The following is a 72,089-nucleotide window of genomic DNA, read 5'->3' as shown; positions in this document are numbered from 1 at the left end:
AATAAAATTCTAGAAAAAGTGCAGAGAAGAGCAACCAGGATGATTAGGGGACTGGAGGCTAAAATATACAATGAACGGTTGAAGGAAATGGGCATGGCTAATCTAGTGAAGAGAAGGACCAGGGAAGACATGATAGCAGTGTTCCAATATTTTCCTATTTTCCAAAGCATCCAAAGGCCAGACAAGGAACAATGGATGGAAACTGAACAAGGAGAGATTCAAGCTAGAAATAAGGAGACATTTTCTGAGAACAATCAACCAATGGAACAGAAGTTGCCTTCGGAAGTTGTAGGAGCTTCATCACTGGAAGCTTTCAAGAAGAGACTGGACTTCCATTTGTCAGAAATGGTGGAGGGCATCCTGCTTGGGGAGCGGGTTTGAACTGAGAAGCCAATGAAGACCTAGGCTGCATCAATAGAAGGAGTGGGATAAAGTGATAAAGGAGAATATTTGTAGCTCAATGTTGAAATGAGGGTTTCTTGCTGCTTTCCTTGCAGACATTTCATTACGCAAACTAGGTAAGATCATCAGTGCTAGTAAGGAGTGGGGAATGCTCTCAATTTTATCTTCTAATGACTTTCCCTGTAAGAGCTGGTGGGAATGGACTTGGAGGGTTTTTGGTGGGCTGTTTACTGATAGTTTGTTTGGCAATTCCTTGAGTGGGGTATTGTTTACTTCTTGGTTGTTACCCTGTTGTTAATTAATATCAACTAACCAACATCATGTTAATCAACGTCAATTAACATCATTAATTATTGGCGCAAAACAAAAGCTATGGAAACTACAGACTCCCCATATTGTGTCTGTTAGAACAGACAAAATTTCAACTAAAGACTTCTTGGCTTATACAACTGACAAATTATATGAGGAACTATGGTCTCCCTGTTTCTTGTACAACTGGAGAAGAAAGTAAAATGATGGCTGCAGAAAGAACCTGAAATATAGAAGCAGAGAACAGATGTAGCAATCTTCCAAAGCTAAATATAATATGGCCTTTTACTGGAATAATATACTTCAGTTAACGTTTCCAAATATGATTTGTGTTCTGATTCTTATTCTTTTTTACTTAATTTGTTTCTTGTCTTCCATTTTTATATAAAGTCTTCTTAATATTCTGTTTAATATTTTAAACAATGGCCAGTCAACAAACTATTCTAAGATGTTTATTAAAACAAAGTTGGATTTATTAAAAATTTATATTCTGGAGTTGACCTCACACAAAATATAACACAGCATTTTTCATTGCTTTTCCAGATCAGTCATAGAGTTGTTTCAGACACTCTGAGTGATAAAAGTAAATTCCCTTTTTTCCACCGGATGCTCCTCAAAGAAGGGTTTCAGTATTCAGCAATTGTCTGAGTCCTCCTGCACTTCAGATGGACCTTGATTGGCCTCCTTGCTCCAGACACAGAGGAGGGAGAAAATTTCCTGAGGACTTTTCCTCCTTTGCTTCTCAGGAATGGAATTTGTGTCGTTATAACAAAAGAATTCTCACTGTCTGGACATCCAGCACCCTTCAGGGATTTCAGCTTTTCTCAGTGGAAACAAGTCAATGTCTTTGTTCACTTCACAGAACACATTATTGTTTCAAACACATTTCATACTTTTCATCTAACCCTTGACATTTTGTCAGGACCCATCAGAGAGAAAGTCTGGATCACCACAACTTTGGGAAACTGTATAATGCATCATAAAATGCATGGATATCACAAATACATCCATAGTATTTGGAGCTTTGAATTTCTGCAAAAAATAAGCCCAAAATATGGTGCTTTTGAACCCTTTTCCTTTTTAGACTCCCAGTATGAAGGCAAGAATTTTCAGTGCTCTTTTCCAAAGCATGTTTTTTCTGTCAAAGGCCGGAAAAGATGCACCCAAAATTCTCTGGTGGAGACAGAAGATGATTTGAACGGGATGATGATCGAAAACAGTGACTCTGTTTACCTTATCTTTATGATTCTGGCCCACGTCTTGAAGGCTGCATATTCTTCCAGATCCTGGAGGAGAAGGAAGGAGACCCAAGAGACACTGGAGGCTCCAAGGCTGCAGCCGTGGCAGGTATGGGATCCCAACAAGGATCCAACAAATGCCTCTGGAGAAGGAATTCATTAGAGAAAGAGAGGAATCATATTGACCTCCTTGTACTACAAAAGGCCAACAAATTTGGCCAATCTAGTTGCTGGGGAGTATAATTTACCAAGGAGCTGGTAGCAGATATATATTTGATATTAAACACTTCTAATTTTAAAGGGGTGATTGCACCTTTAACAATATACCCGTATTCATACCATCCAGCTCTCACTTAACTTGGTTCCTAATCATCACATAACAAAATCATTTGGTAGTACATAGTCTTCAACCTATGACCACAATTGAGCTCAAAATTTCTGTTGCTAAGTCAGGCAATTGTTAAGCGAGCTTTGCCCTCTTTCACGACCTTTCTTGCCATAGTTGTTAAGTGAATCACTGCAGATGTTAAGTTAGTAGCAGGGTTGTTAAGTGAGTCTGGCTTCCCGATTGACTTTGCTTATCAGGAGATCACAGAGGATCACATGGCCCTGGGACATAGCAACTGTCATAAATATGAACCAGTTTCCCCTCATCCGAATTTTGATCATGTGTCCCTGGGGATGCTGCAAGGTTGTAAGTGTGAAAACTTGTTATAAGTTACTTTTTTTCAGTGACATTTCAACTTTGAATGGTCACTAAATGAAGTGTTGTAAGTGAAGGGTAACCTGTGTTTTGCTGAAATCAAGTTATATCACCAGCATTCCCATAAACTGTTAAGGAACTGTAATAATACACAGAAATAACTTTGAGGAAAGGGGGAAGATAACCTGCATTCTCAGATAAACTGGGGGATCCCGCAGCTGCATAACAGGCAGCAAAAGAAACTCACAAAGGATCCTCCCTAAATTTTCAGGCTGGAAAATGAATTAGTGGAAGATATACACAAACTCTATACAAAGCTTATTTACTCAAAATAACTTAGTCTTTATCATTCAAAGGCTGTTAATGAACTGTCTTAACAGCCTACAAGAATTTTAAGATAAGGAAATCACAGTCTTACTAGAGTTGGCAGAAAGCCCAGAAGCAGTTTTGTAGACCCGAAAGAGAGTGAACTAAAGTTGTTCTCTACAGCTTGTTGCAAGCAGCGTTCTTTCTTAAATAGGCTAAGGGAGTGGCCAATTAGTCTAAATCCTTACTCTCAAGGAGACCTCCTCCTGAGGAACCACTCCTGCCTTTTGGCAGCTCTGCGTGCCCATGCATTAAGAAGAGGCTCCTCCTCTTCTTCTTTTTTTAAATGTTTTATTGAAATTTATTATAATACAATCAGTCAGACAGTGTTGTTTTTCTACACAGGTTAGATTGAGTCTTCTTTTACATTTCATCATAATATAGTGTAATTTATATATGCATCTTAAAATTTATATTAACTTTTATATATTTTTTATTTGATTGTCAATCCACCTGTACCAATCACGCCACACCGTATAATATTCTGAGTCTTCTTTCTTTTTTTTTCTTTTTTTTCTTTTTTTCTTTTTTTTTTTTCTTTATTTTTATATGCTGCCTTTCTCCGGAGACTCAGGGCGGCTTACAATGCATTAAATAATAGCCTTCATACTTTTGTATATTTTATACAAAATCAGTTTATTGCCCCCACCAACCGGGTCCTCATTTTATCAACCTTAGAAAGGATGGAAGGCTGAGTCGACCTTGAGCCTGGTGAGAATTGAACTCACAATAATTGCAGGCAACTGGATGTTAAATGCTGCCTTAGTAGGAGGCATTAGCCTCCTACGCCACTCAGGCTCCTCATTTAATTTCTCATTTAATTCTAACATTAATTTGTTCATTTCGGCACATTCTAGAACCTTCTGAATAGTATGTTCCTCTGATGGTGTGTCCTTTCCTTTCCAATATTGGGCATAGGCTATTCTTGCTGCAGTGAGAATATGTATGATTAAATCTCTCTCCCCCCCACCCATCCCGTATTTCATCTTTAGTATTCCCAGGAGAAATGTTTCAGGTATCAATTCAATTTTTTCATTAGTTGATTCTTGTAGCCAATTTTGAATTTTTCTCCAATACCTCATCTTATTATTTATTTATTTATTTATTTATTTATTTATTTATTTATTTATTTATTTATTACCTAAATAAATAAGTAAATGATAGACAGTTCGGGATTTTCATGTATTGTTTTCTTCTAATTTCGTCCCATACTTGTATTAATACTTCTCTTATCCTGTGCCTATGGAAGTATGTTTTGGTCTTTTTCTTTTAGTCCCACAAAAAGGCATGCCATCCTTTTTGTAAGTCATGCCCTTCCAAAATTAGAATTCTTTTGTTTCTTAGATTAATCCATTCCCTTATCCATACTAGGGTGGCCGCTTTATAATATACTTCCCATGCTGAGAGTCCAAAGCCTCCCCTACTTCTATTGTCTTGTAACGATCGCAAATTAATTCTTGTTTTTTTCCCAGCCCAAATAAATTTCCTAATAGTTTTGTTAATTTCTGTAAAAAAAAAATTATCTAAGATGACGGGTATCGTTTGGAATAGATATAATAATTTGGGCAGGATAGTCATCTTAATCGATGCTATCCTGCCCAAAAGTGATAGTTGCAATTTCTCCTATTTTTCCAAATCCTGTTTTATTTTTTTAATCAGAGGTATATAATTATCCTCTTTCAAGATTGAGCATCTTGCTGATATCCATATCCCTAAATATTTAAAAAAAAATTTACAATTTATAAGTCTAATTCCTTTTCTAATTCTTTTTTTTTTTTTTTTGCATTTTTGTCAGGTTTTTGACCAACATTTTGGTTTTTCCTTTATTCAATTTAAATCCAGATACCTCTCCATATCTTCTTATTTCCTCCAAAATTCTCGGACCCATTTCTAACGGTTCCTCTATGATGAGCACTACATCATCCATGAAGGCCTGTGTCTTATACTCTTCTCCCCTAATCTTTAGTCCTTTTATTTCGCTATTGTTCCTAATTCTATTTAACAAGGTTTCTAGTGTCAAAATGAATAGCAGTGGTGATAATGGACACCCTTGTCTTACACTTTTCTTAATTTGAAATGTATTCGTCATGTCCCCATTTATTATTATTCTTGCCCTTTGTAATTTATAAATTGTTTCTATCATTTTCTCAAAATTGGTTCCAATTTCATTATTTTAATTTGTTCGATCATGAATTTCCAATTAAGATTGTCAAAGGCCTTTTGAGCATCCAAAAATACCAAATTCATTTGCTTTGGTATTAAATAACAATAGTTATTTAATAAATTCTACCTAGTTAATAATTAACAATTAACTTATTTCTCAAATATATACAACTTATTTAATTAAACACTCAACAGATAGCATAGAAGGGGGAAAGGGGGATGGCAAGATAATAAAAAAGTAAAGGAAGAGTAGTTTATCTTAATAGGTATATTACAAGACACTGTTCAAGAGTTATTTCACTTTGTTATATTAAAGTTTTTCCTTTGTTGTTGTTGTTGTTGTTGTTTTCTAGTGTTCATATAATAGTCTTTTTACACAGTTTCAATTTCTTATATTGTTCCAACTATTATTCTTCAAATTTCTACAGTCTTTTAAGTCAAGATATTTTCAATGTCCTTCTGTCACTACTTTATCCTCTTGGGTTCCTTTCCAAAAATTAGTCCAGTTATGAGTCTAGTTATCTTATAATAGTCCTTTCTTTCTTTCACAGTTCTATTAATCACTCTTCTTCCTCTATTTGCTACTTACAATGGCAGCTCTTCCTGTTTCCTTTCTTTTCAGTCCCAGCCTTGTCCCCTTCTATCTCTCCGCAATGCCAACGCTTCTTCCTCTTTGTTATTTACTCATGGAATCCACCAGCTCTTCCTCTCCGTGCCTCTACTGTACTAAAAACTTTGTTTCTCTCCAATGTCATCCTGTCAGTTAAGCTTATTCTGCTGATTCATTCTCCATACATCTAATCTCCACTTGATCTCCTTCCATGAGTCCTCTATTCTGACAGGACCGATCTCACTTCTCCAAGTTTCTGTACCTTTACGGTGTTCTGGCAAAACTTCATTCCTAACACTGTCCACTCCGATCTTCTTCACTCCCTGGTTATTTGTCATCTTACCGCAACCTCGAGTCTGCCATTTCAAAAGGACAGACACATTCGTGCTGGGTTAACAGAGGCATCTGTTCGAGTGGCAAACACTTGCCCCATGCCTTACCACTCTCTGGACTCCCTCTCTAGCTCACAATGCCCTCCAGGCTCTTGTGTCCCTAAGGGTCCCCAAAGCACGAAGTAATCTGGGGTTGAAGAACAGAGATAGCTCTCCTTCCACCGTCTCACCACGAATCACCAACAGGAAGTCCGAGGCTCCTCCTCTTCATCCTCTTCACTTAAAGGAGCTTCTGGAGGTTCTGAAGGCCCTGGCTGAATCCCTGCCTCTGCCACCACATCTTCTCCATCCTCCTCACTGTCCGATTCGAGCGCCAGCTGCACAGGCTGCTGGCGCAGCACCATACCAGCCTCCTCCTCATCGGAATCAGCTACAATCCGTGCAGGCCGCTGGCGGGCCACAACAAGATATGTATTTTTAGACTTGCAAGATTCTCTTAATAACACTACAATAAAATTAGCTGCTGTGGTCATATTTCCTGTCTTGTCTACCAGGGAGAAGATTATTTTGGGAACGTCCATCTTGAAAAAATCCATGCTTTCTGGTAATCAACCTTTATTTTCAAGCAGTTTATGAATAATCACTTTTTAGCTGTTACTCAATTCATTTCATACCTGCTGTAGAATGTTCCCTATAATTGATGTGTCTATTATATTTTCTCAATACATGTTTTTTTCAATATACCATTGACAAATTTTGCTGAACCTTTCTTGTTCACTTATGAACTTAGTGCTAACACTTGTTGTCCTATTTATCATGTTTGCATATTTAAAAAAAAAACTGTAGAAAAAAAATTCATACATGAAAATACCAGGTGGGATAACAAACCAAAATTTCTGTTTTGAAAATTCCTGGATGTTTCCATTCTAGTTCCATCCCTTTCTGGAGAAGAATGACTTCTACAATCTTTCCCACTGGAATCTTTACGTGGACCATAATGGACAAATAGCTGCAGATATGGACATTGAGTTCTTGGTGATTTCACCCGAGGAGGATTTGATCAAAAGGAAACTGGGGAGTATTGAAAGACGGAGAATTATTATTAACGAATTTGCTCTCTTATGGCTAAATCAGCTCAACAAGGTGGGTCAAATATTGCTGTGTTTTCTCTTTTTTCTGTAGGAAGCACATCACAATAGTAATGGGGGATTTTAACTACCCTGACATCAACTGGGAGACAAAGTCTGCTCCAAGTGGAAGATCCAACAGGTTCCTAACAAACCTAGCAGACAACTTTGTTTCCCAAAAAGTAGAACAGGGAACTAGGGGATCAGCCATATTGGACTAAATTCTTACTAACAGAGATGAAACAATAGAAGGCGTTGAAGCTACAGGAACCTTGGGGGCAAGTGATCATGCAATACTGGAATTCAACGTTATGCAAGCACAAGTAATAGAACAAAGTCAAATTAGAGTCTTGGACTTTAAGAGAGCTAATTTCAATAAACTTAGAGAGAGCTTGGGAAGGATTCCATGGATGAGAATCCTCAAGGGGAAAACAACTCAAGAAGCTTGGGAAATTTTGAAAAGTGAGATTATAAAAGCCCAGGCTAGCACAATACCAATGAAGAAGAAAAATAACAGCTCTCAAAAGAAACCAGCATGGCTGCATAAAGAACTCTGCCAAATTGAAAGACAAAAAGGCCAAGTATAAAAAGTGGAAAGAGGAGGAAATAACTAAGGCAGAATATGAGCAAATAGCCCAAGCCTGTAAAGATTAAGTGAAGAAAGCTAAGGCTCACAATGAACAAAGGCTTGTAACAAAAGTAAAAAACAAACAAACAAACAAACAAAAAAGCTTCTTCCAACGTTAAAAGCAAGAAAAAAGTCAAGGAAACAATTAGTCCATTGCTCGGAGAAATTGGCAAGAAGGTGACAAGCAACAGGGAGAAAGCAAAACTACTTAACTCATTTTTATGCATCTGTCTTTACACAAAGGGAAAAACTGCATTCAGTTTTAGTCGCCACAATGTAAAAAGGATGTGGAGACTCTAGAAAGAGTGCAGAGAAGAGCAACAAAGATGATTAGGGGACTGGAGGCTGAAATATATGAAGAACGGTTGCAGGAACTGGGTATGTCTAGTTTAATGAAAAGAAGGACTAGGAGAGACATGAAAGCAGTGTTCCAATATCTCACGGGTTGCCACAAAGAAGAGGGAGTCGAGCTATTCTCCAAAGCACCTGAGGGCAGGACAAGAAGCAATGGGTGGAAACTAATCAAGGAGAGAAGCAACTTAGAACTAAGGAGAAATTTCCTGACAGTTAGAACAATTAATCAGTGGAACAACTTGCCTCCAGAAGTTGTGAATGTTCCAACACTGGAAGTTTTTAAGAAGATGTTAGATAACCATTTGTCTGAAGTGGTGTAGGGTTTCATGCCTGAGCAGGGGGTTGGACTAGAAAATCTCCAAGGTACCTTCCAAGTCTGTTATTATATTATATTACACCTTGTCCAAGTTGAGGAATGCCTCTGTTGAAAGGTCACTGATGTTCTATAATCTTTTTTAAGAAGCCCAAACTTGTCCAGAGTTACCCACATCTCTCTTTCAACCCACTGGGATAAGCAATAGGCCTTCTGCTCCTCTGAAGAAGCTCTGAAGATGTTCATGTTTCACATGAAACCATAAAGGGTGATTTGATGAGAGATAATGCCCATCACCTGGAAAACTGAAGCAGCGAAACAAGACTTTGATTCAAAGAAAAGCCCTTCCTCATTTTGGAAATAACAAGGGAGAATTTGAAAGGAAATGCTACTTAGATTTGGGTTTTTCCTTGTAAGAGGGTAATTCATCTGAAAACTTAAAATTCGTTTTTTGAAATTGTTAGCTATGTTAAGTCCCTATGAGAGAATAGGAGGATCCAAATTTAACTGATAAGAAATGTAGATTTGTCTTTCCATGCAAGTTGTTGTCCCCTAATTGTAGTAGAAAAAGACTCAGATACAGAACTGGACACAAGTCTCCTACTCTTCTCCCACTTCTGAAGATGAAAAGATGCCTTTTTGAGGGACAAGTCATCATGACCTCTCCTGCATCTCATCTCACCCCAGTTCTAGAAACTAGGCAGTCAGTTTTAGTCTTGTTGAGAGTCATATGAATTGAGGAAAGAAACACACAAATAAAGAAAGCCCTAATTTTTAAGGATTTTTTTTCTTTATATCTTAATTGGAAGATGGTTTTGGACTACTTTCAAAGAGAAGAAATTTTGCAATGTTTTATATACTCCAGAAGAAGCTTATCCAGATCCTACTGGTCCTAATTCTTTCTTTAGTACAGTATTATTTTATTTAATAAGTCTAATATAATAAAAAAGTTAATAAATCATTTACAATAATTTATTTTCCAAAATTGAATGCAAGATCATCATACTGTACTTTAAAATCACAGTTATTTGAAGATTGGAGAAATGCATATTAACAAGGCTAACAGGAGGAACGAAACTGGTTGTCACTTAAGGCTGAAATCTTTTCAGTTCCATCCCTCCAGTCTTTCTTATGTAGAAAAATCCTTTATTTCAAGGTTATAGATGCCAGAAGCAAAGGTGAGTGAGTAAATGAACTATCTGCCAGTATTTATATCTCCTAAATCTGTTTGGAATGAGTCAAGGATTTCATATTTATCTAAGTGAAACCCAGGAACTATTTGGCTAATGTTAATCTCTACATCCATTTTATTTATTTATTTATTTATTTATTTATTTATTTATTTATTTATTTATTTATTTATTTATTTAATTTTTATACCACCCTTCTCCTGAAGGACTCAGGGCAGTGCACAGCCAAAAATAAAAATGAACACATATAAAAGTTAAAACAGTTTAAAAGGGAATTAAATACTTTATCCCATTTCAATTAAGAGAAAGACAACCCATATAACTTAAAATTGATCTTGGTATTCAGGCCAGCCCAGCTTGTTGAAACAACAGAGTTTTGAAACAACTTGTTGAAACAACAGTGTTTTGAAACAGCTTGTTGAAACAACAGCGAAACTCCAGGGGGAGACCAAAATCTATAGTATGCAGCACCCATTGATCAGTGGTGCTGCGGGCCCACCGGTCTAGAAAGAGACTCAGCCGGCCTCCAATGGGGGCCATTTTTGTCGGCGGAACTGGCGATTTCCCGTTCCACGCGAAGATCGTTTTGGGGGCCCGAAAGATTTAGGTCTGTCTCGAAATGACCCTCTATCTTGGGGACGAAAGGAGTCCTGAGCATATGGACGCTGACTAGAAGTGTCCTGAGAATAATATCTAGCCTGAGGCCTGCGGTAATATGGGGTGGCCCTGCAGTCAGCTCGTCTTGTGATTGACGGCAGTATCTTTTTCTTGTCCCTGTCCTCGACTAAAAGGGGCTCAAGAGACTCTCCAAACAATTTAGACCCCGAGTACAGGGTGGATGCCAAGCGCCATTTTGCTTTGAGATCAGCTGGCCATTGTCTCAGCCACAACAAACGCCGTGAGGTGATGGAGGAAGCCATAGCCTGAGAGGCGTACTTGGCTGCATTAAGTGTGTACGAAAGGTGCGTAGGTCAGGAATCATCCGTATTCATGGATGCTTCATCCCAATATATTTTCTTTGGCATTTCTTCTTTTTCTGCTTAGTCTCTGCCTCAGTCCCAATGTGTGGAAAGTTGTCATCCTGGATTTGTCAAGCGGAAGCGAGAAGGAGAGCCTGCTTGCTGCTATGATTGCATTATTTGTCCTGAGGGGACCATCTCCATCCATGAAGGTGGGGGACATCAAGAAAAAGGGAAGGCCTTGTGGAAGTGGATTCATCTGAAACACTGGCATGAAAGTGCAAATTAAAAAACAGATAAATTGTTTTTTTTTTTTTTGTCAGCAGTCTGCTAGTTCGATTCTCACCAGCTGAAGGTTGACTCAGTCTTCCATCCTTCTGAGATAGGTAAAATGAGGACCCAGATTGTTGGGGGCCAGAGGCTGACTCTGCAAACTTCTTAGAGAGGGCTGTAAAAGCACTGTGAAGTGGTATATAAGTCTAAGCGCTATTGCTATTATCTTCAAATTGCTTAATTTCTTACTAGAGAGAGGGATAACAGAAAAACCTTGATGGAAGGCCTAGAAAGAGATTGGACAAGCTTCTCTACTGCCAGAAAATCCAGGAAATGCATCGAGAAAGATTAATTGATTCATTATCTACCTCCAATAATGTAGGTTCTGCAAATTACATAAGAAATCATTCAGGTTCCATGACTTCTTCCGATTTCATAAACTATAAAAATATATTTGTTTTTTAAGAAAATGATATTCTTCTTACCTTCTCTCTGTAGGGATTTTAAGAAAATACTGCTGGTAACAAATGTTGTCCCAGAAAAATATTTCTTGAAATGAGAAAGTACAGAATATTTTTAAAAAATATTCCTTTTTTTGTTTACTCAGATACAGAAAAATGCACAAAGTGTCCAGATGAAAAATATCCAAATGAAGACAGAATCCAATGTATCCCCAAAGTTATTTCCTTCCTTTCTTATGAAGAACATTTGGGAATCATCCTGGTCTCTTTTGCCCTATTCTTGTTCTTAGACACAGGTCTTGTTTTAATTATATTCATTAAACATCTAGAAACTCCCATTGTGAAAGCCAACAACCGAGACCTCTCTTACATCCTCCTGGTCTCCCTCCTGCTTTGCTTCTTGTCTCCTTTTCTCTTCATTGGTCAACCAAGGAAAGCCACTTGCCTTCTCCGACAATCAGTTTTCAGCATCATCTTCTCAGTTGCTGTTTCTTCTCTCTTGGCCAAAACCATCACAGTGGTGCTGGCTTTCCTGGCCACAAAACCAGGAAACCGAGTGAAGAGATGGTTGGGGAAGAGCTTGGCCAACTCCATCATCCTTTCTTGTTCTAGTGTCCAAATTATGATCTGCTCCATCTGGTTGGGAATTTCTCCCCCATTCTGTGACTCAGACTTTCACTCCCAGCCTGGAGAGATCATCCTGCAATGCAATGAAGGCTCTGTTTTCATGTTCTACATCACCCTCAGCTACATGGGCTTCCTGGCTGCCATCTGCTTCACAGTGGCTTTCCTGGCCAGGAATCTCCCTGGAGCCTTCAACGAAGCCAAGCTGATCACCTTCAGCATGCTGGTCTTCTGCAATGTCTGGGTCTCCTTCCTGCCCACCTACCTGAGCACCAAGGGGAAATATATGGTGGCTGTGCAGGTCTTCTCCATCTTGGCCTCCAGTGCTGGTCTGCTGGTCTGTGTTTTCGTCCCTAAGTGCTACATTATCATTTTGAGGCCAGACTTGAATACAAAGGAGCATCTCAGGACCAGAAGAATTGTGTAAATGTGAGTTCGAGGAATATCTAGAGAGGGTTGTAAAGACCTGTGAAGTGGTATATAAGTCTAAGTGCTAATGATATATGTTTTAGCTCCAATTCCCTAATCATTATTGTTGCTCTTCTCTGCCCTTTTTCTAGAGTTTCAACATCTTTTTTACATTGTGGTGATCAAAACTGGATACGGTATTCCAAGTGTGGTCTTATCAAGGCTCTAAGAGATAAAGATGGATCCTGGCTTGATTCAGAAGACCTTTTCTTAATGTTTGGAAATGGAAGTTTGCAAGGACATCCTCTTGAAATTTTCACATTGTTTATCAAATTTAGCAGAAATGTGTTTGGTTGGCTGTATCCCCCTTCTTGGTTTTATCATGGTTGTATTTTTCTAGCGGCCAAGAAGTTCTCAGCCTTCCTCATCCCTTCTTGGACCTGGATAAAGATGTAGCATTTAAGGACTGTACTTTTAACCAAGTCTGTTTTTGCTGATGCAACTGCAGGAACACATAGTAATATGGTCAAGTTTTCTAGTGTCTTCTATTATTCTGCTGTTTTGGAGAGAAACTGTTCATCCTAAACATGTGCCAATTTTCTTCAAACCATGTATGCGATTAACTAGTTTTCAAAGATTGATGTTAAATGTCTTTTTCTTATTTTTTTTTCAACTCTAATTGTTCATCTTTTAATTTTTTTCTTCTTCTCTGTGTTCTCCTTTGAATGATGTATTTTGTTGACCGCTGGTCTGAGAGTAAATATATTTTTAATTTTTAATTTACAATTTTGGACAAAACAGTGGATTGAATTCAATTCCAGCAGGCTCTATATATTTATTGTATCCCTTACTTACTTACTTAAGAAGCATACTGATTTTGTGCATGGGTTGACAAATGTTTACAAAAAAATAGGTAGGGAAAAAGAAACAATCTTTAGGAAATGTTAAATAGTCTAAATTGTCAAATAAAGATATCAACAAATACCTTCCAATATTCTTCACAGCAGTTATAAGTACAATTATATTTTAACTTCTCTCTTTCTAAGGTTACATTGTGAGACTTTTTATCTATACTTTCCGGTGTATGAAAACCATAAATCACAACTTCATTTTTTTCATTTTTACACAAAAAAATCCATAATGCGTTTCCAGTCATCAAAATATGTAAATATTGCCCTTTCTCTATTCAAAGTACTCAGTTTGACCATCTCAGAAGGTTCTGTCAATTTCACAATGATTCCTCCCTGCTGGGTAGTTCTGAATGTTTCCTTGTGCATTGAGTAATCCCACCACAATAATCACATATTAAAACAATGTTCCATGTCATTTTCCTAACTGATCATCCATCAGTCCTCAAAAAAAATGTTGAATATTTATCTTTAAAATCCTCTGTATTTGAAAATGTGCACAGTCCCTTGGGAGTTGGGTGGCATAGAAATGCGACAAATTAAATTAAATTAAATTAAATTAAATTAAATTAAATTAAATTAAATTAAATTAAATTAAATTAAATTAAATTAAATTAAATTAAATTAAATTAAATTAAATTATTAAATTAAATTAAATTAAATTAAATTAAATTAAATTAAATTAAATTATTAAATTAAATTAAATTAAATTAAATTAAATTAAATTAAATTAAATTAAATTAAATTAAATTAAATTAAATTAAATTAAATTAAATTAAATTAAATTAAAATGTCCCTTCACATTTTTCATATTTCCAACTCTAGAAACCTTTTCAATAAAAGAGCCCATGATGTAATATCTGAAAATCTGTTTTAGTTGAATTGGCTTGAGAACCTTTATCAATGTAATTTCTCTCATCTTTGTTCTCAGTGCTCCTCATCTTTCTATTTAGCTCTTTCCCAAATTGAAGCAGGTAGAAAGAGCAACATGTTCAGAACCCTTAAAAAACCAGCATTGTGGGGGACTTCTGGATTTCTCAGGGAACCTTGTCCATTTCCTTTGGAGTCGCCAACTCAAACTCCTCCCAGATCACAACACCAGACCATGTACCAGGCACTTGTTCAGGTCAGAAGAAATCTCAGTAATTTTATTCTCCAGATAGCCTGTATAATATTCTCCCCAAAGACCCAGCCAGATGTTGTGAGGGCCTCTCACTAACCTATAAGAACCAGGTCATCCTAAATCTGGCTGCTGAGTGGCTATCAGCTGTTGAGGGTAAAACTTCCCTCTGCATAGTAGGCAACAGACTGGACAGCAAAGAGATACATTGCTGGTTAAACACACAGATACTCACAGACTCTGAATGGTGAAAAAAAACATTCTTTACTCTTAGTGAAAAAACAAACTTGGTTTCTCTAAACAATGATAACACATCTTCGAATAATCACTCTCCAACACAAAACATAGTTTGCTTACAGTTCTCTTCGGTCACACACAGTCCCTCTTCAGGAGATCAATCATCAAATAGCAAGAGCAGGAGCTCCCGGGCTTCCTGTCTACTTTTATGGCTGCCTGATAATAGCACAGCCAATCATTCTTCTTATATCATTTAAAGTCACAAACATAGTTTTTCTATATATTACCTACCAAACCATAGGATAAATATCCAACATTCTCCCCTTTGGGTAGCTTAATATATTTACAATCTCAAACCATATTGTTCACATGTATCTTTATGTTTCCTACTTCCTTGTCAATCAGCCACATTGTCTTCCAATGCACAATATACAAGTTCTATCATCTTGTTCATTATACACTCTCTTACATTTAGATACCAAAGATCTGTATGCTTCGTTCTAGTTTTCACAGCTATATTCGTCGCCATTTGAATCGCTGCCTGATTATCTTCGTATACTGTTATAGGATCTCTTATATTTATTCCTATATCTAGCATCAGTTGCTTAATACTAATCAGATCAGTACATAATAAAGATAAACAAGAAAATTCTGCCTCCATTGTAGACATACTCAAATGCTTCTGTCTAATTGAACGCCACCATATCAAAGACTTCCCAAGAAATATAGCGATTCCTGAGGTTGATTTCCTTGTATTCACATCTGTTGCAAAACTAGCATCCGCATAAGCAATTATGGGTAAATCTTCTGATGGTTATAGATATAATGCATGATGCATGGTATATTTCAAATACCTTAGGATACGTTTTGCTCCCTGCCAGTGTCTTTCTGTAGGTTCCTTGTTAAACCTAGCCAATTGGTTAACACTATAAGAAATATCGGGCCTAGACCAATTGCTGATATATGATAAGCTGCCAACCAGCGATTGGTAAATCCCTTTATCAAACAATGGACTGTTTAGATCAGTGTTACAATAGTCTTGAACCATAGGTGTCTTTGATGGTTTACACAACTCCATCCTAAATTGTTTTAATAAATTATTGATTTTATCAGTTTGGGATAATTTAAATCCTCCCCTGGTTTTTTCAATTCGTAAACCCAGGTATTGTTGTATCTCCCCTAGATTTTTAATTCTGAAATGAGTTTTTAATTGATCAACAATCCTGCTGGTCTCTTGTTCATTTTCTGTAATCAAAGCTATGTCGTCTGTAAAAAGAAGTAATAACGACACTTTACCATCCCTCTCCATTCTAAATACACATGGATCTGCTAATCCTGCTTTGAATCCAATCTTCTCTAATGTTCTTACAATACACTGGTTCCATTTGTACCCTGAGTGTTTTAACCCATAAAGGCTTTTCCTTAATAACCAACAGTCAGATGTCCCATTCTCCTCTAATCCTGAGGGTTTCTTTAAATAGATTTTGTGCTGTAGTGGTGCATGTAGGTATGCAGTCTCTACGTCCAAATGATTAACTATATATTTATATCTAGCTGCCCATACCAACGCTGCTCTTAGTGTAATGGCTTTTAAACTTGGAGCGAATACCTCATAATAATCTTCAGGAGATTGATTAAATCCTTGAGCTACCAATCTAGCCTTATATATTGGTTCACCCTTTATACCAGTCTTTAATTTATATATCCACTTACTACCAAGTATAGTTCTACCTTGTGGTATTTTTACAGTTTCATAAACATTTAAATTCTGCAAAGATTTTAGTTCTTTAGTCATTGCAGATCTCCACACTTCAGGTGGAAACGTGGTTAACTCATTATATGTTGTAGGAACTTTGTTTATTTGATAGACCATTGTTGCCTGATACCTATCAGGTGGTCTTGTTACTCTATTTGACCTTCTTGGAAGATCAGGACTTACAGATGGTCTCTCCACCTTCACCTGTTCCTGTACTACGTCCTCCTCTACCTCTTTGTTCTGGATTTCTGGCATTTCATTAGTAGCTTCCGTCTGAGTTTCAATGATAACCTCATTCTCAGTCCCCAATTTATTCCACCCTACATACTCCATAAACTTTGCATTCACACTGTTAACTACCGTTGTTGTTCCTTTTAGCCAAAATCTGTAGGACCTATGGTTTGAATTATAACCAACAAATATTAATTGTTGTGCCCTACTCTGGCCCTTACATCTTAACTGCGATGGAATATGTACCCATGCAGGTGACCCAAATGTGTGAATGTAACTCAAATCTGGCTTCTTTCCATGCCATACAGTATGGGGAATTTTCTTAGTGGTTGTATTTACAACATTGTTCAAGAGTGTATTTGCACACATTATGGCTTCTCCCCATGGACTGGCCGGTAAACCTGCATCAGCTAACATTGTTCTCATCATTGCTTGTAAAGTTTGTCCTCTCCTTTCAACATATGAATTAAGTTGTGGTCTATATGGAGCTGAACATTTATGTTTTATACCAGCATTGTCCAACATTGATTTAAACCTCGTGTTTACAAACTCAGTACCCTTATCAGTTACAATGGTAACGATTTTTTGCTTTGTTTTTCTCTCGACAAACTTGATCCACTGAACAAAATACTGAAATGTATCTGTCTTATTCCTCAATAAGTAGCAAAAACCATACCTGGAGTAATGGTCAACTATGCTTAGGACATAACAAGCACCCCCTAGACTAGCTTTCATTGGCCCTATTAGATCAGCGAATACCACTTACAGTGGTCTCTTCATTTTAAATCCGTCAAACCTATTGGCAGGGAGTGTTCTGCTCTTTTGCTGATTACAAATATTGACCTTCCTTGTTCAGGTCAGAAGAAATCTCAGTAATTTTATTCTCCAGATAGCCTGTATAATATTCCCCCCAAAGACCCAGCCAAATGTTGTGAGGGCCTCTCACTAACCTATAAGAACCAGGTCATCCTAAATCTGGCTGCTGAGTGGCTATCAGCAGACCTAGTGAAGGTGGGGAAATATTGCTTTTTCAGCCCACTTATCACCATGAGGTAATCTCCAACATGTGCTCTTACTAATGTTCACTCAGATTCTCTTTAGTTTTAGTAACATGTGGCAGATAACATCAGGGATGAGACCCATAACGCATCAACCTGGAATTCAAAAGCAACAACCAAAACCCAGAACCACCAATGATCTGTTAGCCAGGCACTGAGACAAGAAGCCTAGGGCCATACAGTGGGACAACCTTTGAGTAGCACATCAGATGTTACCAAATATGGCCAAACATTTACCAATCCCTATCAGGATGCTCCTATCAATTCCTTCAGCTCCCCACTTTAATTCAAATCTCATGGCCAAGAAACATTATCCTCCCAACTAGATACATCAGGAATTTGGGGACTCCCAACCACACCTGCCAACCTCTTGGCAATATTTCAGGAGGATTTACACACAGTTTTAGAGATGGGAAAGTCAAAGTGGGCCCTCCCCAAAACCAGTTTCTGGGTGGGTGTGGCAAGAAAGTAGGTTGCATCACACATCATCCTATGAGCATTGCCATCATCTCAGCTGCGGACATGATGAACCCAGGGTTTATTTGATAAATAAGAAACTTCAAACTATCATGATACTTAGTGCCTTACGTAGATCTGGAAGGACAATACAAAATAGAAAGAAATAGAAAGAAAAACTTCTATCCACTCTATGACTATCCCTGTATCCCTAGGTTGTCAATTTTCTGCTGATAGTTGGCTCTTTTCCAACAATTGACATTTCTAGAACAGATGGGACATGAAATTGCACTTCAAGCATAAAGAATTTTAAACTCAGCTCCAATTTAGGATTGAAAAATGGAGATCTAATAGAAAAGAAAATCATTAAGATACACTACTCTTAACATTAGGGAGGGTTCAAGGATATTTGAACTAGAAGACAGGCAGGATTAGAGTTGTGTCGTCAACATAGAGTGTAATCAAAATCCACAGCTCTGGATGACCTTCCCCAGCAGTCTCTGGAGACAAGACGCCATGATGAAGGATAGCAGAAATCAATTCTTTAGATGTTGAACTCTTTTCCTCCAGCATCACTTTCTGGACATGTTCTGACAACACTTCCTGGGTTGTATTTGTGAATTTTTCACTTACATGAACTTCAGGATCCCCAGAGGAGAAGTTTCTTGTCATTATAATTATCATTATTCTGGTGATAATGGAGATCTATTTTGCTACACTGAGTGCCTTTGACATTATAATCATCGCACTAAACTGGTCTGCTTCATATCCATACAATCCACTTAGCCTGGTCATGTCACCAATGGCTGCATTCACATATGTAACTTTTAACTATGTTTTCTGAAGTCAAATCTGTTGGCTGATGGGTCAGTGAATTACTGGAACTCTGAAATATATGAATTTAGTGGAGACAAGCTGAACAATAGTTTGTAACTGAAATAATGAGGGACATTTTTCTTCCTCCAAGGATGACATTCACACAACAGATTTCACTAGATCAGGGAAAATTCTCATAGCCAAACTGAGACAAGAAGCAGGTCTAAGTCCAGCCTCCTGAGAGACTATAACAAACCACAAATGACAACAGTCACCCTTCCTCCTCTCCTCTTGGGAAAAACTACATATTGGCAAGGGCACATATCGGACCGAAAAGGGGAAATCCTCCCATTTCAGGAGGCCCAAACCCTGAGAGTAAAAGTTGAAGGCCAGATAGTGGGAAAACTTTCTTGCTTTCTCTCTTCCTCACTTCAGGATGGACCTGCCTATCCCCTCAGCTCTCCCCTCTCACTCAAACCCCCAATTCTCCATTCAAAGCAAAGCTGTACATATCAAGTGACTGTTCATTTCCATCTATTCTCCAGGTAAGAAATGTAATCTCAACAATAAATCATCCAGATAAACCAGGAACACAGATCTTCCAATTGCACCTCGAAACATTTGTGTGCAGGAGTGTGGGGATGTGTCACAGATAGCCTGAGAGATGGGAATGTCAAATGGGTCCCATCCAACTAAGTACATTCATAGAAGAAGAGAAAGGGCCCCTATGTATCTCAAAACCAGTTTCTCAATGGGTCTGGCAAGAAATCAAGTCACACCATACACAACGCTGTCAGCACCACCACCATCTCAGCTGCAGACTTCACACCCACTCTTTATTTAATAAAATTATTAATAAAATTAATAATTAATAATTAAAAAATTATAAAAAATTATACTTCTAGAACAGATGGAAATGAAATGTCACTTCAGGCGCGAGGAATTTTAAAATCAGATCCAGATTAGGATTAATATCTGGAGAAAATAAAATCACAAAATGTTTTGCCTTTTTTCCCTTTTTAAAACGCAAATTTTAATTCGTTCTTAATTTATTGGGGTGTTTTAAATCTGTCTTCGGCCAAATTGTTTAATTTGGTTTTATTCAGTTTTAAATTTTGTATTTATGTGTTTTTATCCTGTGGCTGTTCACCGCCCTGAGTCCTTCAGGAGTAGGGCGGTATACAAATCAACTAAACTAAACTAATAAACTAAACAAAGAAGACCTGCTCTTAACATTAGGCAGGGTTCAAGGGTGCAGATGGTGTTAGAAAGCACAAGAGTTAAGGGGACTTCTGGTTTGGCGTCACGGCAAGACAGTTGGGGAAATAGCAGGCTCTGATGAGCGCCGCGAAAACCCCAGCTGCCGAACCACTGCCGATGGGTCTTCGGACAGGAACCATCCTGCAGGGACAGGGAAGAAAGAGAAGCACCTCAGATGACCAAGAGGAACAGATAAGTTCTTTGGAGTTCAGAAGGAACTCTCTGTGAGTTGGCGGGTGGTGGTGGTAGCCATGGCGGCTGCCACGAAGCTGGGACAACCAGGCTAAGTATAGAGCTGGAAAGAAGAAAGAAATGGAATGGAATCTTTTTGAAGCTGGGTGAGTGACAGCCAACTCAGGCTTGAATAACAACAAGAGAAACAACTTACAACTATAAGACCCCTAATGTGTAACAGTGGCTAAGGAGCATGGGGGCAAAGATGATTTTGAAATGTAATTTGGAAGAGACAAAAACCCAATTGAAAATTGATTTCTGAACAAACTAAATTGGAAACTTTAAATAATCAGATATGGTTAAAGGATTGGAAAGAAATAAAGAGATCCCTTTTTCCCTCTTTCTTTTTTAAATGGCAAGAAAAATAAAAAGAATGGACAATAAGCTTTAAGAAGAAAAAAAAGGATGTATAAATAAAAGGGGAAAAAGAAAAAAGAAGTGAGAAGAGCTATTTAAATTTGGACTGGACTTTAAATATGATTTGATATTTTTAAATTGAAAAAGAAAAAAGAGAAGTCAAACAACATTGGGATGTAATGGAAACAAAATGGATACTTATGAAGCAATTGGAAATTGTGAATTGCAGAGAGACACCATCTGGAGTAAAAAGGAACATTGCAATTTGGTTCTTTGTTTTGGAAAATTGTGAATTTCACCAGATAATAAACATGAAAACTTGTGGAGGAGGATTTTCTTGTCTACAAGAGGTTTGACTCTAAAAAAAGAAATAGAAGGGAATAGAATGGAACTTTTATAATTGGAGCAACTATTTGATTTGGAGAATGGACAGGGGACAAAATTTGAGGATATAAAAATTGAAATGGAGTATACATGTGTGGACAAGAAAATGAAGATGGAGAAATAAGACATAGAAGTGGAAAATAAAGAGGATAAAGATATTGTGATTAAATATGAACAAATAATTGAACATGTGAATGTTAATAATAAAAAGGAGGTCTCTAGAGATTATATTGAGATTAACAATAACACAATGATGATTATACTGAGATTAATAATGACATAATGATGATTATATGGAGATTAATACTGAATGATAAAAGAATAAAAAGTTGGAAAACATTAAGAAATTTAAAGAAGTCCAGGACCTGGATTTATAAAATGACTATATTGAGATAAACAAATATGAGAAGAATTATGTTACAGATATTTAGAAATAAAATAGGGATTGAAGCTAAAATATATGGAAAATATATTACATTAAAAGAAATATAGCAATGGATATAATGAACCAATTTTTTATTAAGATGGTGAAAGATACTATTTGAGGAAATTGATGGTTATAATAACTGGGATATTGTTTAAATGCTTATAACAATTGTTATAATTTGAATATTTTTAATAATATAACTACAAAAGTAAAAGATTATTATGTTGGGAGTAACAGTGAGAAAAATAAAGATAATTATACTGGGATTAACAGTAAATAAAATGATCACACTGAGATTAACCGTGAGAAAAATAAAGATAATTACACTGGGATTAACAATGGAATAAAGATGATTACACTGGGATTAACAGTGAAGAAAATAAAGATGATTACATTGAGATTAAAATTGGAATAAAGATGATTACACTGAGATTAGCAGTGAGAAAAATAAAGATGATTACACTGGGATTAAGAGTGGAATAAAGATGATTACACTGGGATTAACAGTGAGAAAAATAAAGATGATTATGCTGGGGTTAACAGTGGAATAAAGATGTATTTTATACATTGGGATTAACAGTGGAAGGATAAAAGAAAAGGTTAAATTAGGAAATTGATAGCTATAATAATTGGAATATTGTTTAAATATGTATAACAATTGTGATAATTTGAACATTTATTGTCTAAGTGAAAAAGAAAAGAAAACTGAAACAATATAGGATTATGATTTACAAACAAAAATTACTTATTTTATTTTATTTTATTTTTTATTTTATTTTATTTTTATTTAATTTGTATACCGCCCTTCTCCAAAAGGACTCAGGGTGGTGAACAGCCATGGTAAAACATAACATATAAAATTTAAAAGCAATTTAAAAAACATTAAATAATTTTGGCTATCCATTTAAAACAACCCGGGTTAAAAACAATTACAAATTAAAATCAAAGGGATGGGATCAAGCCAGCCCGGCTAGGTGAAAAAGGTGTTTTCAGGGCCCGACGAAAAGTCCGGAGGTCTGGTATCGTGCGTATCTCTGGGGGTAGGTCGTTCCAGAGGGCAGGTGCTGCCACAGAGAAGGCCCTCCCCATGGGGGTCGCCAGCCGACATTGTCTGGCCGACGGCACCCTGAGGAGTCCCTCTCTGTGGGAGCATACTGGCCGGTGGGAGGCTATTGGCAGCAGAAGGCGGTCTTGTAAATACCCCAGCCCTAAGCCATGGAGCGCTTTAAAGGTGGTCACAAACACATTGAAGCACACCCTGAGGACCACAGGAAGCTAGTGCAGCTCGCACAGGAGAGGTGTCACATGGGATTGCTCCGTCGCTCCCATAATCCCCCGTGCGGCCGCATTCTGGACCAACTGGAGCCTCCGAGTGCACCCCAAGGGGAGCCCCATGTAGAGAGCATTGCCGTAGTCCAGACGGGAACTGACGAGTGCTTGAGTGACCGTGCGTAGGGAGTCCCGGTCTAGAAAGGGACGCAACTGGCATATCAGGCGAACCTGATAAAAAGCCCCCCTGGCCACGGCCATCATATGCTCTTCTAAAGACAGCCCTGTATCCAGGAGGACGCCCAAGTTGCGAGCCCTTTCCGTGGGGGCCAATTATTTGCCCCCAATAACCAGCGATGGCACCAGCTGGCTATATCGGGACGCCGGAAGCCACAGCCACTCGGTCTTGGAAGGGTTGAGTTGGAGCCTGTTTCTCCCCATCCAGGCCCGCATGGCCTCCAGGCACTGGGACATCACTTCAAGGGCATCGTTGGGGTGGCCTGGAGTGGAGATGTACAGCTGAGTGTCATCAGCATACTGATGGAACTCCACCCCAAAGCCACGGATGATCTCACCCAGCGGCTTCACATAAATGTTGAACAGAAGGGGCGAGAGGACCGACCCTTGCGGCACCCCACAGACAAGGTGCCTCAGGGTCGACCGCTGCCCCCCTGACAACACAGATTGCGACCAGTCAGAGAGGTAGGAGGAGAACCACCGCAAAACGGTGCCCCCCATCCCCAACCCCTCCAACCAGCGCAACATGATACCATGGTCGATGGTATCAAAAGCTGCTGAGAGATCTAACAGGACCAGGATAGAGGAGCAACCCCTATCCCAAGCCCTCCAGAGATCATCCACCAACACGACCAATGCCATTTCCGTGCTGTGCCCAGGCCTGAAACCGGACTGGAGCGGATCTAGATAGACAGCTTCATCCAGGTACTGTGGAAGCTGCTGCGCCACCATACTCTCAACAACCTTCGCAATAAAACGAAGGTTGGAGACTGGATGATAGTTAGCCAAAACATCCGGATCCAGAGAGGGCTTCTTCAGGAGGGGCCTCACCACCGCCTCTTTCAAGGCAGCTGGCAGGACACCCTCGCTCTAATTGATGTTATATAAATGGTATGGTTTGATAGATAGAATTTAGGATAATTGGGAAATTGTGTTAAAAAGCATTATTTGAACTAAGAACTATGTTTAAATGTTAAATTGCTATATTTCTAAAATAAAAAAGATAAGATTTAAATTTGATAAAGTAATAATGGAATAAAGATTTAATGAGCATAATGATATGTACATATGTTGGAATTGTATTGTTAATAGTGAGGATTTAGGATAAGAATTGTTGTATTATGAGTGATTAATTGAATTAAGAATTAAGGTGGGTTAATAGAAGGGTAATTGTTTTGATTAAGTAAATATGTGTTAATTTTTTAAAGATGGCATTAGTTGAATATGTGATATAAGATTTAGAAATAAGTGCTATGGCAAAACAGTATAGATAAAATTTTGTTAAAGATTTTGTTAAAAATTGAACAAAGTGATGACCGGATCAAAGCTCTGTTCCGAAAGGATGTAATTTGTATGTTTGGAAAAAAATATATAAAAAAAACTTTTTGAAAAAAAAAAGAGTTAAATGTCAAGAACCTAGATTGCCACCAAACTGCATAGTTCCAGGTAACCTTCTCTAACAATCTCTGGAGACCATATGACACAATGGCAGACAGCAGAAGTCAATTCCTTGGGTATTGAAGCATCTTCATTGAAGCATTGAAGCACTGAAGAAGCATTGAAGAGCCAGAGAGGCACAGTGGTTAGAATGCAGTACTGCAGGATATTTCTGCTGACTCTGTAAACTGCTTAGGGAGGGTAGCAAAAGCACTGTGAAGTGGTATATAAGTCAAAGTGCTATTGCTATTGCTATCTTCCTCCAGCATCACTTTCTGGACATGTCCTGACAGGAAGGATAACAACCATTGTAGAAGAGTGTCTCCAGGGGTGTATCTGCAACATTTCACAAAAATCATTTTCTCCAGATGCCCCTCAGTACATGGAGCCCTGGAAGAGGACAAATTATCACTTACAGTAATTATCACAATCACAGACTTTGAGACGTCTACTGCTCCTTTTCTAGTGTCTACCTTTGATATAACTTCAGACTGAAGCAACGTGGAATGGATCTTGCATCAGAAAAAGATATAAGCCTCTACTCATGCTGAATGGTTTGCACGAGATTTAGGACACAGGCAGGGGCTGTGCTTCTGAGTGTACCTTCCTCTCTTTTCCACATGAAGCTCAGTTTGTTTCTGTTTGAATAAGGAAAGCTCCTGGATATCCCATTTTCTGAGAGTACTTTGAAATTATCTAACTCTTCTTTAGAGACAGGAAGGAGATTGATTGAGCCCCATCAATTATGGACCTCCTGCTTCTGCTCTCGATGCTACTGGTATACCAGACAGTCTCTGGGAAGCTTGTAATGAAGTGTCCACTGAATATGGTGCACCTGGATAGAGAAAGACCATGGAGCTACTACAGGGCAGGAGACCATCTCATCGGTATAGTCACCAGTTCAGTAACACTAAAACACCAAATGTTGTTTTTCAACCTGCTTCCTTATAATCATTCTTATTTGTAAGTTATTCAGTGTGATGAAATTGTATTCATTCCATCTGCAGTAGGAACACTCTCATTCCTTTCTCCTTATTCTGCTTACTCTACTATATATCAGGAGTGATTAATTTTGTTGATTTATCAGATTTCCATGGGTTTCCATTTTTGTCTTATTTAGTGGAAGAGACACAAATACAAAATGGAGCAGAAAAAAAGTACCTTAAAGAAATCCAAATTATTATCTTCTCCACATCCAATCTAGAAGGCATCACCTGAATACTGACTTGTTTAAAGTGATGTTTAAAGTAGTAATGAGCAATGCTTTTCCATATTTTTATAACTGCTTATTGATATTCAATGCCTGATCCTTATAGAAATAGAGGATCTATTGACTTGTTTTTAGAACAGTTTTCTGGGTCACTTATGAAATATCCTCTTCCTTTTATGATGGTTGTACTTTAAAAAAGGAATTATTTTGCAGACTGGGTACTGTGCTGATGAATATTACTGCATCTATAAATAATAGACTATTTGTAATTCCTATCTGCTTCCCATTTCCTCAAGATTTACAAATATTAAATGTTGATGGTTAATTATCATTTGCCTCTGGTTTTTGATCAATATTGGCTTCAGACTATAATAGTCTTGTGTTGATAAAGAGAATGAAATTGGGGAAAAGGTATTTTATTACACCTGTTGATTAATCTTATATTAAACAAAGCATTTTTTATACTAGCGACCCTTATACTTTCAAAGGAATAGAACGTTTTATTTTCACCATTCAAGAGATCAACAAGAATATCCAGCTCCTGTGCAATCTCACACTTGGCTACAATATCCATGACAACTATTTGAACACTCTTGGCACTTCAGAAGTCTTGCTGGACATGCTCTCTACTGGAGAAGCCAATGTTCCCAACTACAGCTGTGGAAGGAAGGACAACATTTTGGCTCTTCTTGATGCAGCTGACAGGGAGATTTCCATCCAGATGTCAACATTAGTAGGCACCTACAAAGTCCCACAGGTTTGTGTGCATGTTTCTCTACATAGTAAAGTGAGTGGGGTAGTAGTGGATGCAGGATAGATCCATCCATATCTTCTCTATGGAATTGAAGAGCTGCTTTTCACTATGTCTATTGTAGGTGTCGTGAGATACACATTAGGATGGGAGCATGTATCAAAATTGATGAAGGAGAATAGTTGTAACTCAGTGTTGGAATGAGGGTTCCTTGTTGCTTTCTTAGCTTTGTTATTTTCTTGCAAACATTTCATTACCCAAACTAGGTAACATCATTAATGCTAGTAAGGAGTGTGAGATATGCTCTCAATATTATCTTCTAATGACTTGCCCTGTAAGCACTGGTGGGAATGGTTTTGGAAGTTTTTTGGTTGAGCTGTTTACTGTTAGTTAGTTTGGCAGTTCCTTGATTGGGGTATTATTTACTTCTTGAATATTCATCTGATGTTAATCAACATCAGTTAACATCATTAATTATTGGTGCAAAATGAAAGCTATGGAAAATACAGACTCTCAAAATTGTGTCTGTTAGAACAAACAAAATTTCGAGTAAAGACCTCCCAGCTTATACAACTATGGTCTCCCTGTCTTTTGTACAACTGTATAAGAAAGTAAAAAGATGGCTGCACAAAGAATCTGAAATATAGAAGCAGGGAACGATGTAGCAATCTTCCAAACTTAAATATAATATGACCCTTTATTGGAACAATTGACTTCAGTTAACATCTGCACACGTGAGTCTAACTGCATTAAATTGTAGGAATGATAGAGAAATATGATTTGCATTTTGATTGTTATTCTTTTTTTTTTTAAATTTGATTTATATGCCGCCCTTCTCCGGAGACTCAGGGCGGCTTACAATGCATTAAGCAATAGCCTTCATACTTTTGTATATTTATACAAAGTCAGCTTATTGCCCCCACAAACTGGGTCCTCATTTAACCTACCTTAGAAAGGATGGAAGGCTGAGTCAACCTTGAGCCTGGTAAGATTCGAACCTGCAGAAATTGCAGGCAGCTGTGTTAATTACAGGGTGCATTAAGCCACTGTACTACCAAGGCTCTTACTTAATTTATTTCTCATCTACCATTTTTTATATAAAGTCTTCTGTGTTTAATATTTTAAACAATGGCCAATCAACAAACTATTCTAAGATGTTTATCAAAACAAAGTTGGATTTATTAAAAACTCATATTTAGGAGTTCCCTTCTTCATTGTTTTCAACGTCCAGGGGTACAGCGTTCTCTGTGGGCGCTCCTGCCATCTGGAATGAGTTACCCACTGATCTCCGGACAGCCCCTGATCTCCGCTCCTTCCGTCGAGGCCTAAAAACTTGGCTGTTTCAACAAATGGGCTGATTCTGATTCTTGGGTTTTATTATTTATTTGTCCCTGTTTTAATTGGTTTTTAATTAGGATTTCCTTTATTATTGTATGTTTTTTAACTTGTGTTCACCGCCCTGAGTCCTTTGGGAGAAGGGCGGCATATAAATATTTGTAAATAAAATAAATAAATAAATAAATTGTTTTCCAGATCAGTCATAGAATTGCTTCAGAGACTCTGATTGATAAAAGTAAATTCCCTTTTTTCCACCGGATGCTCCTCAAGGAAGGGTTTCAGTATTCAGCAATTGTCCGAGTACTCCTGCACTTCAGATGGACTTTAATTGGTCTCCTTGCTCCAGACACAGAGGAGGGAGAGAATTTCCTGAGGACTTTTCCTCCTTTGCTTGTCAGGAATGGAATTTGTGTCGTTATATCACAGCAATTCTCAATGACTGGACATCTAGCACCCTTCAGGGATTCCAGCTTTTCTCAGTGGAAACAAGTCAATGTCTTTGTTCACTTCACAGAACACATTATTGTTTCAAATACATTTCATATTTTTCATCTAACACTTGACATTTTGTCAGGACCCATCAGAGAGAAAGTCTGGATCACCACAAGTTTGGGAAACTATATAATGACTCATCTTGGATATCACAAATACATCCATAGTATTTGGAGCTTTGAATTTCTGCAAAAAACGAGCCCAAAATATGGTGCTTTTGAACCCTTTTCCTTTTTAGACACCCAGTATAAAGACAAGAATTTTCAGTGCTCTTTTTCAAAGCAAATTTTTTCTGTCAAAGGCCAGAAAAGATGTACCCAAAAAACTCCAGTGGAGACAGAAGATGAATTGAATGGGATGTTGGTTGAAAACAGTGACTCTGTTTACCTTATCTTTACGACTCTGGCCCATGTCTTGAAGGCTGCATATTCGTCCAGATCCTGGAGAAGAAGGAAGGAGACCCAAGAGACACTGGAGGCTCCAAGGCTGCAGCCATGGCAGGTATGGGGTCCCAACAAGAGTCCAACAAACTAAATTTCTCTGGAGAAGGAATCCATTAGAGAAAGCAGGGAATCATATCAACCTCCTTGTGCTACGAAAGGCCAACAGATTTGGCCAATCTAGTTGCTTGGGGGAAGCTGGTAGCAGATATATATTTGATACTAAATACTTCAACTTTTAAAAGGTGATTGCACCTTTAACAATATTCCATTCTGTAGGGTTTGTGATGAGCACTGTAGAATTTTACTTTTATAAATTTGAAGGAGGCCCCAAGAACAACTGATGGCCTGAGCTTCAGCTGGGTTCTATTTTCCCACAGTAGGTGGCTCATGAATCATGCTGGAATGAGGAAGGCAACTTTCAGCTGTTTATTCTTGCAGAATAGAGAGTTTCATGCTTGGGACAGAGGTCCATTTCAAGTATTCTGAATAAAAGTTAGCTCATTATAACACTATAATTTTATAATAATGTTTACAACATGTCAACAGTGGTGGGATTCAAATAATTTAACAATCAGTTCTCTATCCTAATGACCGGCTGGGTAGGCATGGCTGGGTGGGCATGTGACTGGGTGGGCATGGCCAACTTGACACCACTCATGTCAAGGGGCACTTCACCTTGTTTAGTCTCTTGTGGCCGTGGGGATGCTGCAACAGTCGTAAGTGTGAAAAACGGTCATAAGTTACTTTTTTCACTGCCATTGTAACTTTGAGTGTTATAAATCAAGGATTACCTGTACAAGTATAATAAAAGGAGGAGCCTTGGTAGTACAGGGGTTTAAGGCACCCTGTTATTAAGCTGGTTATTAAGACCAGCTGCCTGCAATTACTGCAGGGTTTGAATCTCGCCAAGGCTCAAGGTTGGCTCAGCCTTCCATCCTTTCTAAGGTAGGTGAAATGAGGACCCAGTTTGTGGGGGCAATAAGCTGACTTTGTATAAATATACAAAAGGATGAAGGCTATTGCTGAGCACATTGTAAGCCGCCCTGAGTCTTCGGAGAAGGGAGGCATATAAATCAAATTAAAAAAAATAAAATAAAAAATAAAAGCCTCCTTTGCTAATTACCAATCATTAGATTAGAAATGGGGGAATACACACTGAAGAACAATGATAGCCACAGCCATCATGGAAATCTATACCATTCTTTCTGAATACCTTCCTTTTCATCAACAATACCTGCAAGCTGGAGTTACAAATCAGGCAGGGTGCCAGAGCACCTTTAGGAATTAAAATAGTTAAAATGCAACGATAACTGTCAGCAGCCAACTCTTGCTCATCAAGTGAAACCCTTTAGCAAAGAGGTCATTTAAGCTCTCCAGAAAGTGGGTGGGCACACTTGGGCTACAAATTGCTGAGCTAAAGAGACAAATTAACAAAGTATATAGGGGACCCAGGTTCAAGCCTCCCAAGCTTGTCAAGATCACAATAAAATTAGTATATGCCACAGATATCGAAATAAACTTCAAGCCTGATACCATGTTACTAAGCCTTATTACCATGAGAGAAAACTAAAACAAAATGGAGGATCTATATCCCTACCACCTTTTTCTAAACAATCTTACTATCAGTGAGCAATCATGTGCTTTGGCCACTCTAAAGCAATGCAAGAGATTCTTGTCCCAAAGGTGTTTTTTCAAGAGGCAACTGGACTTTCTGAAAACCAAGGAAGTCCAGTTGCCTCATGAAAAAAAGCACCTTTGGGAAAACCATGAGCTGGATGACTGAAGAATCTCCACAGACAAGAGACTCCTGTGCTCAGTGAATTGACAAAGCACCCTTTCCCACCCAGGAGAAGCAATCCTTAGATCCATTTGCACCACTTAAAAATACGAGCTGGTCTCACTCACCTCACAAGATAGCCTAAGGAAATCATCCAGATTTAAGGAAAGATCACATGCCCCCAGAAAGGTAGTAAAAAAAATTAGACAGAGTGCCAAGCTTGCATCCTGCCTCTTGGAAGTACACCCCAAAAGGATCTAGGACTGGGGCCTGGGATGGAGGGGCTGAGGCCCATTGGCCAGGGCAAAAGAATAGGTGTGGGCCAGCCGAGGAGAAAAGCTGGTGGATAATGCATAGAGGTGGCACCCTGGAGGAGAAGCAGGTGTGGCCAACGGTAGGAGCCTAAAAGTCCCATTCCAACCCCAAAAGGACAGTGCCAGGAACCACTAAAGCAATGTAAAAAGTTTAAAGCAACCCAAGCCCTTCCAGTTCAGGTGACAGAAAGTCTGGGCGTACTGCCAAGAACCATTAGCTGTTAGTTACAATGTAACTAAGCTTAACCAGAGAGATAGTTTCTTTAAGCAGGGCAATAAAAATAAGGATAATAAGGATCCCACAGCTGCATAACAGCCAGCAAAAGAAATTCACAAAGGATTCTCCCTAAATTTTCAGGCTGGAAAAATGAATTGGTGGGAGATATGTATTTTTAGACTTGCAAGATTCTCTTAATAATACTACAATACAATTAGCTCCTGTGGTCATATTTCCTGTCTTGTCTACCTGGGAGAAGATAATGTTTGGAACTTCCATCTTGAAAAAAATCCATTATTTCTGGTAATCAACCTTTATTTTCAAGCAGTTTATGAATAATCACTTTTTGGCTGTTACTCAATTCATTTGATACTTGCTGCAGAATGTTCCCTTTAATTGATCCAATGTGTCTATCATATTTTCTCAATACATATTTTTCTAATATATGATTGACAAATTTTGCTGAATCTTTCTCGTTCACTTATGAAATTAGTGCTAACCAAGTGCTGAATTAGTGGACCAGAGGAATGCAGTCGATATAATTTACTTGGACTTCAGTAAAGCATTTGATAAAGTAGACCATAACTTACTACTAGATAAAGTAGAAAAATGTGGGTTAGACAGCATTAATTGTTAGAACAATTAATCAGTGGAACAACTTGCCTCCAGAAGTTGTGAATGCCCCAACACTGGAAATTTTTAAGAAGATGTTGGATAACCATGAAGTGGTGTAGGGTTTCCTGCCTGGACAGGGGGTTGGACTAGAAGACCTCCAAGGTCCCTTCTAACTCTGTTATTCCATTCCATTCCATTCCATTCCATTCCATTCCATTCCATTCTATTCTATTCTATTCTATTCTATTCTATTCTATTCTATTCTATTCTATTCTATTCTATTCTCTCCTATTCTATTCAAGGATTCAATTCATTTATATACTTTATCATTTTATATTTTTAAGTCCACATCATGTTATCATTTACTGCCTCTTGACACTTTAAAAAAAGGCTTTCTCCTTCCTAGGACATCTCACTTTTCCTATTAAATTAGAAAGGCTAGAAAGAATCCCAGGTTCCTTCCCTTCCTGTTTCTGCTCCATTCTCATCTTTGCCTTACATTGGGCCCTTTTAGCTATTCCCACAATCTTATCCTCCTCCTTTACTCCTTTTCTCTGAGTCCAACTTTCAGTAAGTGCAAAATCTATTCCAACTACTAGGTTACACAGCAAGTTAAGGATAATTCCTACCTATTCCTTTCCCTGGGCCTGTACTCTGGCTTTGACCAAAAATTACTGGATATTTATATTCTAGTTCCATTCCTTTCTGGAGAAGAATGAGTTCTACAATCTTTCCCACTGGAATCTATACATGGACCATAATGGAGAAATAGCTGCAGATATGGACATTGAGTTCTTGGTGATTTCGCCCGAGGGAGATTTGATGAAAAGGAAACTGGGGAGTATTGAAAGACAGAGAATTATTATTAACGAATTTGCTCTTTCATGGCTAAATCAGCTCAACAAGGTGGGTCAAACATTGCTGTGTTTTCTCCTTTTTTCTAAAGATTATGACCCACTTCAAGTGGGCTCACACTAATCACCATGGTGGATGACCCTCACTGGGAGTTGAATGTACAGAAGAGAAAACTTAACATTTTATTTAATTATTTATTTTATTTATTTTGTTTGTCAAACATGTACAAGATAGCAGGTATAGGTATAAACATAAACAAAGGAAGTAAGTACAGATAAAGGGGGACAGTAAGAGAGGGATGGTAGGCATGCTGGTGCACTTATGCACACATACCCCTTTACGGACCTGATAGGAATGGGGTGAGGTCTATGGTAGACAGTTTGAGGTTGAAGCTGTGAGGATTTGAGGCTGTAACAATGGAGTCAGGTAGAGCATTCCAGGTGTTGACCACTCTGTTGCTGAAGTCGTATTTTCTGCAATCTAGTTTGGAGCAGTTTACCTTGAGTATAAAATTTTGTTAGATGGATTGTGGGGACTTCAGTACTATCTTAAAAAGTGTCCTTCAGATGCCATGATAAGGAATATCCTTTTAAACGGATTCAGTCGTGTCCAATAGTGGATGCTGGGTGATTATTCTTTAGGATGGAGACCATGGATCAAACGGGTGAGAAATATTCAAGTGCTGGCATTTGTGTTCCTAATAGCCTCAGGCTCTTTTAACCAGTATCTGCATTAAGGTTTGGACTGAATCAGATGAAATATAGTCATGACTGGTTAGTGGTCCCATTGGTCCTTGTGAGGAATAAGCCTCACCTTGTCCATATTGAGGAATGTCTCTCTTGAAAGGTCACTGATGTTCTATAATCTTTTTTAAGAAGATTTTTTAAGAAGCCCATACTTGTCCAGAGTTACCCACATCTCTCTTTCAACCCACTGGGATAAGCAACTGCTCCTCTGAAGAAGCTTCAAAGATGTTCATGTTTCACATGAAACCTTGAAGGCTGTTTTGATGTGAGATAATGCCCATCACCTGGAAAATGGAAGCAGCAAAACAAGACTTTGATTCAAAGAAAAGGCCTTCCTCATTTTGGAAATAACAAGGGAGAATTTGAAAGAAAATACTGCTTAGATTTGGGTTTTGACTTGTAAGAGGGCACTTCATCTGAAAAACCTAGAATGCATTTTCTTTTAATTGCTAGCTACCTTAAGTGCCTATGAGCAAAAAGGAAGATCCAAAATTAACTAATAAAAAAAAATAGATTTCCCTTTCCATGCAAGTTGGTGTCCGCTAATTGTAGTAGAAAAGAGTCAAGAATGGAGAAATGTATGTTAATAAGGCTAGGAGGAGGAACCAAAATGATTGTCACTTAAGGCTGAAATCTTTTCAATTCCATCCCTCCAGTCTTTCTTAAGTAGAAAAATCCTTTATTTCAATGTTAGAGGCCAAAAGCCAAGGGGAGTGAATAAATGAACTATCTGCCAGTATTTATTTCTCCTAAATCTGTTTGGAATGAGTCAAAGATTTCATATTTATCTAAGTGAAGCCCAGGAACTATTTGGCTAATGTTAATCTCTACATCCATTTTCATGGATGCTTCATCCCAATATATTTTCTTTGGCATTTCTTCTTTTTCTGCTTAGTCTCTGCCTCAGTCCCAATGTGTGGAAAGTTGTCGTCCTGGGTTTGTCAAGCGGAAGAGAGAAGGAGAGCCTGCTTGCTGCTACGACTGCATTCCTTGTCCTGAGGGGACCATCTCCGTCCATGAAGGTGAGGGACACCAAGGAAAAGGACAGGCCTTCTGGAAGTGGATTCACTAAAAACACTGTCACAAAAGTGCAAGTTAAAAGACAGATTGAAGCTTAATTGTTTTTGTTTTTACAACCAGTCTGCTAGTTCGATTCTCACCAGCTGAAAGTTGACTCAGTCTTCCATCCTTCCGAGATTAGTAATATGAGGACCCAGATTGTTGGGGGCAATAGGCTGATTTTAAACTGCTTAGAGAAGGCTGTAAAGCACATGAAGTAGTTTATAGGTCTAAGCGCTATTGCTATTATCTTCAAATTTCACAATTTCATATCTAGAGGGAGGAATAGCAGAAAATCCTTGAGGGAAGGCCTAGGAGGTGACAGGAAGGTGTTGCAGATTAGACAAGCTTCTCTACAGCCAGAAAAAAAAAATCTCTTCTGCTTTTCAGATTGGAATCCAGATTATTTGCAGAACTAACTTTTTTTGTAGGTAATTTGATTTCAAAAGATAGGCATCCAGAGTCAAGTATATTAAGAGGTGCCATCTGGCAGGATCCAGGAAATGTGTCTAGAAAGATTAGTTGATTCATTATCTACTTCTAATAATGTAGGTTCTGCAAATTACACAAGAAATCATTCAGGTTCCAGGACTTCTTCCAATTTCATAAACTATAAAAATATAGCTGTTTTTTTGTTTGTTTGTTTGTTTGTTTGTTTTTTAGAAAATGATATTTTTCTTACCTTCTTTCTGTACAGCTTTTAAGCAATATTTCTCAGAAAATGCTGCTGGTAACAAATTTTGTCCCAGGAAAGGATTTCTTGAAATGAGAAAGTACAGAATATTTTTAAAAAATATTCCTTTTTTGGTTTACTTAGATACAGAAAAATGTACCAAGTGTCCAAATGAAAAATATCCAAATGAGGGCAGAACCAAATGTATCACCAAAGTTATAACCTTCCTTTCTTATGAAGAACATCTGGGAATCATTCTGGTCTCTTTTGCTTTATTCTTGTTCTTAGCCACAGGACTTGTTTTAATCATATTTATTAAACATCTAGAAACTCCCATTGTGAAAGCCAACAACCGAGACCTCTCTTACATCCTCCTGGTCTCCCTCCTGCTTTGCTTCTTGTCTCCTTTTCTCTTCATTGGTCAACCAAGGAAAGCCACTTGCCTTCTCCGACAAACAGTTTTCAGCATCACCTTCTCAGTTGCTGTTTCTTCTCTCTTGGCCAAAACCATCACAGTGGTGCTGGCTTTCTTGGCCACAAAACCAGGAAACCGAGTGAAGAGATGGTTGGGGAAGAGCTTGGCCAACTCCATCATCCTTTCTTGTTCTAGTGTCCAAATTATGATCTGCTCCATCTGGTTGGGAATTTCTCCCCCATTCCGTGATTCAGATTTTCACTCCCAGCCTGGAGAGATCATCCTGCAATGCAATGAAGGCTCTGTTTTCATGTTCTATATCACCCTCAGCTACACGGGCTTCCTGGCTGCCATCTGCTTCACAGTGGCTTTCCTGGCCAGGAATCTCCCTGGAGCTTTCAATGAAGCCAAGCTGATCACCTTCAGCATGCTGGTCTTCTGCAATGTCTGGGTCTCCTTCCTGCCCACCTACCTGAGCACCAAGGGGAAATACATGGTGGCTGTGCAGGTCTTCTCCATCTTGGCCTCCAGTGCTGGTCTGCTGGTCTGCATCTTCATCCCCAAGTGCTACATTATCATTCTGAGGCCAGACTTGAATACAAAGGAGCATCTTACGACCAGAAGAAATGAATAAATGTGAGTTCGAGGAATTTCAACACATTCCAACAGGTCAAGCATATAAATTGTTTCAAGCTTACATAAGCAGGGGCAACAATTTTGAGCTGAAATAATCAAAAGGCAATTGGAAGAGAGTGTCCTCCATCCTTCTCCAATATAATTGGAAGATCTGGATAATCTGGATTATCCATCTGGTCAAATTATGTGGAAATAAAATAAGGGGGGAGCTGAAATACAGCCGTATAAATTGGTTTGCAAAACAATTCCAAAAGAATGGATAGCATCCATATTTAAATATCCCACAAATGTGGAATAAGGGAGATGGTGGACATTCCAGAATTATTTGGTTGATGACTAATAGAATAACAAGGTTGGAAGGGACCTTGTCTAGTCCAACCATCTGCTCAGGCAGAACACTCTATACCATTTCAAAGAAATGGCTGTCAAAACTTTTTTTTAAAAAAAACCCTCCAGTATTGGAGCACCCACAACTTCTAGAGACAAATTGTTCCATTGAATATTATTCTGTCAGGAAAGTTCTCCTTAGTTCTAGGCTGCTTCTCTCCTTGATTAGTTTCCATCTGTTGCTTTTTGTCCTGCCTTCAGATGCTTTGGAGAATAGGTTGATTCCCTCTTCTTTGGGGCAGCCCCATAAATATTGGAATACTGCTATCATGTAACCCTAGCCCTAGTCATTCTTTTCATTAAGCTAAACATACCCAATTCCAGCAACCATTTTACCTCCAGTCCCCTAATCATCATTGTTGCTATTCTCTGCCTTTTTTCTAGAGTCTCAACATCTTTTTTACATCATGGTGACCAAAACTGGATGCAGAATTCCAAGTGTGGTCTTACCAAGGCACTGAGAGAGAGAGATGGATCCTGGCCTGATTCAGAAGAGCTGTTCTTAACTTTTGGAAATGGATGTTTGCAAGGACATCCCATTCAAAGAAGGAATTCCTCCTGAAATTATCACATAGTTTCTCAAATTTAGCAGAAATATGTTTGTTTGGGTGTATCTCCCTTGTTAGCTTTATCTTTTTTATTTATTTATGTATTATTTATTTAGCTGTATATTTTTAATTTATATTATTTATTTCTTTATCTGTATATTTCTAGCACCCAAGAAATTGTCAGCCTTCCACATTCCTTCTTGGATCTGGATAAATATGCATCATTTAAGGACTGTGTCAAAATCTGTACCTTTAACCAATGTGGAGAAAGTCTGTTTTTGCTGCAGAAACACGTAGTAATAAGGACACGTTTTGGTACAATTATATTTTAATCTCTCTTTTCCTAAAGTTACATTGTGACTCTTTAAACCACAACTTTATTTTTACACACACACACACACACAAAAGAAAAACCATAATGGGTTTCCAGTCACCAATACATGTAGATGTTGCCCTTTCTCTATTTAGAATAGGCAGTTTGTCCATTTCAAAAAGTTCTGTCAATTTCATAAGCCATTTCTCCCTGCTGAGTAGTTCTGAATGTTCTTAAACCAATGTTCCATGACATTTTCCTAACTGATCCTCCATCAATCCTCAAATAAAATATTGAACATTTATCTTTAAAATCCTCTGTATTACCTTCTTTACATGTTCACCGAGCATAATATACTGTACATATGAAATGTCAGATCATTTCCATCTTTTCTCTAGGTAAGAAATATAATCTCAACAATAAATCACTCAGGTAAACAAGGAACACAGGTCTTCCCACTGCACCTGAAAGCACTTGTGTGTTTGTTGGGAGACGGGATGTCACACGTAGCCTGAGAGATGGGAATGTCAAATGGGGCCCATCCCACCAAGTGCATCCATACAACCACAGAGAGGAGGAGGTCAAGCTATTTTCCAAAGCACCTGAAGACCAGACAAGGAATAATGGATAGAAACTGAACAAGGAGAGATTCAACCTGGAAATAAGGATAAAATTTCTGACAGTGAGAACAATCAGCCAGTGGAACCGGTTGCTTTTGGAAGTTGTGGGAGCTTCATCACTGGAAGCTTTCAAGAAGAGAGTGGACTGCCATCTGTCAGAAATGGTGAAGGGTCTCCAGCTTGAGTGGTGGTGGGGGGGTTGGATTAGATGGCCTAAAACGTCCATTCCAACTCTGTTAATCCGTTAAAAACCAGGGAAAGGGACACTATGTATCTAATTCTCCACGAGCTGCACTGGCTCCCTATTAGTCTCCGGTCACAATTCAAGGTGTTAGTTATTACCTTTAAAGCCCTACATGGTTCAGGGCCAGGTTATCTTCGAGACTGCCTTCTGCCGCATAGCTCCCAGTGATCGGTAAGATCCAGTCTCCTCCGGGTCCCATCAGCTAAACAATGCCGGCTGGCGGGCCCATGGGGGAGGGCCTTCTCTGTGGCTGCCCCGGCTCTCTGGAACCAGTTACCTCCTGGGGTCCGGACCATCCCCACCCTATTGGCCTTCTGAAAAGCGATGAAGACCTGGCTTTTCTGGCAGGCCTGGGACCGTTGATCTCGCTCTTGTGATCTGGCGAGATCCAGCCATGAATGACGTGAATGAGTTTTTAATGTTTTTAATGTTTTTATTTTTAAAATGTTTTTTATAATGATTTTTTAAAATGTATTGTGAGATGCCCTGAGTCTTTGGAGAGGGGCGACATATAAATTGAATTAATTAAATTAAATTAAAAAATTAAATTAAATTAAATTAAATTAAATTAAATTAAATTAAATTAAATTAAATTAAATAATTAAATAATTAAATTAAATTAAATTAAATTAAATTAAATTAAATTAAATTAAATTAAATTAAATTAAATTAAATTAAATTAAATTAAATTAAATTAAATTAAATTAAATCAGTTTTTGGGTAGATCTGGCAAGAAATCAGCTCTCACCATGCACAACACTGTCAGCACCACTACCATCTCAGTTGCAGACTTCATCCCCATTATTTATTTAATAAACTCTGAAACTATAAAATAAATAAACCATCAAAATATAAAAGATTTCAGTTTCTTCGATGAATATTGAAGGATAACAGAGTGCCAAGGAAAATAAAGATTTCTATCCCTTCTGTAAATTTCTCCCCATTTACCCAAGAATACAGTCTACAGACTGTCATTTTCCTGCCTCTTAGTCAACTCTCATCCCACAAATTATATTTGTAGAACAGATGGAAATGAAATGTCACTTCAGGCACGAGGAATTTTAAAATCAGATCCAGATTAAGATTAATATCTAATCACAAAGAAGACCTGCTCTTAACATTAGGCAGGGTTCAAGGGTGCAGATGGTGTTAGAGAGCACAAGAGTTAAGTGTCAAGAACCTAGATTGTCACCAAACTGCATAGCTCCAGGTAACCTTTTCTAGCAATCTCTGGAGACCATATGACACAATAGTGGAAGGCAGACGTCAATTCCTTGGCTATTGAAGCATCTTCCTCCAGCATCACTTTCTGGACATGTTCACCGAGCATAATATACTGTACATATGAAATGTCAGATCATTTCCATCTGTTCTCTAGGTAAGAAATATAATCTCAACAATAAATCACTCAGGTAAACAAGGAACACAGGTCTTCCCACTGCACCTGAAAGCACTTGTGTGTTTGTTGGGAGACGGGATGTCACACATAGCCTGAGAGATGGGAATGTCAAATGGGGCCCATCCCACCAAGTGCATCCATACAACCACAGAGAGGAGGAGGTCAAGCTATTTTCCAAAGCACCTGAAGACCAGACAAGGAATAATGGATGGAAACTGAACAAGGAGAGATTCAACCTGGAAATAAGGATAAAATTTCTGACAGTGAGAACAATCAGCCAGTGGAACCAGTTGCTTTTGGAAGTTGTGGGAGCTTCATCACTGGAAGCTTTCAAGGAGAGACTGAAATGGTGAAAGGTCTCCAGCTTGGATGGGGGGGGGGCTTGGATTAGATGGCCTAAAATGTCCATTCCAACTCTGTTAATCCGTTAAAAACCAGAGAAAGGGCCACTATGTATCTCTAAACCAGTTTTTGGGTGGGTCTGGCAAGGAATCAGCTCAAACTGTACACAACACTGTCAGCACCACCACCATCTCAGTTGCAGACTTCATCCCCATTATATCCGAAAGATATCGGATCTCCGGGTCTTTCCTCGTGCCCTGAAAACTTTTCTTTTCCATCAAGCAGGGCTGGCGTTAACCCCCTCCCCCTTTTTTAGTTTTTTAGCTTTTAAATTATCATTGGGTTTTAATTGAATTGTTTTAAATTTGGGCCAGTTATGTAATTCTTTTAATAATTTTAAATTTTGTATTGGCATGTGTTTTAGTTCTGGCTGTGCACCGCCCTGAGTCCACTAGGAGAAGGGCGGTATACAAATTGAATAAAATAAATAAATAAATAAATAATTTAATAAATTATGAAACATCAAAATATAAAGGATTTTAGTGTCTTCCATGAATATTGAAGGATAACAGAGTGTCAAGGAAAATAAAAATTTCTATCCCTTCTATAAATTTCTCCCCATTTACCCAAGAATACAGTCTACAGACTGTCACTTTCCTGCCTCTTAGTCAGCTCTCATCCCAAAAATTCTACTTCTAGAACAGATGGAAATGAAATGTCACTTCAGGCGCAAGGAATTTTAAAATCAGATCCAGATTAGGATTAATATCTAATCACAAAGAAGACCTGCTCTTAACATTAGGCAGGGTTCAAGGATGCAGATGGTGTTAGAGAGCACAAGAGTTAAGTGTCAAGAACCTAGATTGTCACCAAACTGCATAGCTCCAGGTAACCTTCTCTAGCAATCTCTGGAGACCATATGACACAATGGTGGACAGCAGAAGTCAATTCCTTGGCTATTGAAGCATCTTCCTCCAGCATCACTTTCTGGACATGTCCTGACAGGAAGGATAACAACCATTGTAGAAAAGTGTCTCCAGGGGTGTATCTGCAACATTTCACAAAAATCCTTTTCTCCAGCTGCCCCTCAGTACATGGAGCCCTGGAAGAGGACAAATTATCACTCACAGTAATTATCACAATCCCAGACTTTGAGACATCTCCTGCTACTTTTCCAGTGTCTGCCTTTGATATAATGTCAGACTGAAGCAACATGGAATGTTTTCTGATGGAATGCATCAGAAAAAGATATAAGCCTCTACTCATGCTGAATGGTTTGCACGAGATTTAGGATACAGGTAGGGGCTGTGCTGCTGAATGTACCTTTCCCTCTTTTCCAGATAAAGCTCAATTTGCTTCTGTTTGAAAAAAAGGAAGTCACTTGATATTCCATTTTCTGAGAGTGCTTTGAAATCATCTAACTCTTCTTTAGAAACAGGAAGGGGATTGATTGAACTCCATCAATTATGGACCTCCTGCTTCTGCTCTCGATGCTACTCGTGTCCCAGGCAGTCTCTGGGAAGCTTAGAATGAAGTGCCCACTGAATATGGTGCACCTGGATAGAGAAAGACCATGGAGCTACTACAGACCAGGAGACCATCTCATTGGTATAGTCACCAGTGCTGTAACACTAAACCAGAAAATGTTGTTTTTCAACCTGCTTCCTTATAGTCGGTCTTACTTGTAAGTTATTCAGTGTGATGAAATTGTATTTCTTCCATCTGCGGTTCTAACACTCTCATTCTTTTCTCCTTATTCTGCTTATTCCTCTATTTCAGGAACTGATTATTATTATTTTTTGATTGATCAGATTTCCGTGGGTTTCCTCTTTTGTCTTATTTAGTGGAAATACAAAGATGGATCAGAAAAAAATACCTGAAAAAAGTCCACATTATTTTCCATTTCATTTCCAATCTAGAATGCATAACTTGAAGACTGACTTTTGTTTAAAAGTAGTGATTGTTATAGTTTAGCTTGACCAGCTCACTTTCATATTTTTCTAACTGCTCATTGATATTGAATGCCTGATCCATAAAAGAATAGAGGATGACTTGTTTTTAGAACAGCTTTTCTGGGTCACTTATCCGATATCCTCTTCCTTTTATGATGGTTGTACTTTAAAAAGGAATAATTTTGCAGACTGGGTACTGTGCTGATGAAAATTACTACTGCTATAAATAATAGACTATTTGTGATTCTTATCTGCTTCCCATTTTCTCAACATTTACAAATATTGAATGGGTGCCTCTGGTTTTTGATCAGTATTGGCTTCAGACTCAATAATCTTTTGTTGATAAAGAGAATGAAATTGGAAAAAAGTTGATAATGCTTCTAATAACCAAAGCATTTTTTACACTAGTGAAACTTATACTTCCAAAGGAATAGAACGCTTTATTTTCACCATTCAAGAGATCAACAAGACTATCCAGCTCCTGTGCAATCTCACACTTGGTTACAATATCCATGACAACTATTTGAACACACTGGGCACTTCAGAAGTCTTGCTGGACATGCTCTCTACTGGAGAAGCCAATGTTCCCAACTACAGCTGTGGAAGGAAGGACAACATTTTGGCTCTTCTTGATGCAGCTGACAGGGAGAATTCCATCCAGATGTCAACATTAGTAGGCACCTACAAAGTCCCACAGGTTTGTGTGCATGTTTCTCTACATAGCAACGTGAGTGGGGTGATAGTGGATGCAGGATAGATCCATCCATATCTTCTCTATGGAATTCAAGAGCTGTTTTTCACTATGTCCATTTTAGGTGTCATGGCTGGGAACTGGGATACACATTAGGATGAGATCATGTATCAAAACAGTTATATCCTCTGATGATAGCATCTCTGTTGCTTTGGGGGCTTCTGCTGCATACTTGTGAAGGCGAGGAGAGGCTCCGTGTCCAATCAAAGGGTCTTCTGTACAATAAGAAAGTGCAGCACTGATAGAAAGCTAACTGTGAGAGGAATCTTGGAGTCCTGGATGGAAACTAATCAAGGAGAGGAGCAACCTAGATTATTTTTGGAGAAATTATCTGACAGTTAGAATAATCTATCAATGGAACAACTTGCCTGAAGAAGTTGTGAATGCTCAAACACTTGGAGTTTTTAAGAAGAGATTAGACAACCATTTTTCTGAAGTGGTGCAGGTGCCTGAGCAGGAGGATGGACTAGAAGACATCCAATGTCACTTCCAACTCTGTTATTCTGTTAATTCCAATCTTATCTACTGTTGATAAAACATATATGTTTTACAGTGACCACTACCATTAATTAATCACTTTATTTAAAAAATACAATTCATCATAAAAGAGATGATTTTCTACAAGCTGAACTTTTCAAAAAAAGTTCCCATGTTGTGAGTCCCCCTGTTGGCAGGTTGATTTACACATACGTATAAATAAGACCTCTTATATCCAGTTGGGTGGAAGATGGCAATAATATTTTCTAAATATATATAAAAAGTATATATCAATCAACGGGTCAATCAATTATTGACCCATTGATCAAATAGATATTGTGTCTAAAATAAATGCTAAGTTCCTATTGAGTAGAGTTGACAGTTGCTCAGGGAATAAATAACAAATAATTTCTTACTGAAGGCTTTATTTTTTTTTTCATTTATTTATTAAATTTGTTTGCCACCTGTCCCACTGCATAGTGTCTCTGAGCAGCTAACAATATTAAAATTGATAAAACTACAGGAAAAGGCACTTGTAATAGCACTAAAAATACAAATTACCAACTATACCTAAAACATGGGGTGAGGACGGAGTAGGATGAGCAGGCTTGGAGGTGGGATCTGCTATTGATTAATCAACCACCTCCAAATGACACTCCCCCATTGGGGCAACAAGCCAACTGTTAAAGCCAGGTCTTCAGGTTCTTGCAGAAGGTCAGGAGAGTGGGAAATGACCTCACTCTGGAGGACAAGTTGTTCCAAAGGGCAGGAGCAATGGCAGAGAACATTCTTCTCCTGGACCCAGCCAATCAGAATTCCCTGAGTGATGAGTTCTGCAGCATGCCTTCTTTGGGGTGAGATGGTTCCTCAAACTTTAGACACAGTTTTCACTAACCAACCACATTCAGTGTGTAGTCCACAATGGAACGGCATCTACATGGAGGGAAGAATGCAGTGTGGTACCCCAAGATTCTATCTTAGGCCCTCTTCTGGCTTAAGTGTTCTTCAGCATCTTCACAAATGATCTAGATGAGGGGAAAGAAGGGGAACTCATCAAATTTGCAGATGACACCAAGTCAGGGGAAATTGCTAACATTGCTTTGGAAGGTGGACTCAAGACTCAGAAGGATCTTGACAGACTGAAGCACTGGGCCCTATCCAATGAAATGCAATTCTCAGTGGTGAGAAAAGCAAGGTCCTATTCCTAGACAAGAAACACTAAATGCACAGCTAGAGAAAAGTTGATACCTGGCTGAGCAGTAGCAACTGTGAGAGAAATCTAGGTGTCCAATTGGACCATGACTTAAATAGGAGGCACCAATATGTTGCAGCTGCCAAAAAAAGCCAATGCAGACCTAGGCTGCATCAATAGAGGGATGGGATCAAATTGATAGAGGAGAATATTTGTAGCTTGGTGTTGAAGTGTCGGTTTCTTTAACTTTCTGAGCTTGGTTATTTTCTTGCAGACGTTTCATTACCCAAACTAGGCAAGATCATGAGTGCTAGTAAGGAGTGTGGGGTATGCTCTCAATTTTATCTTCTAATGACTTGCCCTGTAAGCACTGGTGGGAATGGTTGGAGGTTTTTTGCGGGAGTTGTTTACTCTTAGTTTGTTTGGCAGTTCCTTGATTGGGGTATTGTTTACTTCTTAATTGTTAATTTGATATTAATCAATGTCAATTAACATCATTAATTATTGGTGCAAAAGGAAAGCTATGGAAACTACAGCCTCCCTATATTGTGTCTGTCAGAACAGACAAAATTTCAACTAATGTCCTCTCAGCTTATACAATTGACAAATTATATGAGGAACTATGGTCTTCCTGTCTCTTGTTCATCTGGAGAAGAAAGTAAAAAGATGGCTGCACAAAGAATCTGAAATATAGAAGCAGGGAACGATGTAGCAATCTTCCAAACTTAAATATAATATGGCCCTTTACTGGAGCAATATACTTCAGTTAACATCTGCATACATGAGTCTGACTGCATTAAATTGTAGGGATAATAGAGAAATATGATTTGCATTTTAATTGTTATTCTTTTTACTTAATTTGTTTCTCATCTTCTATTTTTATATAAAGTCTTCTGTGTTTAATATTTTAAACAATGGCCAATCAACAAACTATTCTAAGATGTTTAACAAAACAAAGTTGGATTTATTAAAGACACATATTTTGGAGTTCCCTTCTTCATTGTTTTTCCAGATCAGTCATAGAGTTGTTTCAGAGACTCTGAGTGATAAAAGTAAATTCCCTTTTTTCCACCGGATGCTCCTCAAAGAAGGGTTTCAGTATTCAGCAATTGTCCGAGTCCTCCTGCACTTCAGATGGACCTTGATTGGCCTCCTTGCTCCAGACACAGAGGAGGGAGAGAATTTCCTGAGGACTTTTCCTCCTTCGCTTGTCAGGAATGGAATTTGTGTCGTTATATCACAACGATTCTCAATGACTGGACATCGAGCACCCTTGAGGGATTCCAGCTTTTCTCACTGGAAGCAAGTCAACGTCTTTGTTCACTTCATAGAAAATATTATTCTTTCAAGCACATTTCATATTTTTCATCTAACACTTGACATTTTGTCAGGACCCATCAGAGAGAAAATCTGGATCACCACAAGTTTGGGAAACTATATAATGACTCATCTTGGATATCACAAATACATCCATAGTATTTGGAGCTTTGAATTTCTGCAAAAAACAAGCCCAAAATATGGTGCTTTTGAACCCTTTTCCTTTTTAGACTCCCAGTATGAAGACAAGAATTTTCAGTGCTCTTTTCCAAAGCATATTTTTTCTGTCAAAGGCCGGAAAAGATGCACCCAAAAAACTCCAGTGGAGACAGAAGATGATTTGAATGGGATATTCGTTGAAAACAGTGATTCTGTTTACATTATCTTTATGACTCTGGCCCATGTCTTGAAGGCTGCATATTCATCCAGATCCTGGAGGAGAAGGAAGGAGACCCAAGAGACACTGGAGGCTCCAAGGCTGCAGCCATGGCAGGTATGGGGTCCCAACAAGGACCCAACAAACTAAATTCCTCTGGAGAAGGAATCCATTAGAGAAAGAGAGGAATCATACCAACCTCCTTGTGCTACAAAAGTCCAGTAGATTTGGCCAATCTAGTTGCTGGGTTGCGTGTGATAATTTACCAAGGAGCTGGTAGCAGATATATGTTTGATATTAAACATTTGTTTTTTGCAATTTCTCACCACATATTAAGCATACTGGTAAACCAGTCTCATCAGCAGTGAAAGCAAATGAATCTGCTCACGTACCATTAAATGTTCTGTTTTCTTCTGAAACTTTTCTTTTCTTGGATTTATCCATGGTTGGCCTACTGGGAGTCAAAATGATCAATAAATTGTGTGCTGGCAGATGTCGCACATTGGCAGTTGTGATGCATATTTTGAGCAACAAAGAGCCGCAGCAGAGGGATGAAAGAACCACATGTGGCTCCAGAGCGGCAGGTTGCTGACCCCTGATCTAGTCCAACCCCCCGCCCAAGTAGATCCTACACCATTTTTGACAGATGGCAGTCCAGTCTCTTCTTGAAAGCTTCCATTGATGAAGCTCCTACAACTTCTGAAGGCAACTTCTGTTCCATGGGTGGATTGTTCTCACTGTCATAAAACTTATCCTTATTTCCAGGTTGAATCTCTCCTAGTTTAGTTTCCATCCATTGTTCCTTGTCTGGACTTCAGGTGCTTTGGAAAATAGCTTGACCTCCTCCTCTCTGTGGCAGTCCCTCAAATTTTGGAACACTGCTATCATATCTCTCCTGGTCCTTCTCTTCACTAGACTAGCCATGCTCAGTTTCTGCAACTATTCAGCATTAAGCATGTTTGCAATTTAAAAAAAAAAACTAGAAGAAAAAGTCACACATGAAAATAGCAGGTGGGATAACAAACCAAGGTTTCTGCTTTTAATGTTCCTGAATGTTTGTATTCTAGTTCCATCCCTTTCTGGAGAAGAATGAGTTCTACAATCTTTCCCACTGGAATCTTTACATGGACCATAATGGAGAAATAGCTGCAGATATGGACATTGAGTTTGTGGTGATTTCGCCTGAGGGGGATTTGATGAAAAGGAAACTGGGGAGTATTGATAGACAGAGAATTATTATTAACGAAATTGCTCTTTCATGGATAAATCAGCTCAACAAGGTGGGTCAAACATAGCTGTGTTTTTTTCCCTTTTTCTAAAGATTACGACCCATTTCAAGTGGGCTCACAATAATCACCATGGTGGATGACCCTCACTGGGAGTTGAATGTACAGAAGAGAAAAGTTAACATTTTGTTAGATGGATTGTGGAGACTTCAGTACTATTCACAAAAGTGTCCTTCAGATGCCATGATAAAAAATATTCTAGCATAGTATAGTATAGCTTTTATTGTCATTGTACATCATGTATACAATGAATTTGGTTTTAGCCTCACTGGCGCAATCCATGATAAAAAATGCAAACAGCCTAAATAGTAAAAAAATAATCCCTATGGAAATAATTAGGAGGGGAAAAAAAAAACGAAAAAAAAAACCTAGTCATACATTTCCGCGTGTGCATGGAGTGATTGTGGTTGTGTTTAAGAGTCTGACAGCCCAAGGATGGAAACTATTTTTGAACCTATTTGTTCAGATGGCTATGCTTCGATGTCTTCTGCCTGATGGTAGAAGTGTGAAGAGACACTGACCAGGGTGTGAATCATCTCTGAGTATCTTCCTTAGTCATCCTGGGGATGTCGTCCAGTGGTGTTAGAGGGCAACCAATTGTTTCTTGTGCCAAATTGATCACTCTGTGTAGTGTATTCTTTTAAACGGATTCAGTCATGTCCAATATTGGATGCTGGGTGATTATTCTTTAGGATGGAGACCAAGAATAAAGCGGGTGAGAGATATTCAGGTGCTGGCAGTTGTGTTTCTAATAGCCTCAAGTTCTTTTTAGCAGTGTCTGCATTAAGGTTTGGACTGAATCAGATGAAATATAGTCATGATTGCTTAGAGGTCCTGTTGGTCCGTGTGAGAAATAAGCTTCACCTTGTCCATATTGAGGAATGTCTCTCTTGAAAGGTCTCTGATGTTCTATAATCTTTTTAAGCAGCCCAAACCTGGCCAGAGTTACCCATGTCTCTCTTTCACCCCACCGGAATAAGCAATAGGCCTTCTGCTCCTCTGAAGAAGCTCCAAAGATGTTTGTTTGTTTGTTTGTTTGTTTGTGTCAGGGCATTTATTAATCCCATGTTTGGCTCTGGGACTAATTACCCTGGTTTAATTAGAGGAGATGAATCGTGGCTCCTCCTTGTTTGCAATATTCCGAAAAAGAAACACGAAGAGAAGTTTCTAAAAAAACTCATTTATTTGTTATAAAGAAAATAAAACACCTCACTAACTAAGAAAAGTTAATTGCTACATTTTTGAAAGTAATTCTTGCCGGCTATCTCAGCCGGACCTTGCTGGAAAGAGAACAAAGGAAAGAGTGTGAGAAGCAAGTGAAGGAATGTGGGTGGATACGGAAACACGTAGCTTACTGATAAGAAGTTGGCAAGCTACGGAGAGTCTGATAATCCAGAAATGATGAGCTCAGCTGGTAAATAAAATAACGCAGTGACAGTTTGTTTGTCAACAAGGAAACAAGTAACAGAATAGACATAGACATGGACACATGAAAAAAATTGGCACAAATAAAAGGATATAAGGCAAAACATAGCCATAAATGCATAGAATGATTACATATAAATGGGGACAGTAGGACAGGGATGTTCATGCATCACATGAAACCATAAAGGGTGATTTGATGTGAGATAATGCCCATAACTTGGAAAACTGAAGCAGCAAAACAAGACTTTGATTCAAAGAAAAGCCCTTCCTCGTTTTGGAAATAACAAGGGAGAATTTGAAAGGAAATGCTGCTTAGATTTGGATTTTGCCTTGTAAAAGGGCACTTCATCTGAAAAACCTAGAATGCATTTTTTTTATCTTTATTACTGGCTACCTTAAATCCCTCTGAGCGAAAAGGAGGATCCAAATTTCACTAGTAAGAAATGTAGATTTATCTTTCCATGCAAGTTGGTGTCCCCTAATTGTAGTTCTTCAGTAGAAAAAGACCCAGTGTCAGCATTCCGACTGATGCCCTAATTAACTCATAAGACTCGAGCCAAGCTTCAAAAAGAATCCAATGATTTATTAGGAGCAGCATGATAGCATCTACTCTTATGAGGTTTGCCCTACCGGTGTTCTGCCCCAGCTATGGACCTCAAAGAACACAGCACACACAAAGTTTGTACAAAACTTAATTCATTAAAATAACTCAGTCTTTTTCAAAACAAAGGCTGTTAATAAACTTTCTTAACAGCCTACAAGAAACCAAAGATAAAGTAATCACAATCTTACTAAGGTTGGCAGAAAGCCCAGAAGCAATTTGCAGAGAATCCAGACGCGAAGTAGAGTGAACTAAAGTTGTTCCCTACAAATTGCTTCACTTGGCATTCCTCCTTAAATAGGCTGAGGGAGTGGCCAATTAGCCCCAAGACTTACTCTCGAGGAGACCTCCTCCTGAGGAGCCACTCCTGCCTTTTGGCCTCTCTGCGCGCCCGTGCATCAAGAAGAGGCTCCTCCTCTTCGTCCTCTTCACTTAAAGGAGCTTCTGGAGGTTCTGAAGGCCCTGCCTGAATCCCTGCCTCTGGCACCACATCTTCTCCAGCCTCCTCATTGTCTGACTCAAGTGCCAGCTGCACAGGCTGCTGGCACAGCACCACACCAGCCTCCTCGCTGTCAGAATCAGCTACAATCTGCACAGGCTGCTGACAGGCCACAACAACCAGCGTGAGCTACAGCTCACCTTTGACCCTGTTTCCCCCCTCCTCACTGGGGGACATGTCATAAATCACATTCCCCAATGGACCACGTTGGTGGGACATAAAAAGCCACCCCTCCTGCTGACGCTAGTAACCTAGGATACAGTGAGGAGGAAGGTATGTGAGGAATGTATATCCAAGCAGCTCCGTCAAATCTCCTCCCTCCTCTTTATGGCAACTTGAAGTTGATCTGGAAAGCTTAACAAGTTGACATTCCATGCCCACCCCCTCACTTCCTGAAGGCAACCTGTGCAAAACAAAGACAGTTTGAGTGCAGTTATAGAAATTAGGGTCATGACCACCTCCCCAGGCTTATTGGGATTCTCCATGTGAAAGTTAGCTATAAGGCGATCAGCCTGCATATTTTGACTCTTTACCCAAGATGCCTCTGATAAGGGGTAACCCTTCCACTTGATGAAGTATTGGAGTTGTCTCCTGAGCCACCTGGAGTCAAAGATTCGCTGCACCTCATAATGGGTTTGGCCCCCTATGACCACGGGGTCTGGGGGCTCACGATATAGTGGCCTCGGAGTCGATCTGACCATGGATTTTAAGAGGCTACTGTGGAATACCAGGTGTATCTTCCCTAACAGTTGGGGCAATTTCAATTGCACTGTGACTGGGTTGATTGTCTTTACTATGGGGAATGATTCCATAAACTTTGGCCCCACTTTCTTCCTAGGGAGTTTTAACCTCAAATATTTTGTGGAGAGGTAAACCTTCTCCCCCCAATTGGAATAGCTGTTGGGGAGCTCAGTGTTTGTCTGCCTGTTTCTTATAAAGAAAAAGACCCAGATACAGAGCTGGACACAAGTTCCTACTCTTGTCCCACATGCTGAAGATGAAAATATGCCTTTTTGAGGGACAAGTTCTCATGACCTCTCCTGCATCTCATCTCACCCCAGTTCTAAAAACTAGGCAGTCAGTTTTACTCTTGGTTGAGAGCCATGTGAAATGAGGAAAGAAACACACAAATAAATAAAGTCCTAATTTTTAAGGAATTTTTCCCCTTTCTATCTTAATTGGGGGGTGGTTTTGGACTACTTTCAAAGAGAAACAGTTTTGCAATGTTTTGTATACTCCAGAAGAGGCCTATCCAGATCCTACTGGTCCAAAGTTTCTTTCTTTAGTACAGTATTATTTTATTTAATAAGTCTAATATAATAAAAATTAATAAATCTTTTACAATAACATCTTTTCCAAAATTGAATGCAAGATCATCATACTTTACTTTAAAATCACAGTTATGTGAAGAATGGAGAAATGCATGTTAACAAGGCTAAGAGGAGGAACCAAACTGGTTGTCACTTAAGGCTGAAATCTTTTCAATTCCACCCCTCCAGTCTTTCTTTTGTAGAAAAATCCTTTATTTCAATGTTATAGATGCCAAAAGCAAAGGGGGGGGGGAGTAAATGAACAATCTGCCAGTGTTTATCTCTCCTAAATCTGTTTGGAATGAGTCAAAGATTTCATATTTATCTAAGTGAAGCCCAGGAACTATTTGACTAATGTTAATCTCTTCATCCATTTTCATTCATGCTTCATCCCAATCTATTTTCTTTGGCATTTCTTCTTTTTCTGCTTAGTCTCTGCCTCAGTCCCAATGTGTGGAAAGTTGTCATCCTGGGTTTGTCAAGCGGAAGCGAGAAGGAGAGCCTGCTTGCTGCTATGACTGCATTCCTTGTCCTGAGGGGACCATCTCCATCCATGAAGGTGGGGGACACCAAGGGAAAGGAGAGGCCTTGTGGAAGTGGATTGACCAGAAACACTTTCATACAAATACAAGTTAAAAGATAGACTGAAGCTCAATTGTTTTTGTTTTTACAACCAGTCTGCTAGTTCAATTCTCACCAGCTGAAGGTTGACTCAGTCCTCCATCCTTCCGAGGTCGGTAAAATGAGGACCCAGATTGTTGGGGGCAATAGACTGACTCTAAACTGCTTAGACAAAGCTGTAAAGCACATGAAGTGGTTTATAAGTCTAAGCGCTATGGCTATTATCTTCAAATTGCACAATTTCTTTTCTAGTGGGATCAATAGCAGAAAAACCTTGAGGGAAGGCCTAGGAAGGGATTGATGGTGTAGCAGATTAGACAAGCTTCTCTATGGCCAGAAAAAAAAAATTCTCTTCTACTTTCTAGTTTGGATTCCATGTTATTTATGTCTAAAAAGATTAATTGATTCTTTATCTACCTCTAATAATGTAGGTTCTGCAAACTACAGAAGAAATCATTCAGTTTACAGTACTTCTAATTACATAAACTATAAAAATAAAGCTCTTTTTAAAAATAAAATGATATTCTTACATTCTTTCTGTAGAGATTTTAAGCAATGTTTCTCAGAAAATGCTGCTGGTAACAAATTTTGTCCCAGGAAAGTGTTTCTTGAAAGGTGAAAGTACAGAATATTTTTTTAAAAAAATATTGCTTTTTTGGTTTACTCAGATACAGAAAAATGTACCAAGTGTCCAGATGAAAAATATCCAAATGGGGACCGAATCCAATGTATCCCCAAAGTTATAACCTTCCTTTCTTATGAAGAACATCTGGGAATCCTTCTGGTCTCTTTTGCCCTATTCTTGTTCTTAGCCACAGGCCTTGTTTTAATTATATTCATTAAACATCTAGAAACTCCCATTGTGAAAGCCAACAACCGAGACCTCTCTTACATCCTCCTGGTTTCTCTCCTGCTTTGCTTCTTGTGTCCTTTTCTCTTCATTGGTCAACCAAGGAAAGCCACCTGCCTTCTCCGACAAACAATGTTCAGCATCACCTTCTCAGTTGCCATTTCTTCTCTCTTGGCCAAAACCATCACGGTGGTGCTGGCTTTCCTGGCCACAAAACCAGGAAACCAAGTGAAGAGATGGTTGGGGAAGAGCTTGGCCAACTCCATCATCCTTTCTTGTTCTAGTGTCCAAATTATGATCTGCTCCATCTGGTTGGGAATTTCTCCCCCATTCTGTGACTCAGACTTTCACTCCCAGCCTGGAGAGATCATCCTGCAATGCAACGAAGGCTCTGTTTTCATGTTCTACATCACCCTCAGCTACATGGGCTTCCTGGCTGCCATCTGCTTCACAGTGGCTTTCCTGGCCAGGAATCTCCCTGGAGCATTCAATGAAGCCAAGCTGATCACCTTCAGCATGCTGGTCTTCTGCAACGTCTGGGTCTCCTTTCTACCCACCTACCTGAGCACCAAGGGGAAATACATGGTGGCTGTGCAGGTCTTCTCCATCTTGGCCTCCAGTGCTGGTCTGCTGGTCTGTGTCTTCATCCCCAAGTGCTACATTATCATTCTGAGGCCAGACTTGAATACAAAGGAGCATCTTACGACCAGAAGAAATGAATAAATGTGAGTTCGAAGAATTTCAACACATTCCAACAGGTCAAGCATATAAATTCTTTCAAGTTGCCCCCTGTACATAAGAAGGCGCAACAATTTGGAGCTGAAATAATCAAAAGGCAATTGGAAGATAGTGTTCTCCATCCATATTCAATATAATTGGAAAATCTGAATAATCTGGATTATCCATCTGGTCAAGTTATGTAGAAATAAAATAAGAGAGACATTCCAAATAACTCTGGAATGTCCACCATCTCCCTTATACCACTATAAGGGAGATGGTGGACATTCCAGAGTTATTTTGGTCATGACTAATAGAATAACAAAGTTGGACGGGATCTTGTCTAGTCCAACCATCTGGTCAGGCAGAAAACTCTATACCATTTCAAAGAAATGGCTGTCAAAACTGTTTTTTTTTTTTTAAAGAAAAAAACCCTCCAGTGTTGGAGTACCCACAAGTTCTGGAGGTAAGTTGTTTCACTGATTCATTATTTTGACACAAAATTTCTTCTTAGTTCTAGGTTGCTTCTCTCCTTGATTAGTTTCCATCTGTTGCTTTTTGTCCTGCCTTCTGGTGCTTTAGAGAATAGGTTGACTTTGGGGAAGCCCCATAAATATTAGAATACTGCTATCATGTGAGCCTAGCCCTAGTCCTTCTTTTCATTAAACTAGACATACCCAATTCCAGCAACCATTTTACTTCCAGTCCCCTAATCATCATTGTTGCTCTTCTCTGCCCTCTTTCTAGAGTCTCAACATCTTTTTTACATCATGGCGACCAAAACTGGATGCAGAATTCCTAGTGTGGTCTTACCAAGGCACTGAGAGATAAAGATGGAACCTGGCCTGATTCAGAAGACCTGTTCTTAATTTTTGGAAATGGATGTTTGCAAGGACATCCCATTCAAAGAAGGAATTCCTCCTGAAATTATCACATAGTGTCTCAAATTTAGCTGATATATGTTTCTTTGGGTGTATCTCCCTTGTTGGCTTTATCTTTTTTATTTATTTATGTATTATTTATTTATCTGTATATTTTTTATTTATATTATTTATTTCTTTATCTGTATATTTCTAGCACCCAAGAAGTTCTCAGCTTTCCTCATTCCTTCTTGGACTTGGATAAATGTGTATCATTTAAGGACTGTGTCAAAATCTGCACTTTTAACCAATGTGGAGAAAGTTTGTTTTTGCTGCATAAACATGTGGTAATATGGCCATGTTTTGGTACAATTATATTTTAACCTTCCTTTTCCTAAAGTTACATTGTGACTCTTTTTATCTATACTTTCCTCTGTATGAAAACCATAAACCACAACTTTATTTTTACACACACACACACACAAAAAAAAACCCATAATGGGTTTCCAGTCACCAATACATGTAGATGTTGCCCTTTCTCTATTTAGAATAGGCAGTTTGTCCATTTCAGGAAGTTCTGTCAATTTCACAAGCCATTACTCTCTGCTGGGTAGTTCTGAATGTTCTCAAACCAATGTTCCATGGCATTTTCCTAACTGATCCCCCATCAATCCTCAAATAAAATGTTGAACATTTATCTTTAAACTCCTCTGTATTACTTTTCTTACATGTTCACCAAGCATAATATATTGTACATATGAAGTGACAGTTCATTTCCATCTGTTCTCCAGGTAAGAAACAAAATATCAACAATAAATCACTCAGTAAACAAGGAACACAGGTCTTCCCACTGCACCCCAAAGCACTTGTGTGTTTGTTGGGAGAGGGGGTGTCACACATAGCCTGAGAGATAGGAATGTCAAATGGGGCCCATCCCACCAAGTGTATCCATACAGAGAGAAGGAGGTCAAGCTATTTTCCAAAGTACCTGAAGACCAGACAAGGAATAATGGATAGAAACTGAACAAGGAGAGATTCAACGTGGAAATAAGGATAAAATTTCTGACAGTGAGAACAATCAGCCAGTGGAACAGGTTGCTTTTGGAAGTTGTGGGAGCTTCATCACTGGAAGCTTTCAAGGAGAGACTGAAATGGTGAAGGGTCTCCAGCTTGGATGGGGGGGGCTTGGATTAGATGGCCTAAAATGTCCATTCCAACTCTGTTAATCCGTTAAAAACCAGAGAAAGGGCCACTATGTATCTCTAAACCAGTTTTTGGGTGGGTCTGGCAAGGAATCAGCTCAAACTGTACACAACACTGTCAGCACCACCACCATCTCAGTTGCAGACTTCATCCCCATTATATCCGAAAGATATCGGATCTCCGGGTCTTTCGTCGTGCCCTGAAAACTTTTCTTTTCCATCAAGCAGGGCTGGCGTGAACCCCCTCCCCCTTTTTTAGTTTTTTAGCTTTTAAATTATCATTGGGTTTTAATTGAATTGTTTTAAATTTGGGCCAGTTATGTAATTCTTTTAATAATTTTAAATTTTGTATTGGCATGTGTTTTAGTTCTGGCTGTGCACCACCCTGAGTCCACTAGGAGAAGGGCGGTATACAAATTGAATAAAATAAATAAATTAATTAATTAATTAATAAATTATGAAACATCAAAATATAAAGGATTTTAGTGTCTTCCATGAATATTGAAGGATAACAGAGTGTCAAGGAAAATAAAAATTTCTATCCCTTCTCCCCATTTACCCAAGAATACAGTCTACAGACTGTCACTTTCCTGCCTCTTAGTCAGCTCTCATCCCAAAAATTCTACTTCTAGAACAGATGGAAATGAAATGTCACTTCAGGTGCAAGGAATTTTAAAATCAGATCCAGATTAGGATTAATACCTGGAGAAAAGAAAATCACAAAGAAGATCTGCTGTTAACATTAGGCAGGGTTCAAGGGTGCAGATGGTGTTAGAGAACGCAAGAGTTAAGTGTCAAGAACCTAGATTGTCACCAAACTGCATAGCTCCAGGTAACCTTCTCTAGCAATCTCTGGAGACCATATGACACAATAGTGGACGGTAGAAGTCAATTCCTTGGCTATTGAAGCATCTTCCTCCAGCATCACTTTCTGGACATGTCTTGACAGGAAGGATGACAACCATTATAGAAAAGTGTCTCCAGGGGTGTATCTGCAACATTTCACAAAAAATCCTTTTCTCCAGTTGCCCCTCAGTACATGGAGCCCTGGAAGAGGACAAATTATCACTCACAGTAATTATCATAATCACAGACCTGGAGACACCTACTGCTACTTTTCCAGTGGCTGCTTTTGATATAACGTCAGACTGAAGCAATGTGGAATGGATCTTGCATCAGAAAAAGATATAAGCCTCTACTCATGCTGAATGGTTTACACAAGATTTAGGATACAGGCAGGGGCTGTGCTGCTGAATGTACCTTTCCCTCTTTTCCAGCTAAAGCTCAATTTGTTTCTGTTTGAAAAAAGAAAGTCACTTGATATTCCATTTTCTGAGAGTGCTTTGAAATCATCTAACTCTTCTTTGGAAACAGGCAATCAATTCAACTCCATGAATTATGGACCTCCTGCTTCTGCTCTTGATGATACTGGTGTCCCAGACAGTCTCTGGGACATTTGGAATGAAGTGCCCACTGAATATGGTGCACCTGGATAGAGAAAGACCATGGAGCTACTACAGGCGAGGAGACCATCTCATCAGTATAGTCACCAGTGCGGTAACACTAATACATGACATATTTTTTTTCAACGAGCTTCCTTATAGTCAGTCTCACTTGTAAGTTATTCAGTGTGATGAAATTGTATTCCTTCCATCTGCAATTCTAACACTTTCATTCTTTTCTCCTTATTCTGCTTACTCCTATATTTCAGGAACTGATTAATTTTATTGATTGATCAGATTTCTATAGGTTTCCTCTTTTCTCTTATTTAGTGGAAGAGACACAAATACCAAGATGGAGCAGAAAAAAATACCTGAAAGAAGTCCACATTATTTTACTCTCCAAGTCGAATCTATAGTATATGACTTGAATATTGACTCTTGTTTAAAGCAGTGATTGTTGTAGTTAACCTTGACCAGCTGATTTCCATATTTTTCTAACTGCTCGTTGATATTGAGTGCCTGATCCTTATAGGAATAGAGGATGACTTGATTTTAGAACAGTTTTCTGGGTCACTTATCAGATATCCTCTTCCTTTTATGATGGTTGTACTTTTAAAAAGGAATTATTTTCTAGACTGGGTACCGTGGTGATGAAAATTACTGCTGCTATAAATAATAGACTATTTGTGATTCTTATCTGCTTCCCATTTTCTCAACATTTACAAATATTAAATGTTGAATGGGTGACTATCATTTGCCTCTGGTTTTTGATCAGAATTGGCTGCAGACTCAATAGTCTTTTGTTGATAAAGATGATGAAAAGGTATTTTATTACTGTTGTTGATGATCCTTGTATTAACCAAAGCAATTTTTTTATTCTAGTACACCTTATGCTTCCAAAGGAATAGAACGCTTTATTTTCGCCATTCAAGAGATCAACAAGAATATTCAGCTCCTATGCAATCTCACACTTGGTTACAATATCCATGACAACTATTTGAACACACTTGGCACTTCAGACGTCTTGCTGGACATGCTCTCTACTGGAGAAGCCAATGTTCCCAACTACAGCTGTGGAAGGAAGGACAACATTTTGGCTCTTCTTGATGCAGCTGACAGGGAGTTTTCCATCCAGATGTCAACATTAGTAGGCACCTACAAAGTCCCACAGGTTTGTGTGTGTGTTTCTCTATATAGTAATGTGAGTTAGGTGATGGTGAGTGCATGAAAAATCCTTCCATATCTTCTCTAATTCAAGAGCTGCTTTTCACTATGTCCATTGCAGGTGTCATGGCCTACAACTGGGAACTGGGATACACATTAGGATGGGAGCATGTATCAAAACAGTTATATCCTCTCATGATAGCATCTCTATTGCTTTGGGGAAAATTGCTATCACTTTGGAAGATGGACTCAAGATTCAGAAGGATCTTGACAGACTTAAGCACTGGGCCGTATCCAATGAAATGCAATTCTCAGTGGTGAGGAAAGTAAGGTCCTATTCTTAGAGAAGAAATACTAAATGCACAGTTATAGAATAGTTGATACCTGGCTGAGCAGTAACAACTGTGAGAGAAATCTAGGTATCCTACTGGATCATGATTTAACTATGAGTCACCAGTATGTTGCAGCTGCCAAAAAAAAAAAACAAAAACACCCTAACCCTAGTAACTGTGAAAGGGATCTTGGAGTCTTAGTGGACAACCAGCTAAATATGAGCTGTGTGCAGTGTGAAGCAGCAGCCAAAAAAGTCAATGCAATCCTAAATTGCATTAATAGAGGGATACAGGAGAGATCAAGTGAGGTACTAATATCACTATATAAAGCCTTAGTAAGACCACACCTAGAATACTGCATCCAGTTTTGGTCATCACACTATAAAAAAAGACATTGAAACTCTAGAAACAAAAGCTATGGAAACTACAGACTCCCCATATTGTGCCTGTTAGAACAGACAAAATTTCAACTAAAGACTTCTTGGCTTATACAACTGACAAATTATATGAGGAAATATAGTCTCCCTGTCTCTTGCACAACTGAAGAAGAAAGTAAAAAAGATGGCTGCACAAAGAATCTGAAATATAGAAGAAGAGAAAGATGTAGCAATCTTCCAAAGCTAAATATAATATGGCCTTTTATTGGAACAATATACTTCAGTTAACGTTTCCACATGTGAGTCTAACCGCATTAAATTAGAGGTGATCAAGAAATATGATTTGCGTTTTGATTGTTATTCTTTTTTACTTTGTTTCTTGTCTTCCATTTTTATATAAAGCCTTCTTAATATTCTGTTTAATATTTTAAACAATGGCCAACCAACAAACTATTCTAAGATGTTTATCAGAACAAAGTTGGATTTATTAAAAACTCATATTCTGGAGTTGACCTCACTCAAAATATAACACAGCATTCTTCATTGCTTTTCCAGATCAGTCATAGAGTTGTTTCAGAGACTCTGAGTGATAAAAGTAAATTCCCTTTTTTCCACCGGATGCTCCTCAAAGAAGGGTTTCAGTATTCAGCAATTGTCCGAGTGCTCCTGCACTTCAGATGGACCTTGATTGGCCTCCTTGCTCCAGACACAGAGGAGGGAGAGAATTTCCTGAGGACTTTTCCTCCTTCGCTTGTCAGGAATGGAATTTGTGTCGTTATATCAAAAGAATTCACAATGACTGGACTTCCAGCACCCTTCAGGGATTCCAGCTTTTCTCAGTGGAAACAAGTCAACGTCTTTGTTCACTTCACAGAACACATTATTGTTTCAAGCACTTTTCATACTTTCCATCTAACCCTTGACATTTTGTCAGGACCCATCAGAGAGAAAATCTGGATCACCACAACTTTGGGAAACTGTATAATGCATCATCTTGGATATCACAAATACATCCATAGTATTTGGAGCTTTGAATTTATGCAAAAAATGAGCCCAAAATATGGTGCTTTTGAACCCTTTTCCTTTTTAGACTCCCAGTATGAAAAGAAGAATTTTCAGTGCTCTTTTCCAAAGCATGTTTTTTCTGTCAAAGGCCGGAAAAGATGCGTCCAGAAAACTCCAGTGGAGACAGAAGATGATTTGAATGGGGTATTTGTTGAAAACAGTGACTCTGTTTACCTTATCTTTATGACTCTGGCCCACGTCTTGAAGGCTGCATATTCATCCAGATCCTGGATGAGAAGGAAGGAGACCCAAGAGACACTGGAGGCTCCAAGGCTGCAGCCATGGCAGGTATGGGGTCCCAACAAGGATCCAACAAATTCCTCTGGAGAAGGAATCCTTTAGAGAAAGAGGGGAATCATACCAACCTCCTTGTGCTACAAAAGAGCAACAGATTTGACCAATCTAGTTGCTTGGAGTATAATTTACCAAGGAGCTGGTAGCAGATATATATTTGATATTAAACACTTCTAATTTTAAAGGGGTGATTGCACCTTTAACAATATACCCGTATTCATACCATCCAGCTCTCACTTAACTTGGTTCCTAATCATCACATAACAAAATCATTTGGTAATACATAGTCTTCAACCTATAACCACAATTGAGCTAAGTGAGGCAATTGTTAAGCGAGCTTTGCCCTCTTTTACGACCTTTCTTGCCATAGTTGTTAAGTGAATCACTGCAGATGTTAAGTTGGTAGCAGGGTTGTTAAGTGAGTCTGGCTTTCCTATTGACTTTGCTTGTCAGGAGAGCGCAAAAGAGGATCACATGACCCTGGGACATAGCAACCGTCATAAATATGAACCAGTTTCCCCTCATCCGAATTTTGATCACGTGACCCTGGGGATGCTGCAATGGTTGTAAGTGTGAAAATTTGTCATAGGTCACTTTTTTTCAGTGACATTTCAACTTTGAATGGTCACTAAATGAAGTGTTGTAAGTGAAGGGTAACCTGTGTTTCGCTGAAATCAAGTTATATCACCAGCATTCCCATAAGCTGTTAAGGAACTTGAATAATAAACGGAAATAACTTTGAGGAAAGGGGGAAGATAACCTGCATTATCAGATAAACCGGGGGATCCCGCAGCTGCGTAACAGCCAGCAAAAGAAACCCACAAAGGATCCACCCTAAATTTTCAGGCTGGAAAAATGAATTGGTGGGAGATATGTATTTTTAGACCTGTAAGATTCTCTTAATAGCACTCCAATAAAATCGAATTTGCTCCTGTGGTCATATTTCCTGTCTTGTCTACCTGGGAGAAGATTATATTGGAAACTTCCATCTTGAAAAAAATCCATGCTTTGTGGTACTCAACTTTTATTGTCAAGCAGTTTATGAATAATCACTTTTTGGCTGTTACTCAATTCATTTGATACTTGGTGCAGAATGTTCCCTTTAATTGATCCAATGTACCATTGACAAATTTTGCTGAACCTTTCTTGTTCACTTATGAATTTAGTGCTAACACTTGTTGTCCTATTTATCATGTTTGCATATTTAAAAAAAAAACTGTAGAAGAAAAATTCATACATGAAAATAGCAGGTGGGATAACAAACCAACATTTCTGCTTTGAAAATTCCTGGATGTTTCCATTCTAGTTCCATCCCTTTCTGGAGAAGAATGACTTCTACAATCTTTCCCACTGGAATCTTTACATGGACCATAATGGAGAAATAGCTGCAGATATGGACATCGAGTTCATGGTGATTTCACCCGAGGGGGATTTGATCAAAAGGAAACTGGGGAGTATTGAAAGACGGAGAATTATTATTAACGAATTTGCTCTTTCATGGCTAAATCAGCTCAACAAGGTGGGTCAAACATTGCTGTATTTTCTCATTTTTTCTAAAGATTATAACCCATTTCAGGAGGGTTAATTCTAGTCACCATGGCAGATGACCCTCACTGAGAGTTGATTGTACAGAAGAGAAAACTTAACATTTTGTTAGATGGATTGTGGGGACTTCAAAACTATTCACAAAAGTGTCCTTCAGATGCCACGATAAAGAATATCCTTTTAAACTGATTCAGTCATGTCCAATATTGGGTAATTATTCTTTAGGATGGAGACCATGGATCAAGCGGGTAAGAAATATTCAAGTGCTGGCAGTTGTGTTCCTAATAGCCTCAGTGTCAGGCCTGGAAGCCATCTTTTTTGTTGGGCCTTCAGGCCTGCCACATTTACTGCTGTGAGAAACAGGCAGGGGGGGATTGTATGAAGCCAGGGTGATATATAGTCATAATAACATTCCTTTCTCAGAGAGTCAAGGCCATCTTGCCCTGCACCTGGACGGCTGGAACTGGGAGGCATATCCAGCTGGGATGGTGCTTGAATTGGACCATGTGATGGACATGTGGGTGTTGGGCAGGGTCTTGAATTTTCTTTTGAGTTAGGAAAACCTGGAAGCTTTCAGATTCAGGTTTTCCCAGATGTGCCAATATGACATCTCTAATAAAATGTAACTTTGAGGAAACTCAAGCCTTCGAGTTTTCTTTTGTTGGGGGTGTTACTTGGAACCCTGACATTAAGCCAAATCTCCTTTAAAATTCCACCAGATCCCCAGATACCGGGGTGCGGTTGGGGTCCTGAGCCCCAAATGTTGACCTGAAACCAAGTGCTGGCAGTTGTGTTCCTAATAGCCTCAGGTTCTTTTAACCAGTGTCTGCGTTAAGGTTTGGACTGAATCAGATGAAATATAGTCATGACTGGTTAGAGATCCAGTTGGTCCATGTGAGAAATAAGCCTCACCTTTGTTGCCATTATAGAAACTTGGTGGGATGAAACCCACAAATGGAACATACAACTAGAAGGATTTAAATTATTTAACAGAAATAGACCAAATAAAAGAAGAGGTGGAGTTGCACCAGTGGTGAAATGTAAAATTTGTTACCACCAGTTTTGTGGGCATGACTTGGTGTGTGGGGGTAATGTGACTGGATGGGAGTGGCCAACTTATTTTTTTTAACTTTTAAAACCATTTTTTCTACAACCTCAACCCTTCGACTCAACCCTTCCAAGACTGAGTGGCACCATCACTGGCTATTGGGGGCGAGTCATTGCCCCCCACGGAGAGGGCTCGCAACTTAGGCGTCCTCCTGGATGCACGGCTGTCTTTAGAAGAGCATATGATGGCCGTGGCCAGGGGGGCTTTTTATCAAGTTCGCTGATACGCCAGTTGCGTCACTTTCTGGATTGGGACTCCCTACGCACAGTCACTCAAGCACTCATCACTTCCCGCCTGGACTACTGTAATGGTCTCTACATGGGGCTCCCCTTGGGGTACACCTGGAGGCTCGAACTGGTGCAGAATGCGGCCACGCGGGGGATTATGGGAGCAACGGGGCGCTCCCATGTGACTCCTCTCCTGCGCGAGCTGCACTGGCTTCCGGTGGTCTTCCGGGTGTGTTTCAAGGTGTTGGTGACCACCTTTAAAGCGCTCCATGGCTTAGGGCCAGGGTATTTGTGAGACCACCTTCTGCCGCCAATAGCCTCCCACCGACCAGTTCGCTCGCACAGAGAGGGCCTCCTCAGGATGCCGTCGGCCAGTCAGTGCCGGCTGGCGACCCCCAAGGGGAGAGCCTTCTCTGTGGCAGCACCTGCCCTCTGGAATGACCTGCCCCCTGAGATACGCACGATATCAGACATCCGGACTTTTCGTCGGGCCCTGAAAACACACTTATTCCATCTAGCTGGGCTGGCTTGATCCCATCCTCTCAGTTTTTAATTGAATTCGGTTTTAATTGGGTTGTTTTAAACTTGGGACAAAATTATTTAATTGTTTTTTAAATTGTTTTTTAAATTTTATATGCTATGTTTTATCTTGGTTGTACACTGCCCTGAGTCCCGCAGGAGAAGGACGGTATAGAAATTAAATAAAATAAATAAATAATAAATAAAATAAACCTCTTTGGCTAAAGAGGTTGTAAAAAAAATGCTTTTAAAAGCCTCTGACAATCCCAGCTGAGTTGCCTGATCGGCAGAGGTTTTTTCTCTTTTAAAAGCCTCTGACGATCCCAGCTGAGCCGCACGATCATCAGAGGCTTTTTTTTTTTACTTTTAAAAGCATTTTTTCGGCCAAAGAGGTTGTAGAAAAAATGCTTTTAAAAGCCTCTGACAATCCCAGCTGAGCTGCACGATCATAAGAGGCTTTTTTTTTTACTTTTAAAAGCATTATTTTGGTGGAAGAGATTGTAGAAAAAATGCTTTTAAAATTTTTTAAAAAAGCCTCTGATGATTGCGTGGCTCAGCTGGGCATGGGGAGGGGGGCAGGGATGTTTGCTACCAGTTCTCCGAACCACCCACCACCATTTCTATTGGATCGGGTGATACGGTCTGAACCGGGAGCATTTTACCCCTGAGTTGCACTATATATAAGAAATAACTAAATGTTTACAAAAATAGAGCACAACAATGATGAAAACTGCCTCGAATGCGTTTGGGTCAATGTAAAAGTGGGGGGGGGGGACATTGCCATAGGTGTATAATGTAGGCCACCCAACAAAACAGAGGAAATAGATGAACTTTTTGCTAGTCAGCTAACTAAGGTAGGTAGGAAGCATATCACAATAGTAATGGGGGATTTTAACTACCCTGACATCAACTGGGAGATAAACTCTGCACCAAGTGGAAGATCCAACAGATTCCTGACAAACCTAGCAGACAACTAGAGAAGGAAACTAGGGGATCAGCCATATTGGACTTAATTCTCACTAACAGAAATGAAACGATAGAAAGTGTTGAAGCTACAGAAACCTTGGGGGCAAGTAATCATGCAATATTGGAATTCAATATTATGCAAGCACAAGTAGTAGAACAAAGTCAAACTAGAATCTTGGGCTTTAAGAGAGCCAATTTCAATAAACTTAGAGAGATCTTGAGAAGGATTCCATGGATGAGAATCCTCAAGGGGAAAACAACTCAAGAAGCTTGGGAAATTTTGAAAAGTGAGATTATAAAAGCCCAGGCTAGCACAATACCAATGAAGAAGAAAAATAACAGCTCTCAAAAGAAACCAGCATGGCTGCATAAAGAACTCTGCCAAATTGAAAGACAAAAAGGCCACGTATAAAAAGTGGAAAGAGGAGGAAATAACTAAGGCAGAATATGAGCAAATAGCCCGAGCCTGTAAAGATTAAGTGAAGAAAGCTAAGGCTCACAATGAACAAAGGCTTGTGACAAAAGTAAAGAATAACAAAAAAAAAAGCTTCTTCCAACATTAAAAACAAGAAAAATGTCAAGGAAACAATTAGTCCATTGCTGAGAGAAATTGGCAAGAAGGTGACAAGCAACAGGGAGAAAGCAGAACTACTTAACTCATTTTTATGCATCTGTCTTTACACAAAGGGAAAAACTGCATTAAGTTTTGGTCGCCACGATGTAAAAAAGATGTTGAGACTCTAGAAAGAGTGCAGAGAAGAGCAACAAAGATGATTAGGGGACTGGAGGCTAAAACATATGAAGAAAGGTTGCAGGAACTGGGTATGTCTAGTTTAATGAAAAGAAGGACTAGGGGAGACATGATAGCAGTGTTCCAATATCTCAGAGGTTGCCACAAAGAAGAGGGAGTCAAGCTATTCTCCAAAGTACCTGAGGGTAGGACAAGAAGCAATGGGTGGAAACTAATCAAGGAGAGAAGCAACTTAGAACTAAGGAGAAATTTCCTGACAGTTAGAACAATTAATCAATGGAACAACTTGCCTCCAGAAGTTGTGAATGCTCCAACATTGGAAGTTTTTAAGAATATGTTGACTGAAGTGGTGTAGGGTTTCTGGCCTAAGCAAGGGGTTGGACTAGAAGACCTCCAAGGTACCTTCCAAGTCTGTTATTATATTATATTATACCTTGACAAGATTGAGGAGTGTCTCTCTTGAAAGGTCACTGATGTTCTATAATCTTTTTGAAGCAGCCTAAACCTGTCCAGAGTTACCCACATCTCTCTTTCAACCCACTGGGATAAGCAATAGGCCTTCTGCTCCTCTGAAGAAGGTCTGAAGACGTTCATGTTTCACATGAAACCATAAAGGGTGATTTGATGTGAGATGATGCCCATAACCTGGAAAACTGAAGCTGTGAAACCAGACTTTGATTAAAAGAAAAGGCATTCCTCATTTTGGAAATAACAAGGGAGAATTTGAAAGGAAATGCTACTTAGATTTGGGTTCTGTCTTGTAAGAGCTTAATTCATCTGAAAACTTAGAATGCATTTTTTGAAATTGTTAGCTACGTTAAGTCCCTAAGAGAGAAAAGGAGGATCCAAATTTAACTGATAAGAAATATAGATTTGTCTTTCCATGCAAGTTGTTGTCCCCTAATTGTAGTAGAAACAGAGCCAGATACAGAGCTGGACACAAATCTCCTACTCTTCTCCCACTTGCTGAAGATGAAAAGATGCCTTTTTGAGGGACAAGTTCTCATGACCTCTCCTGCATCTCATCTCACCCCAGTTCCAGAAACTAGGCAGTCAGTTTTAGTCTTGTTGAGAGTCATATGAATTGAGGAAAGAAACACACAAATAAAGAAAGCCCTAATTTTTAAGGAATTTTTCCCCTTTATATCTTAATTGGAAGATGGTTTTGGACTTCTTTCAAAGGGAAGAAATTTTGCAATGTTTTATATACTCCAGAAGAAGCCTATCCAGATCCTACTGGTCCAAAGTTTCTTTCTTTAGTACAGTATTATTTTATTTAATAAGTCTAATATAATAAAAAAGGTAATAAATCATTTACAATAATTTATTTTCCAAAATTGAATGCAAGATCATCATACTGTACTTCAAAATCACAGTTATGTGAAGAATGCAGGTTAACAAGGCTAGGAGGAAGAACCAATCTGGTTGTCATGTAAGGCTGAAATCTTTTCAATTCCATCCCTCCAGTCTTTCTTAAGTAGAAAAATCCTTTATTTCAAGGTTATAGATGCCGAAAGCAAAGGGGTGGGGGGGGAATAAATGAACAATCTGCCAGTGTTTATCTCTCTCCTAAATCTGTTTGGAATGAGTCGATTATTTCATATTTATCTAAGTGAAGCCCAGGAACTATTTAGCTAATGTTAATCTCTACATCCATTTTCATGGATGCTTCATCCCAATATATTTTCTTTGGCATTTCTTCTTTTTCTGCTTAGTCTCTGCCTCAGTCCCAATGTGTGGAAAGTTGTCGTCCTGGATTTTTTAAGCGGAAGCGAGAAGGAGAGCCTGCTTGCTGCTACGACTGCATTCCTTGTCCTGAGGGGACCATCTCCATCCATGAAGGTGGGGGACACCAAGGGAAAGGACAGGCCTTGTTGAAGTGGATTCATCTGAAACACTGTCATGAAAGTGCAAGTTAAAAGACAGATTGAAGCTTAATTGTTTTTGTTTTTACAACCAGTCTGCTAGTTCGATTCTCACCAGCTGAAAGTTGACTCAGTCTTCCATCCTTCCGAGATTAGTAATATGAGGACCCAGATTGTTGGGGGCAATAGGCTGACTCTAAACTGCTTAGACAAAGCTGTAAAGCACATGAAGTGGTTTATAGTTCTAAGCGTTATTGCTATTATCCTCAAATTTCACAATTTCATATCTAGTTTAGTTTAGTTTAGTTTAGTTTATTTATACTTATATGCCGCCCTTCTACCGAAGGACTCGGGGTGGCTCACAAAGATAAAACAATAAAACAGTAAAATTACAACTAAAATAATCAAAATCCCCAAGAATAAAAGTTAAAAGCGCCCATCAGATCAGCAGATTTGTTGGAAAAACCATGTCTTCAGGTCACTGCGGAAAGAGCGGAGGTCGGGGGCCATCCAAAGGCCCATGGGTAAATCATTCCAGAGGGTCGGTGCGCCCACAGAGAACGCCCTCATCCTGGGCGCCATCCTCCCATCTAGAAGGAGGAATAGCAGAAAAACCTTGAGGGTAGGCCTAGGAAGAGACAGTAGCAGATTAGTTAGTTTATTATATTTATTTATATACCGCCCTTCTCCCGAAAGACTCAGGGTGGTGAACAGCCATGTAAAAACAATATACAACAAAAATTTAAAAACTTAATTAAAATAATTCAATCATTGGCCGAATTTAAAACATCCAACTAAAATCATTTTAAAACCCCTACCAAAACCCAATTTAAAATCCTTTATCCTGTCAGTCCAGGTTGCTGGAATAATAGGGTCTTCAGAGCACGATGGAAGGCACAGAGGTCGGGGATCCTTCGTATGTCTGGGGTCAGTTCGTTCCATAGGGCCGGGGTCCCCACAGAGAAGGCTCTCCCCCTGGGGGTCGCCAGCCTACATTGTTAGGCCGACGGCACCCTGAGGAGGCCCTCTCTGTGGGAGTGTATTGGTCGGTGGGAGGCAATCAGTGGCAGAATGCGGTCATGTAGATAACCAGGTAGATAACCGGATTAGACAAGTTTTTCTACAGCCGGAACAAAAAAAAATCTCTTCTGCTTTTCAGGTTGGAATCCAGATTATTTGCAGAACTAACTTTTTTTGTAGGTAATTTGATTTCAAAAAATAGGCATCCAGAGTCAAGTATATTAAGAAGTGCCATCTGGCAGGATCCAGGAAATGTGTCTAGAAAGATTAGTTGATTCATTATCTACTTCTAAGAATGTAGGTTCTGCAAATTACACAAGAAATCATTCAGGTTCCAGGATGAAATTTCTTCCAATTTCATAAATTTCTTCCAATTTCATATACTATAAAAATATAGCTTTTTTTTTTTTTTTTTTTTTTAAGAAAATGATATTCTTCTTACCTTCTTTCTATAGAGCTTTTAAGCAATACTTCTCAGAAAATGCTGCTGGTAACAAATTTTGTCCCAGGAAAGGATTTCTTGAAATGAAAAAGTACAGAATATTTTTTAAAAATATTCCTTTTTTGGTTTACTTAGATACAGAAAAATGTACCAAGTGTCCAGATGAAAAATATCCAAATGAGGGCAGAACCAAATGTATCACCAAAGTTATAACCTTCCTTTCTTATGAGGAACATCTGGGAATCATTCTGGTCTCTTTTGCCCTATTCTTGTTCTTAGCCACAGGACTTGTTTTAATTATATTCATTAAACATCTAGAAACTCCCATTGTGAAAGCCAACAACCGAGACCTCTCTTACATCCTCCTGGTCTCCCTCCTGCTTTGCTTCCTGTCTCCTTTTCTCTTCATTGGTCAACCAAGGAAAGCCACCTGCCTTCTCCGACAAACAGTTTTCAGCATCATCTTCTCAGTTGCCGTTTCTTCTCTCTTGGCCAAGACAGTCACAGTGGTGCTGGCTTTCCTGGCCACAAAACCAGGAAACCGAGTGAAGAGATGGTTGGGGAAGAGCTTGGCCAACTCCATCATCCTTTCTTGTTCTAGCATCCAAATTATGATCTGCTCCATCTGGTTGGGAATTTCTCCCCCATTCCGTGACTCAGACTTTCACTCCCAGCCTGGGGAGATCATCCTGCAATGCAACGAAGGCTCTGTTTTCATGTTCTACATCACCCTCAGCTACATGGGCTTCCTGGCTGCCATCTGCTTCACAGTGGCTTTCCTGGCCAGGAATCTCCCTGGAGCCTTCAATGAAGCCAAGCTGATCACCTTCAGCATGCTGGTCTTCTGCAATGTCTGGGTCTCCTTCCTGCCCACCTACCTGAGCACCAAGGGGAAATACATGGTGGCTGTGCAGGTCTTCTCCATCTTGGCCTCCAGTGCTGGTCTGCTGGTCTGCATCTTCATCCCCAAGTGCTACATTATCATTCTGAGGCCAGACGTGAATACAAAGGAGCATCTTACGACCAGAAGAAATGTATAAATGTGAGTTTGAGGAATTTCCACTCTCAACACATTTCAACAGGCCAAGCATAGAAATTGTTCCAACAATTTTGAGCTGAAATAATCAAAGGGCAATTGGAAGATAGTGTTCTCCATCCTTATCCAATATAATTGCAAGATGTGGATAATCTGGATTATCCATCTGGTCAAATTATGTAGAAATGAAATAAAAGGGGAGCTGAAATACAGCCATATAAAAGTTTTACAAAACAATTCCTAAAGAATTGAGAGTATTCACATTTAAGTGTCCCATAAACGTGGTGCAAGGGAGGGAGGTGGGGTTGGGCATAAATACATCTTACTAAATTGCAACAATTCATCCATCTCATTCTTCTGATGGTAGACACTCCAGAGTTATGAGCTGAGGTGGCGCAGTGGTTAGAGTGCAGTACCACAGCTACTTCAGCTGACTTCTAGTTCAGCAGATCAGCAGATCAAATCTCACCGGCTCAAGGTTGACTCAGCCTTCCATCCTTCCGAGGTGGGTAAAATGAGGACCCAGATTGTTGGGGGCAATATGCTAATGCAATATGCTAATATGCAATATGCTATATGCTAACTTTGTAAACTGCTTAGAGAGGGCTGTAAAGCACTATGAAGCGGTATAGAAGTCTAAATAAAATAAAATAAAAATAAAATAAAGTTATTTGGAAGGGATTTTGGAGGTCGTCTAGTCCAACCCCCTGATCAGACAGTAAACTCTATACCATGTCAGACAAATGGCTGTCCAATCTTTTTTTTAAAAAACCTCCAGTATTGGAGCACCCACAACTTCTGGAGGCAAGTTGTTCCACTGGTTATTCTGTTCATGAAATTTCTCCTTAGTTCTAGGTTGCTTCTCTCCTTGATTAGTTTCCATCTGTTGCTTCTTGTCCTGCCCTCAGGTGCTTTGTGGAATAGGTTGACTCCCTCTTCTTTTTGGCAGCCCCTGAGATATTGGAACACTGCTATCATGTCTCCCCTAGTCCTTCTTTTCATTAACCTAGACATATCCAATTCCAGAAACCGTTCTTTATATGTTTTACTTCCAGTCCCCTAATCATCATTGTTGCTCTTCTCTGCCCTTTTTCTAGAGTCTCAACACCTTTTTTACATTGTGGCAACCAAAGCTGGATGCAGAATTCCAGGTGTGGTCTTACCAAGGCACTGAGAGATAGGGATCTTATCTAGTCCAACCATCTGCTCAGGCAGAAAACCCTCTACCATTTCAGAGAAATGGCTGCCCAATTTTTTTTTTTTTAAAAAAAACTCCAGTGTTGGAGCACCCACAACTTCTGGAGGTAAGTTGTTCCACTGATTATTATTCTGTCAGAAATTTCTCCTTAGTTCTAGGTTGCTTCTCTCCTTGATTAGTTTCCATCTGTTGCTTTTTGTCCTGCCTTCTGGTGCTTTGGAGAATCGGTTGACTTTGGGGAAGCCCCATAAATATTAGAATACTGCTATCATGTCACCCATAGACGTACCCAATTCCAGCAACCGTTCTGTCAGCCTCCGACTTTCTGCTTTGGCTGCCATAAGAAACGGGGTGGGGAAGAGCATGGGGGAGGGAACCAAGGTGTTGGACTTTGAAGAAACGAAACCTAATCACCGAAGTGGCTATCGGATCAACCGTCATCGCGTTCCTGATTGATGACGCCGCCAGATGTGCTTCCACCTGACCTCTGGGAGACCTTTGGATTGGGTGATTGATGATGGACAGTGGGAGGGGATGCTTTCTATATGCAACTTTCGCGCCTATTGCTTTAGTTTCAGCTTTCCTTTGGTTGCGTTCATTTCATTTTCCAGTAAAAGTACATTACTCTATAAAATATGGAGTTTGGCTCATTCTTTCCTGGACTTTGAAGGAAGCACACCTGACACGTTCTTTATATGTTTTAGACTCCAGTCCCCTAATCATCATTGTTGCTCTTCTCTGCCCTCTTTGTAGAGTCTCAACATCTTTTTTACATCATGGTGACCAAAACTGGATGCAGAATTCCAAGTGTGGTCTTCCCAAGGCACTGAGAGATAGACATGGATCCTGGCCTGATTCAGAAGACCTGTTCTTAATTTTTGGAAATTGATGTTTGTAAGGACATCCCATTCAAAGAAGGAATTATTTATTATTGTTGTTATTGGTTCAATTTATATGCCGCCCTTCTACGGAGACTCAGGGCGGCTTACAATGCGTTAAGCAATAGCCTTCATACTTTTGTATATACCTGCTTAGTAGGGCTTTCGCCCCACCCCCCCCAAGCTGTGATCTTTTTTATACAAAGTCAGCTTATTGCCCCCACAATCCAGGTCCTCATTTTACCTACCTCGAAAGGATGGAAGGCTGAGTCAACTTTGAGCCTGGTGAGATTCGAACTTGCAGTAATTGCAGGCAGCTGGTGTTACTTAACAGTACTTTAATCTGCTGCGCCACCAAGGCTCTTTTTCCTCCTGAAATGATC

At 39.1% G+C, this 72,089-nt stretch overlaps 1 protein-coding gene and 1 long non-coding RNA gene across 2 annotated transcripts; both read left to right on the top strand.

Annotated features, from left to right (window-relative positions):
- Positions 1-47,057: 47,057 nt before the first annotated feature.
- On the top strand, positions 47,058-52,366 carry LOC132709429 (uncharacterized). Its single transcript, XR_015732722.1, has 2 exons — positions 47,058-47,386; positions 51,660-52,366. It is a non-coding gene; the product is annotated as an uncharacterized LOC132709429 (long non-coding RNA).
- A 9,148-nt stretch (positions 52,367-61,514) lies between these two features.
- On the top strand, positions 61,515-69,634 carry LOC148116057 (vomeronasal type-2 receptor 26-like). The gene is made up of 3 exons (XM_087885362.1): positions 61,515-61,670; positions 66,983-67,109; positions 68,730-69,634. Exons 1-3 carry the CDS (start codon positions 61,515-61,517, stop codon positions 69,632-69,634), a joined length of 1,188 nt encoding a protein of 395 aa, XP_087741488.1.
- The last annotated feature ends 2,455 nt before the right edge of the window (positions 69,635-72,089 follow it).

Source organism: Pantherophis guttatus, chromosome 2 (assembly GCF_059756535.1).
Source record: "Pantherophis guttatus breed Tessera chromosome 2, ASM5975653v1, whole genome shotgun sequence".
In the NCBI taxonomy this organism is placed as follows: Eukaryota; Metazoa; Chordata; class Lepidosauria; order Squamata; family Colubridae; genus Pantherophis; species Pantherophis guttatus.
The sequence above is the reverse complement of the archived record's forward strand: the minus strand, read 5'-3'. Positions and strand labels throughout refer to the sequence as shown.

Excerpts from the sequence above, each read along its gene's own strand:
- LOC148116057 (XM_087885362.1), top strand. The coding sequence starts at position 61,515 with ATGGACCATAATGGAGAAATAGCTGCAGATATGGACATCGAGTTCATG. Across the intron at positions 61,671-66,982 it reads GGCTAAATCAGCTCAACAAG|TCTCTGCCTCAGTCCCAATG; the intron begins GTGGGTCAAACA and ends TTTTCTGCTTAG. Across the intron at positions 67,110-68,729 it reads GACCATCTCCATCCATGAAG|ATACAGAAAAATGTACCAAG; the intron begins GTGGGGGACACC and ends TGGTTTACTTAG.